This window comes from Zalophus californianus, chromosome 11, assembly GCF_009762305.2.
Source record: "Zalophus californianus isolate mZalCal1 chromosome 11, mZalCal1.pri.v2, whole genome shotgun sequence".
Lineage (NCBI taxonomy): Eukaryota > Metazoa > Chordata > Mammalia > Carnivora > Otariidae > Zalophus > Zalophus californianus.
Window position 1 is genome coordinate 90,453,511 of NC_045605.1, and position 72,089 is coordinate 90,525,599.

General features: G+C 36.1%; 1 long non-coding RNA gene across 2 annotated transcripts; it reads left to right on the top strand.

Moving 5' to 3' along the window:
* Nucleotides 1-352: 352 nt before the first annotated feature.
* Nucleotides 353-59,182, top strand: LOC113915064. 2 transcript variants are annotated; one of them, XR_003517580.1, is made up of 3 exons: nt 353-547; nt 25,536-25,594; nt 58,544-59,182. It is a non-coding gene; the product is annotated as an uncharacterized LOC113915064 (long non-coding RNA). The 2 variants fall into 2 exon arrangements; XR_003517579.1 differs by lacking the exon at nt 58,544-59,182 and adding an exon at nt 33,997-34,165 and having other exon boundaries at nt 25,536-25,615.
* Nucleotides 59,183-72,089: the final 12,907 nt, after the last annotated feature.

Sequence of the window (72,089 nt, forward strand, 5' to 3'; positions counted from 1 at the left end):
CCTAAATTGTCTGTAGACATTGCCAACGTCCCTTCGGAGGCAAAATTGACCTTAGTTGAAAACCACTGGTCTCAGGCACTAACTTAAAAATCACCCGCTTTAAAAATCCCATATTGGAGGTTTTGTACTTGATTTAGAATGTGGGTTATGTGCCACTGAATGTTTTGTCTTTATTAAAGACACAGTGTAAGAGCCCCATCTTAACAGCCTCTGACACCTGATAACTAAGGTTGGCTCATCAGCTCATATTTCCAGTGATGTTTTAGCAGCCCAGTGATATCATAGTGCTCTCTAAAGATTGTTGCCACGGGTGACTGCCCTGTTGGCTTGCCCCTTCATGCTGTTCAGCCATTAACCACTGGCCACACAGATCTGACTTCACAAGTTGAGCTATCATGTACCGAGGCCCAAGAATTGTTCAGTTTAGAAGGAACAGAATTTCTTCAAAGGTGAAATTTTTAAATGACTCTGCAATGTGGGCCATCTTAAGGGAGAAGCAGCTCTTTTGCACTCACATAGAATGCCCTAAAACCAAGAATCTATTCTTGTAAGTACTCTTAACACCTTACCAGTCATACATCAAAACATAACCATGGCATCAGAAAAACAAATTTGACAACATCAGGAAATAAATCTTCCATACCTGTACCGTAGTGCAAACGTGTATGTTAGACCGTTGCAATAGGATTCAGAAGGGAGCGAGTTGGGAGGCGGGGGCAGAGGAGAAATGTGATTGAATTATATTGTAACAGGAATAATATATATTTCTGTATTTCTTATCTAAGTATATTGCAGCCATCTAAAAATGCATATGTATTTTATTTTAAATTGTTGAAAAATATGATGTATATGAACCGACATTGATTGTGGGGATTTATTCGTGTTTATGTTTGAGCTCTTGAAGCCATGGCTGAGTAAGGAATATGGCTCATTAAAAGGCTGATCTAGGTGAAATTAAGTCTGTATTTTAATATATTTAAAAGACAGGTCTTATTAGACAGTTTTTATAAAAAATATTTTCAAATTTTGTAGTAATTTCTGTTTTAATGGAACCTGATCATATGTGTTGTTGATCTGAATCGTTACCCATTAACTTAAACCATAAATTTAATGGCAAAATCATGCCTTTTAAAAATATAAGGTGAACATATGTCAAAGATATTAACTTGATGATGAATGTGGGAACCATTAAAACCAATTCAGAGAAGAATCACATGAAGCACACATACATAGGAAATAAATTCTGAAATGAATTTGCAAATACATTAAAAAAAAAGGCCCATCCACAGGGCAACAATCAATTGCATTCCACTAGGAACAATTAATTTCCATCCTATGGGCAAAAATTACCTGCATTAATATTTTTCTACAACTTACAAAATTTTAAAATATCTCAAAGCCAATGAAAGATGTAGAAACCTGAATGGACAATGTAGACAATGTACCTACTAACCTTTTCTTCACATTTTAAGGTCTTCCAAAATTAGCCCTGACATTTTCTAAAACTGAAACATAATCTGTAGTTTTATATTGGTAATGTATTAAATAACCTGAATTTGTGCATTGATAATTGCTTAAATACAAGAAATAGAGTTCATTTACTCTCATTGCCCTCATGGAAATATTATAATCATTTTTTTTCGTATAAATTTCAATTGATTAGTATGTCATTATTTTGTTAAAGGAAGTCATACTAGAACTTTGTGGCAAGCTGTTTGTCACTTGTAAGTGTAATTATTATATAAAACTCGAATGGAGGTGCATTATTAAAATGTTTTAGGGTGCCTGAGTGGCTCAGTCGTTAAGAGTCTGCCTTCGGCTTAGGTCATGATCCCAGAGTGCTGGGATCAAGCCCCGCATCATCACATCGGGCTCCCTGCTCCGCGGGAAGCCTGCTTCTCCCTCTCCCACTCCCCCTGCTTGTGTTCCCTCTCTCCCTGTCTCTCTCTCTGTCAAATAAATAAATAAAATCTTTTAAAAAAATGTTTTAAATGGCATAATAGATTAACAAATAAAAGATCAGTTCTTTACACTAGTGATAATAATACTTTTAAATTAAATGGGCTGATTTTATTTTCACATGGACATTTTGAATATTTTAAATATGTTATTCATCATAATAAATGTTGGATATTTCATTAAATAGACAACAAATAGAAGAACTAAACTGACATAATTTGATGCCATATACCCATGGGGGTTTATTGTTGCCTGAAAAGAACAGAAATCTGATGCAAAATTAGAAGGAGCTATTTAAGCTCAGATTTCTGTTCTCCTTAGGAAACACTCCAAGTTGTCTGAATATTAACAGCACTTAGAAAAAATGGCTTAGCGTTTCACAGTGAAGAATACAATGATGTCAAATCCTTGGGTCGGGGTTAAAAAAAATAATAGCCAAACAAATTTAGAATTGAAATTAGTCAAAAATAAAATTTATCTCACTGCCGGCCCTGTCAAGATCACGGCCTCACCAGTTGTAGAGCAAAATGTGCAGTGAGAGTACCCCCTAGCGGTCAGATGCTAAAGCAACTTCTTAAGTGACAGTCATAAATGTATAGATGCGAAAAAATAGGATTTGAAGAGAAAACTGTCAAAAGAGAAGCAATATCCATTTTTAAAGAGAAACAGAGATTAAAAAAGGAGAAAGGCCTCTCAGCTGCCCCCCTGCTGCCATTCCCCAAGGCCGTCCCACTAGCTAAGTGCACAGACATGGCTGCTGGGTGGGTGTGGGTGTGGGTGTGTGTTTGAGAGAGAGGGGGAGAGAGAGAGTTTCTCGCCTGGTCACATTTATCACATGCCAATACTGTATCTTTTGTTTCCTCAGATTTAGGCAGTATTCATTCATGGTGTGAAATCTTTGGTTAAAACAAACCAAAAAATATTTTTATGTATCAAGTAGTATTGTATATTTCATTTCAAGCTAGAGCTACTGGGTTGTATTTTTGGTTTTTGTTTTGTTTTTTTTTCCTGCTCTAAATTTGTTGTAGTCTTGTGAATTTCTTTTTGGTTTCTCTCTTTAGCACTAATAGTGCCATTACGAATCTTCTTCCTGCATATAACCTACTCTTTTAGATACGCTCTGCAAAGAGAAGGGAAATAAGCACAAGTCTGTCTGGGGTTTCAGTCCTGTTAAAGGTTAAACAGACACTGTCCTGTGTATTTGTTGTCTTCACATGTGTGGGTATCTCCACATTTTCCCCAGAAAGACTAAAAATTGCTTTTGCTGTCTTATATGTGAGGTATATTTTATTTGTAAGATATATAGATATGGATAGATCACATACACAATATTGTATGTTACATATAAATACCGTTTGCTTCCTATTTTCCAAAAGTCCTCAAAACTGATAGTTTACAAATATTGCTGGTGTTCTTCCATTTTGTTTCCCTAATTTAAATTGGTACTTGAACCAGTAATTAGGGCAAAACAAACAAAATGTACCTTTTAGAAAAAATTATAAATTTTCTTTCTGTCTCATCTGTCACTGAGGAATGACTGCTCCATCAAAGTCAAAAGTTTAAACATTATAGACATTTAAAATAATGTAGGCTGTTTCCATATATTAATTAATAAATTAAACATAATTACCTTTATTCTGAAAATAATTTCCTTTAAACAATACGACTACGTGATTCACAGTATTTTACTGGAAGAGAAATGAAATTCTCTCCAAAGAGCTTGGCAGAGTGGATAACACTAAATAAATGTTAATTATACATTATTTTTCTTCATATACTTCTAGGTATGTTTTCTTTAATCATCTCTTTATACATTTCCAATTCTGTAAATATCAGTCACATGAGAAGAAGGTGGAAAGCTGGATTGGAAAGAGAAAGAGATCTTTTAAAATTGTGACCAATATATCTTGCTTTTGTACATTTTACAAAGAGGCTTGACCATGAGAACTCATTTTTAGGGAAACACTTAAGGGCTCTCTGAGTGAGGGCCCTCTGAAGCCTCAGTTTCATTCCGTTAATTATAAATACACACCTATTGATCTGGGTTACTAGAAGGAAGTTGGTATATGTTTCTTTATTATTTCAGGCTGCTGAACTATACAAGTTATGAAACCAGCTTTTGTTACTGTGCCCTTAAAAATACTTGGATAGAGGGACGTCTGGGTGGCTCAGTCAGTTAAACATCTGCTTTTTTTTTGTTTTAAGATTTTATTTATTTATCTGACAGAGACACAGCTAGAGAGGAAACACAAGCAGGGGGAGTGGGAGAGGGAGAAGCAGGCTTCCCATGGAGCAGGGAGCCCGATGCAGGGCTCGATCCCAGGACACCGGGATCATGACCTGAGCCGAAGGCAGACGCTTAATGACTGAGCCACCCAGGCGCCCCTAAGCATCTGCTTTTGGCTCAGGTCATGATCTTGGGGTCCTGGAATCAAACCCCACATCGAGCTCCCTGCTCAGTGGGGAGTCTGCTTCTCCCTCTCCCTCTTCCCCTTCCTCCAGCTTATGCATGCATGTTCTCTCTCTCTCTCTCAAATAAATAAATAAATAAAATCTTTTAAAAACTACTTGAATAGGGTAGCAACAAAGGAAAGTAAAAATAATAACATGAATAACATACTTTATTATCTATTGCACAACTGATAGATAGTAGATATATTCATCATTGCTAACCTTTTATTGCCTTACATGTATTTGAGATTAAATAGAAGGTCACTAAGTAAAGATAATTTTAGCAAAGTCTCACAATAATTATCCACTTATTTTTAATTACAAACTTTCAAATGGGATGCTCAGTCAAGACATAAGAAAAAAATTGTCTGAAGTCATCCTACAGGAAGGTGGTTGAAAAATTTTTTTCCCATAAAAGTCATGTTAAGGAAGCTTGTCCCTGGGCACTTCATCAAATTAGTAAAATAAAGACCATTTTACCATACTTTTAGTATTCTCAACAAATATTTGAAATATAAATAATCTGTAATCTTTCTATTTGACATGTGAGGTTTCAAGTTCTTCAATATTTTCAAATCTTCAAACATAGCTAACAACTTTGCCTGGTTCTCTTGTAAATGGTCATTTTTTAAAGCTTGTACTAGTTGGTCAATTCATGTTCTTCTGCACCCATGTAACTGAAGCAGCAGTTTCTCCCTTCACGCTCCTTTGGCACTCTAAAAATAGGGCAATTGCATATTTTGGCATATTTCTTTTTAAAAATCAGTGAACCTCAGTATTGAATAAATACTTTTATTTTGCCTTACAATATTGAAAAGACAAGACAAATCATTCTATATTTAATCTCTTTTTTATCTTTCAATATAATTATGTGATTTAATTCTAAAGTACAGATTTTCTCTTAGATCTCATGAGACATGCAATTTTGAAAACCAATGCTTGATGGTAAGGGATACATTTCATTCTGAAAACAGATAATTAAAAAAAATTGATTTCAACAAAAATGTGAATCGGCAATCCAGCAGTGTGAAGTACTGATAGTGTTCAGTTCCATACCCTTCTTCCCACTTCCAGTTGTGATTCTGCAGTCAGATACAAATGATCTTACTTTAATAAATCTTTCATTTCTAGCTTTCAAAATCAGGTTAAATACTTCTCTATGCAGTGGTCAAAATAGAACCTATAGCAAGTTTGGAGAGCGAAAGCAATTTTGGTTTATAATAGCAATAATATTTAGAATGGCAAGTTGTCTTTTATTTTATTTTTTTAAAGTTTTTTATTGTTGTTAATCACCATACATTACATCATTAGTTTTTGATGTAGTGTTCCATGATTAATTGTTTGTGCCAATGCTCCACGCAGAATGTGCCCTCTTTAATACCCATCACCAGGCTAACCCATCCCCCCACACCCCTCCCCTCTAGAAACCTCAGTTTGTTTTTCAGAGTCCATCGTCTCTCATGGTTTGTCTCCCCCTCCGACTTAATCCCCTTCATTCTTCCCTCCTGTTATCTTCTTCTTTTTCTTTTTTCTTAACATATGCTGCATTATTTGTTTCAGAAGTACAGATCTGTAATTCAACAGTCTTGCACAATTCACAGCGCTCACCATGGCACATACCCTACCCAATGTCTATCACCCAGCCACCCCATCCCACCCAACCCCCACCACTCCAGCAACCCTCAGTTTGTTTCCTGAGATTAAGAATTCCTCATATCAGTGAGGGTCATATGATACATGTCTTTCTCTGATTGACGTATTTCACTCAGCATAACACCCTCCAGTTCGATCCACGTCATTGCAAATGGCAAGATCTCATTCCTTTTTATGGCTGCATAATGTTCCATTGTGCATATATCCCACATCTTCTTTATCCATTCATCTGTCGATGGACATCTTGGCTCTTTCCACAGTTTGGCTATGGTGGACATTGCTGCTATAAACATTGGGGTGTACGTACCCCTTCAGATCCCTACATTTGCATCTTTGTGGTAAATACCCAGGAGTGCAATTGCTGGATCGTATGGTAGCTCTATTTTCAGCTTTTTAAGGAAGCTCCATACTGTTTTCCAGAGTGGCTGCACCAGCTTGCATTCCCACCAACAGTGTAGGAGGGTTGCCCTTTCTCCGCATCCCCGCCAACATCTGGCGTTTCCTGACTTGTTAATTTTAGCCATTCTTACTGGTGTGAGGTGGTATCTCATTGAGGTTTTGATTTGGATTTCCCTGATGCCGAGAGATGTTGAGCACTTTGTCATGTGTCTGTTGGCCATTTGGATGTCTTCTTTGGAAAAATGTCTGTTCATGTCTTCTGCCCATTTCTTGATTGGATTATTTGGTCTTTGGGTGTTGAGTTTGATAAGTTCTTTATAAATTTTGGATACTAGCCCTTTATCTGATATGTCATTTGCAAATATTTTCTCCCATTCTGTCAGTTGTTGTTTGGTTTTGTGGACTGTTTCTTTAGCTGTGCAAAAGCTTTTTATCTTGATGAAATCCCAATAGTTCAATTTTGCCCTGGCTTCCCTTGCCTTGGGCGATGTTTCTAGGAAGAAGTTGCTGCGGCTGAGGTCGAAGAGGTTGCTACCTGTGTTCTCCTTTAGGATTTTGATGGACTCCTGTCTCACGTTTAGGTCTTTTAACCATTTGGAGTCTATTTTTGTGTGTGGTGTAAGGAAATGGTCCAGTTTCATTCTTCTGCAGGTAGCTGTCCAATTTTCCCAACACCATTTGTGGAAGAGACTCTCTTCTTTCCATTGGACATTCTTTCCTGCTTTGTCAAAGATGAGTTGACCATAGAGTTGAGGGTCCATTTCTGGGCTCTCGATTCTGTTCCATTGATCTATGTGTCTGTTTTTGTGCCAGTACCATACTGTCTTGATGATGACAGCTTTGTAATAGAGCTGGAAGTCCAGAATTGTGATGCCGCCAGCTTTGCTTTTCTTTTTCAATATTCTTCTGGCTATTCGGGGTCTCTTCTGGTTCCATACAATTTTAGGATTAAATAATCTGAATCCATTTCTTTGAAAAAAGTGGATGGATTTGATGGGGATTGCTTTGAATGTGTAGATGGCTGTAGGTAGCATTGACATCTTCACAATGTTTGTTCTTCCAATCCATGAGCATGGAACGTTTTTCCATTTCTTTGTGTCTTCTTCAATTTCTTTCATGAGTATTTTATAGTTTTCTGAGGACAGATCCTTTGCCTCTTTGGTTAAATTTATTCCTAGGTATCTTATGGTTTGGGGCGCAATTGTAAATGGGATCGACTCCTTGATTAGTCTCTCTTCTGTCTTGTTGTTGGTGTATAGGAATGCCACTGATTTCTGTGCATTGATTTTATTGTCTGCTACTTGACTGAATTCCTGTATGAGTTCTAGCAGTTTTGGGGTGGAGTCTTTTAGGTTTTCCACATAAACTATCATATCATCTGCAAAGAGTGAGAATTTGACTTCCTCTTTGCCGATTTGGATGCCTTTGATTTCTTTTTGTTGTCTGATTGCTGTGGCTAGGACTTCTAATAATATGTTGAATAGCAGTGGTGAGAGTGGACATCCCTGCCACGTTCCTGACCTTAGGGGAAAAGCTCTCAGCTTTTCCCCATTGAGAATGATATTCGCTGTAGGATTTTCATAGATGGCTTTTATGATATTAAGGTATGTACCCTCTATCCCTATACTCTGAAGAGTTTTGATCAAGAAAGGATGCTGTACTTTGTCACATGCTTTTTCTGCATCTATTGAGAGGATCATATGATTCTTGTTCTTTCTTTTGTTAATGCATTGTATCACGTTGATTGATTTGCGGATGTTGAACCAGCCTTGCAGCCCAGGGATAAATCCCACTTGGTCGTGGTGAATAATCCTTTTAATGTACTGTTGGATCCTATTGGCTAGTAATTTGGTGAGAATTTTTGCATCCAGGTTCATCAAGGATATTGGTCTGTAATTCTCCTTTTTGATGGGGTCTTTGTCTGGTTTTGGGATCAAGGTAATGGTGGCCTCATAAAATGAGTTTGGAAGTTTTCCTTCCATTTCTATTTTTTGGAACAGTTTCAGGAGAATAGGTATTAATTCTTCTTGAAATGTTTGGTAGAATTCCCCTGGGAAGCCATCTGGCCCTGGGCTTTTGTTTTTGGGAGATTTTTGATGACTGCTTCAATTTCCTTAGTGGTTATAGGTCTGTTCAGGTTTTCTATTTCTTCCTGGTTCAGTTTTGGTAGTTGATACATCTCTAGGAATGCACCCATTTCTTCCAGGTTATCTAATTTGCTGGCATAGAGTTGCTCATAATATGTTCTTATAATTGTTTGTATTTCTTTGGTGTTGGTTGTGATCTCTCCTCTTTCATTCATGATTTTGTTGATTTGGGTCATTTCTCTTTTCTTTTTGATCAGCCTGGCCAGGGGTTTATCAATCTTGTTAATTCTTTCAAAGAACCAGCTCCTAGTTTCGTTGATCAGTTCTACTGTTCTTTTGGTTTCTAGTTCATTGATTTCTGCTCTGATCTTTATTATTTCTCTTCTCCTGCTGGGTTTAGGCTTTATTTGTTGTTTTTTTCTCTAGCTCCTTTAGGTGTAGGGTTAGGTTGTGTATTTGAGACCTTTCTTGTTTCTTGAGAAAGGCTTGTATTGCTATATACTTTCCTCTCAGGACTGCCTTTGCTGTATCCCAAAGATTTTGAACAGTTGTGTTTTCATTTTCATTGGTTTCCATGAATTTTTTAAACTTCTTTGATTTCCTGGTTGACCCATTCATTCTTTAGTAGGATGCTCTTTAGCCTCCATGTATTTGCGTTCTTTCCGACTTTCCTCCTGTGATTGAGTTCTAGTTTCAAAACGTTGTGGTCTGAAAATATGCAGGAAATAATCCCAATCTTTTGGTACTGGTTGAGACCTGATTTGTGACCTAGGATGTGATCAATTCTGGAGAATGTTCCATGGGCAGTAGAGAAGAATGTGTATTCCCTTGCTTTGGGATGGAATGTTCTGAATATGTCTGTGAAGTCCATTTGGTCCAGTGTGTCATTTAAAGTCTTTATTTCCTTGTTGATCTTTTGCTTAGATGATCTGTCCATTTCAGTCACGGGGGTGTTAAAATCCCCCACTATTATTTTATTGTTGTCAATGTGTTTCTTTGCTTTTGTTATTAATTGCCTTATATAATTGGCTGCTCCCATGTTAGGGGCATAGATATTTACAATTGTTAGATCTTCTTGTTGGATAGACCCTTTAAATAGGATAGAGGATCCTTCTTCATCTCTTATTACAGTCTTTGGTTTAAAATCTAGTTTGTCTGATATAAGGATTGCCACCCCAGCTTTCTTTTGGTGTCCATTAGCATGGTACATGGTTTTCAACCCCCTCACTTTTAATCTGGGGGTGTCTTTGGGTCTAAAATGAGTCTCTTGCAGACAGTATATTGATGGGTCTTGTTTTTTAATCCAATCTGATAGCCTATGTCTTTTGATTAGGGCATTTAGCCCATTTACATTCAGGGTAACTATTGAAAGGTATGAATTTAGTGCCATTGTATTGCCTGTAAGGTGACTGTTGCTGTATATTGTCTGTGTTCCTTTCTGATCTATGCTACTTTTAGGCTCTCTTTGCTAGAGGACCCCTTTCAATATTTCTTGGAGGGCTGGTTTTGTGTTTGCAAATTCCTTTAGTTTTTGTTTGTCCTGGAAGCTTTTTATCTCTCCTTCAATTTTCAATGACAGCCTAGCTGGATATAGTATTCTTGGCTGCATTTTTTTCTCATTTAGTGCTCTGAATATATCATGCCAGTCCTTTCTGGCCTGTCAGGTCTCTGTGGATAGGTCTGTTGCCAGTCTAATATTTCTACCATTGTAGGTTACATATCTCTTCTCCCGAGCTGCTTTCAGGATTTTCTCTTTGTCTCTGAGACTCGTAAGTTTTACTATTAGATGTCGGAGTGTTGACCTATTTTTATTGATTTTGAGAGGGGTTCTCTGTGCCTCCTGGATTTTGATGCCTGTTTCCTTCCCCACATTAGGGAAGTTCTCTGCTATAATTTGCTCCAATATACCTTCTGCCCCTCTCTCTCTTTCTTCTTCTTCTGGGATCCCAGTTATTCTAATGTTAGTTCATCTTATCGTATCACTTATCTCTCGAATTCTGCCCTCGTGATCCTGTAGTTGTTTCTCTCTCTTTTTCTCAGCCTCTTTATTTTCCATCATTTGGTCTATATCGCTGATTCTCTCTTCTGCCTCATTTATCCTAGCAGTTAGTGCCCCCATTTTTGATTGCACCTCATTAATAGCCTTTTAGATTTCGACTTGGTTAGATTTTAGTTCTTTTATTTCTCTGGAAAGGGTTTCTCTAATAACTTCCATGCTTTTTTTCAAGCCCAGCTAGTATCTTTAAAATCAGTATTCTGAACTCTAGGTCCGGCATCGTACTAATGTCCGTATTGAGTATGTCCCTGTGAGACGGTACTACCTCTTGTTCTTTTTGCTGAGGTGATTTTTTTTGTCTTGTCATTTTGTCCAGAGGAGAATAGATGAATGAGAGAACAGAATGCTAACTGGTTAACAATGTCCCCAGCAAATATACTCTATACAAATCAGAAACTACCTGAAACCAGGGGAAAAGAAAGGGAAAGAAAGAAAAAAGAAAGAGAAAAGAAAATAAAAAAGGAAAAAGAAAAAGGTAAAAACAATCAAAAACAGAACAAAACAAAAAATAAAACAGAATATGATCAAATATGTTCAGACTAGTGCATAGATCAGTGCCACACATTAGATTTTGGGCGTATTTTGGTCTGTTAGAAGAAAGTGCCTCCTAAAATTTTAAAGGAAGACAGACTTATATATGTACAAATTAAGGGCTGATACAATGAAGGGATGGAAGATGAATGTAAAGATGAAAATTATAGAAGATTTTATAAAAGGAATTGATAAGATAAGAAGTTGTTTGAGAAAAGAAAGAAGAAGATCTAGAAAAAAAGAAAAGAAAAAAAAAGGGAGAGAATGTGATCAGGCAGGAGACTAGAACAAAGCCATACACTAGTGATTTAGGGTATATTTTGATCTGTTAGAAGAAACTGTATTTCAAAATTTTAAAGAGAGAACAACTTATATATATACATATATATATATATATATATGCCAAAAATATGTGTAACTACTATAAAGGGATAAAATATGACTCTAAAAATGAAAAATAAAAAATGTGTTTTTGAAAAAGGGATTGATAAGATGTTAGTTGAAAAAGGGAAAAAGAAAAATTAAAAAAAAACAGTTAAAAAAAGTTAACTTTGAAAAACTAATGAATCATGGTAAAAAAGCCATGAATTCTATGTGCAGTATTCCCCTAGCGCTGGAGTTCTCCCGTTCTCCTTGATCGGTAAACTTGGTCTTGGCTTGCTGGCTGTTTGTGCTGATCTTCTGGTGGAGGGGCCTGTTGCCGTGGTTCCCAAATGTCTTTGCTGGAGGCGGAATTGCCCCACCCTTGTGAGTCCGGGCTAAGTAAGCTGCTGGGGTTTGCTCTCAGGAGCTTTTGTTCCCTGCAAGCTCTGGTACAGCTTTGGAGGACAAGGGTGAAAATGGTGGCCTCCCAATCTCCGCCCAGTGGAGCTGAGAACTCGGGGCCCTGCTCCTCAGTGCCCTCCCAGAGAAAAGCAGTCACTCCCGTCTCCCCGGTCTCTGGCCGCACTCCGTGCTCACCCGGCCTCTGACCAAGCATTTCTATCTCTGGCATGCAACTTGGTGTGGAGTCTCCAAACCCAGCAGATCCCTGCGGCGCGCTCCCGCGCCGCTCCTCCCAGGGAGGAAGGGGAGTCTCCCCGGCTCTGCCGCTTGTTGGGTCCCTGCTGGAGGAGCAGTGGCCCGACTCGGCCGCGGATCACAGTCTATGGCAACCCCAAGCTGAGAGCCTGCGCCTCGGCTCCGTCTCTGCAGCTGGCTTCCCCGCTCTGATACCTGGGAGCTCTGCTGCACTCAGGCACCCCCAGTTTTTCTGTGACCCCGAGGGTCCTGAGACCACACTGTCCCGTGAGGGTTCCACCCCCCGCTTAGCCACTGGAGCAACGTCCCTCTGCGGAACCAACTTCTAAAGGTTCCGATTTTGTGCTCCGCAGCTTTATCACTTGCCAGAAGCGGCCGGCGGAGGCCCCCTCCCCCACCGTCTATCCTCCTGAATATCGCCTCGGATTCACTTCTCCGCAGGTCCTACCTTCCAGTAAGTGGTCGTTTCTCTGTTCAGAGAGTTGTTGCTACTCTCCTCTTCGATCTCCTGTTGAGTTCGTAGGTGTTCAGAATGGTTTGATCCCTATTCAGCTGAATTCCTGAGACCAGATGAAATCCACGTCTCCTACTCCTCTGCCATCTTGCTCCACTCCCGGCAAGTTGTCTTTTAAAATGAAAGATACCATCACCTAAAATCACGAAGAAACCCTTATAAGTTAAATGATCTCAGGAAAAAAAATTATCTTCTGCTTCATGTACAAAAATATTGCATACACTGGGAAGTTACACTTTAATATTTGATTAAACAAACACTCCACACAAAATGTAAGGACTACTTCCTATATTTTCTATATTTCTTTTTTTTTAAGATTTTATTTATTTATTTGACAAAGAGAGAGCACGAGAGCAGGAACACAATCAGGGGGAGTGGAAGAGCGAGAAGCAGGCTTCCGGCTGAGCAGGGAGCCCGATATGGGACTCGATCCCAGGACCCTGGGATCACGACCTGAGCGGAAGGCAGCCACTCAACGACTGAGCCACCCAGGCACCCTATTTTCTATATTTCTTTAACCAAAAAGATTTTGTAGAGATTCACTTGGTATATGTGTCTGTATTTTGTGTATGTGTGTAAAGAGTGCTATTGTTGTTTTCTTGAGTTTTACTTTCTTAATAGAAATTTATATTATGTTGTTGGATATACCCTTCAAAGTATACACCCTGATGGCAATTGTGAAATGATCTCATAGAGCTGCACTGTTTAACCTAAAAAACATAGCTCTGTGGGATTATTTTAGAATATATATTACATATATTAATTTTATATATGCTATAATTTTATAATTTTTTAGTGCACAAAATTGTTACACTAGAAACTTTGTCCATTCTTCTTGTCTTTAAGCAATGTGCTTCTTCTTTTGGTGGTAAGATTATTATTATTTTTTTTAAGCTTCTCCTAAACTTTTAAAATCCCTGCTTTGGTATAAAACTAAAAAAAAAATTATTAACTGACATATGACTTCTGGATATAGAACTACTGAGCATACCTATCTAGGAACATTTGTCACAAGACTAATTTATAATGTATTCAAAAACTACGATTCTTTATTTTAGAACTCTTATTTAGGAGTTATGACTCCCAGGTCCTTATCCTCCTGGTAATGTTTGTGTAGCTTTTGAAAACTGGAGTATTCTAAAGGTTTGCTGACAATACCATTTTCTTCCCTGGGGTCAGAAAGCATGAGGCCAGGGTGCTGTAACCTCTTTCACCTTTTCCCTCATGAGATATCTCTGACCTATGAACGCCTCTGTGCTGAGCCTTTAAGCAAAGCTTATCCAACAGCTGTTCCTGAATCTCACCTGGCAAGGGAGCTAAGATCTATTGATTATCTTTTTTTCCAAACTCTATGCCTTTATTAAATGAATTCTCCCTGAGTTCTGTGGTTTCATGTTCCGTAGGGCTGGGTTTCCAATAGATAGGAGGTAAAGCTAGAGCACAGATTTCCCTGTACTTGTTTTCTAATAAAGTAAGTGCTTTATTGAAAATCCCAACAATGAAAATGCGTCATTAAAATTTGGGGTAAAACTTGAAGGTATAAACAAGTTGTTGAAATGGTGATCACTATGCCTCTTTGCAGCGCCCCCTCCTCTCATGATAACCCACATTTGTCTCTGAACAACTTTGTAGTTTGGGCTGTACCTCTGTTCTTCCTCACCTGGAAATTTGCCTCAGCACATCCCCATATCCGAGTAAGTGGCATAAATCCAGTCTCCAAAGCATTGGTGAGTAAGTGGTTCCTTGAGAATATAGAAGCAAGTTACAACCCACAGCACAAAAATAAATCCAAGTTCTGCAAATTATACCTCTGCTTTCTCTTTCTCCCACCTTATATTCTTCTTTCTCTATTTCAAAGGATCTCCCACTCCTGTCCCCAAACTCCGTCTCTCCAGTATCTCTGTGCAACTTGTTCAGCCTCCCTCAGCTTCCAGGATCTCTTCTCCCCCGCCCCTTAATCCTCTTTCTTATGTAAAACAATTTAATCCTGCCAAAATCTCTCCAATTTGCATACTTACACCCTCACTTAGAGAAATTGGGATCTTCAGAAGATATCACTTTTTTTAGAGGTAAAATGAATTCTAACAATGTGTGGGTGTTTGCTCTTGCACACATTCTTTGATCTGTCGCATACCGATCATCATACATTTAAAAAGAGTTGTCATGCCCTGGAGAGCAATATTTTCTTGCCTAGTATTTATCAATGTATACGGAGGAGAATCCTTCACAGAAAGACAGAAGTTAACATCACATCACTCTTCTATCCTGAAAGCATAAATCCCAGTGGGACCATGGCTTGGACCCACCTATATGACCTATTCAGGTTTTGTGATTGGTCTTCCCATACAGACTCTAGTCCCTTCTTTTTCTTTTACATTTGACAGTACAGAAGCTGATTCTCATTCTTTATCCACCATCCTATCTCTTTGGATTGTTGAACATCAACTTTTTCCGTAATGCTTGGATACGTTTTACTCTCTCAATGGACCCAGACTTTAGTTCACTGGTTCAGATTGTGCATTTCAACCCATTTCAACAGCTTGGGGCTGACAGGTTAACTAGAAAGACCAGAGAAATACACTAGCCCACAAGGTAAGAAATATTTACCTAAATATTATAAATTTTAAAATATGCTTAGCCTTCTAAAATAACAAATGCCTAAGTCATATATGGTTTGATCACTTACCACTAAGCTACCTCATCTCATTTTCATTTTCGGGCTCACAGTTTTCTCATCTTGAAACTATAATAGTGAACTAAATAATTTTGCATGTATCTTCCAGCTATAAAATGCAATCTTTTCATTGCACTAGTGTGTGTTTAACTCTGTATCTAACTATCTAACTCTAGTCTGTTTTTTTGACATAAAAGACTGACATTTTGCTTTATGCAGCTCCAGGTTCAAGTGCAAAGAGAGAGTGGGAGGAGAGACAGAGAGACAGAGATTTCCAATTTCTCTGCAGTAAGTTTTTCCCAGCCAGAATGAAGTCATTTCATGATTTTCTACATGTCTATACCTGTCCAACTCCATGCTCTTTGGAGTTAGTATCTCTATTTCATAATAGAATAATTTCTTTTACTAGGAATGGTCAACTTCCTATTTGTTCCATATTTGTCTATGAAGACCAAATTTCTTAAAAGATGAAGACTTCTATTTTTGCAGAATATTCAAAACACAATAGAGGAGAAAATATCTGTTGGTTTCTAAAACAAACTTTTTTTTTTTTTCAGGCAATCAGATATTACTGTTTGGTTGTTGTTCTTTTTTAAGCTTATATTCCTAAAGACCTGAGGTAAATGACATTTAGGTATGTATTGCTTTAATCGAAGGCAAAGCTTTCATTCTGCCTCTGAAGCTATTCTCTATGCATTGTTGCCTCTTCTTAAATTGTAAACCCTAGGGTCTCTTGTTTTTTTTTTTTTTTTTTTTTTATTCCATCCACCTATCTTTTGCCTAAACCTGTCACTTTTAGCTTCATCTCACCTGTAACACTCTGCCCCTTCCTCAGAGCCCCTAGTGCAGCTGTCTTCTGTGCACCCATCTCAGTATGCATACATCACTGCCACTCCTATTTCACGTGGATGACACTGACCGTGACTGCTTCCTGTGCACAAATAGAACAAAGGAAGAGCCCACCACAAAATAATGCTTCTCCAAAGGCTGCAGCCCATAATTGAAATCTGGTTGCATTTGCAGCTTGGTAATTCTAGAATTTCAAAAAGAAGCCTCTTTGCTGATAGCTTTATGCAGGGCTGATCTGTCTGACACTGTTATTTCCCAGTTTACCTGTCTGATACACTGTGTAGAGCTGTGCTTTGGCAAATGTGCACTTCTGCACTTGAACCAGGAGGGATTGAATTAAACTTACTGCAAATAAGCATTTATTTATTTATTTGACAGCTGTTACAAAGATAAGGTCATGCCTATATTGAACCTGATTACACATGTGAATTAGGAGATGAGCCTGTGCATTATGGAAGGGATTACTCATATCACAAAAGAATTCACTTCATGGTTTCATTAAAAAGTGGCTATCGCTTTTAAAATGATTCTTTAGTTCGAGTCAATTGCTAAAACTCAAGCACTCTAAGATCACATAGATTGAGGTCCCCCACACTTTTTTGTTCCAACTCTATTTTATTAGCTATATACACAACAGGTATATATGCAAGCATAACTCGGAGATATTGCAGGTTTGGTTTCAGACCACCACAATAAAGTAAGTATTGCAATAAAGTGAGTCAAATGAATGTTTCACTTTCCCAGTGCATATAAAAAGTTATGTTTACACTAAACTGTATTCTGGTAAGTATGCAATAGCGTTATGTCTAAAAACCAATGTACAGACCTTAATTAAAAACACTTACTTGCTAAAACGTGCTTATCATCATCTAAACTCCAGCAAACCATAATCTTTTAGCTAGTGGAGGGTGCTGCCTTCGTGTTGAGGGCTGCTGACTGATCAGGGTGGTGGGTGCTGAAGTTTGGGGTGGCTGTGACCATTTCTTAAAATAAGATGACAATGAAGTTTGCCACATCAATTGACTCTTTCTTTCACAAACAACTTCTTTGTATCCTGTGATGCTGTTTGGTAGCATTTTACCCACAGTAGAACTTCTTTCAACATTGGAGTCAGTCCTCTCAAACCCTGCTGCTGCTTTATCAACTAAGTTGATGTAATACTCTAAATCCTTTGTTGTTTCAACGATCTTCACAGCATTGTCACCAGGAGTAGGTTCCATCTCAAGAAACCATTTTTTTTTTACTCTTCCATGAGAAAAAACTCTTAAGCCATTTAAGTTTTATCATGAGACCACAGCAATTCAGTCACATCTTCAGGCTCCACATCTAATTCTAGTTTTCTATTTCCACATCTGCAGTTACCACTTCCACTGAAGTCTTGAACCCCCCCCAAAGTCATCCTTGAGGGTTAGGACCACTTCTTCCAAATTCCTGTGAATGTAGATATTTTCACCTCTTGTCATGAATCACAAATGTTCTTAATGACATCTAAAAAGGCGAATCCTTTTCAAAAGATTTTCACTTTAAAGTCAAAATCACGCCTTGATCCATGGGCTGCAGAATGGATGCTTTATTAACAGCATGAAGACAACATCAATCTCCTTGTACATCCCTATCTGAGCCTTTAGGTGACCAGGTGCCATGTCAATGAGCAGTCATAATTTGAAAAAAATCTTTTTTTTGAATAGTAGGTCTCAATGTTGGGATTAAAATATTCAGTAAACCATGTAGTTATAAACAGATGTGCTGTCATCCAGGCTTTGATGTTCCATTTACAGAACACAGGCAGAGAAAATTTAGCATAATTCTTAAGGACCCCCAAGATTTTCAGAATGTTAATGATCATTGGCTTCAGATGAAAATCACCAGTTGCGGGGCGCCTGGGTGGCTCAGTTTGTTAAGCGGCTGCCTTCGGCTCAGGTCATGATCCCAGGGTCCTGGGATTGAGCCCCGTGTCAGGGTCCCTGCTCAGTGGGGAGCCTGCTTCTCCCTCTCCCTCTGCCTGCCTCTCTGCCTACTTGTGCTCTCTCTCTCTCTCTCTCTCTGTCAAATAAATAAATAAAATCTTTAAAAAAAGAAAAAGAAAATCACCAGTTGCATTTGTCCCTAACAAGAGAGTCAGTCTGTCATTTTAAGCTTTGAAGCCAGGCATTGACTTCTCCTCTCTAGCTATGGAAGTCCTAGATGGCTTCTTTCAATAGAAGGCTACTTCATCTACATTAAAAATCTGTGGTTTAAGGTAGCCACCCTTCATTATTTTAGCTAGATTTTCTGGAGAACTTGCTGCAGAACCTATTTCAGCATTTGCTGCTTCACCTTGCTTTTTTTTTTTTTTTTATGAAGACAGCTTCTTTCCTTAAACCTCATAAACCAATCTCTGCTAGCTTCAAACTTTTCTTCTGCAGCTTCCTCACCTCTTTCAGCCTTTATAACATTGAAGAGAGTCAGGAGAGTTAGCCTAATCCTTGCTCTGGATAAGGCCTTGGCTTAAAGGAAATGTTGTGTCTGGTTTGATCTTCTATAGAGACCAATAAAACTTTCTCCATATCAGCAATAAGGCTGTTTCTCTTCTTACCTTTCAGATGTTTATTGAAGTAGCACTTTTAATTTCTTTCAAGAACTTTTCCTTTGCCCTCACAACTTGGCTACCTGGTGCAAGAGGACTAGTTTTTGGCCTATCTTGGTTTTCAACATACCTTCCTTACCTGGCTTAATCATTTCTAACTTTCAGTTTAAAAAGTGAGAGACATGTGACTCTTTCCTTCACTTAGAGGCCATTATAAGGTTACTAATTGGTCTAATTTTCAATATTGTTGTGTCTTGGGAAATAGGGAAGCCTGAGGAGAGAGAGAGAGATGAGAGCATGGTCAGTCTGTGAAGCAGTCAGAACATAAATACTGATCAATTAAATTTGCTGTCTTATAGGGGTGTAGTTCATCATGTCCTAAAACAATTATGATAGTACCATCAAAGATCACTGACAACAGACCACCATAATAAATATAATAATAATGAAGCAAATTGAAATATTACAAGAATTTCCAAAATGTGACACAGAAACAATTAAGACATGAGCAAATAATGTTGAAAAAATGGCACCAGTAGACTTGCTTGAGGCAGAGTTGCCACAAAACTTTAATTTGTAAAAATTATAATATCTGAAAAGCACAGTAAAGCAAAGCACAATAAAACAAGTCATGCCTATATCTACTTTCAGGAAGAAAGATGGATATCATGTGGAAACAGATAATTTTATTGTACCAAATGGTATATTGAAAGAACTCGGTTCTCTTTTAATTTTCAAACCTTTTGCTGGAATATTAAGATTAATGAGAACTAATTTTTTATTTGTATTAGCTTTTTTACTCCTGGGAATTAAGAGAATACTTTGCATCAGGAACAAAATGAAAGTGTGGGAATCAGATCTTTGAATTATTTTTATTCATGAGAGGAGAGTTAGTAAATTTAATTAAATAATTTAACTTAATTAACCAAATTTCACACCCAGGAAAGGAATTTTCAGGAGATCCTATAACTAAAGGGGTAGAAGGGGAAGATTACAAAAATGTGTTCCAAGCTTCTGTGAATGAAAGACAGTTTTATAGTAATCTTTAAACTTTGTTTGTTTGTTGTTTTTACTAGGTTCCTTGAACCTAAATTTCTTGGTTGAGTATAGATTTCAAATAAACTCTTTAAAAAGGACTTAGTTTTATGGAATTAGCTATACTGTATTTTAAATCTCAACTCTGTGTACAATGATTCCTTGGAGAAAAGATAGCTTTATTCTAAGGTTGTTTTGTCCTTATAGAAGATACACTCTCCAGATTGTTTCCAACAAAGACTTGGCTTTTAATAAATTTAATTATCTAACAAACAGTAAAGGAAGAGGGCAGCTCCACTGCATAACATTGATGTCTTTGAGTAAAATGAAAGTACTGTAAGACTTGGAGTAGGCTAGCTGGCTTATTGTTACAACTCTGCTACTAGAAAAAAATGTCACCCTAAAATGCCATCTTAAAATCTCTGGACTTCTTTTTCCACATGTGTTAAATGAGGGTTATACCAACCCTAGACAGCTCACAGAATGTGGTGATGACAATTAGAAAACTGATTTGAAACCATTTGAAAGTACAAAAATAATTTCTCAGTAGTTTGAAACAAGAAAAAATATTTTAATATCTATTTAAAGGGAGAGACAAACACCAGTGCATCTTAGATCTTTAATAGGGAGATCTAGAATAATTTTGATCTTAAGAAGAATTTAGCACTTCATCACTGTAAGTCACCTTTGACATATGGAGCTATTATTATCCACTAAATAGCCTTTTTACAACTTGAAACTAAAAAAATAAGCCCCATATAATTCTACAATTCCCTAATATCTACTTAAATATGTAGAATAAATTGGTGAGGGGTAATATCATATAAGCATATTCTTTGGGTCTTAGAATTTCATCACAACCCACCCAAATCCTAGGTTCTGGGAATTATACACAAATTAAAAGGACCTACCTTGACAGAGAAGGCAAATTCCCTCCCCCAAAACAAACAAAACAGTATTCCAGGGACAACAGATGGGATAGCTGATGAATTCATCCTTCTATAATTTTCTTCCATTGTTTACTTATAAATTAAACGTCCTGATTGATGGGGCGTGTTGTCCTTGAGATTTACTTCAATTGGTTAGAACATGTTGCCTGAAAAGCCAGAGATAAGAGTTTATGGCACCAAAAGAGCCAGATGGCTTTTCACTATTCCGTAGCTTGAGTGGGTCAGAATAATACCATCAGCTCTCAGGAAGTGGGTTGTATTAATGGCCTGCCAGTGCTGATCAATGGCATCTACACAGTACACAGGAATGACACAGTGTGCGGTTTCTCATCATTCCCCACCTTGCTCTTCTCTTTTACATACATCTTCATAGGTTTTCCTTGAGGTGCATGTGTATATGTGTGTGTGTATAGATATTAGATATAATTTACAAGTGTAAATAGCATGCCTCCTTATAGTAGTCTCTCTCCAAATATTAGTCAAAATCTAAGTCATGTCATCTCATGAGGGAAAATGAAAGTAAAACCTGAACGTCATTTGTTTTAATTTCAGTGATCCCCCAAAGGTGATGTAAGGAAGAAATCCATTTCTGCTCTGTGTTAGCTAGGCTCTTCAAGTTGCATGGAACTTGGTACATTTGGAATCTTCCCAGTATTGACATGGGTCCTTGGGACAAATTATTCTTTTTGTACCAGGGTCCTGAAAATAAATGCCACTTTATAGAAAGAAATTTTCTCTTTCTTTATAAAGTTATATCTCCAAATAGTAGGGTCCTGTAAGCCTTAAATGTAAAACAGGCTGATGGAAATTGACTATAATACAGAACATTTAGGACCCAAGTGAAAAGGCTGTGTTTGAATTGAGGGCATAATGGACTATATAATTTAAAATATGTTTCCTGTGCTGAGATATCCCCATAATCCCTAAATACGTGGGTATTCAATTTAGTTATTGACAGGAATATGATGCCTTATGGTCATAATTTTGGAGCAGTCTGGGTAACACATTAGGTCCCCAGTGTTTGCTTTTCTGTTGTACTTGTATGAATCAGCTATCCTCTCTTGTACAAATCAGTAACTGGGTTAGGCAGCTATAAACAGAGTCCTCAAAACCCTCCATTAAGAGTTAAGGGACTATATGAAGAGAGTAATGGCACATCTACAAAGAAAACTGAGAAATAGGACTATGTAACTGGGTACATGGCTGCCTACAATAACTGTGTGTGATGGTGGAGGTAATGGCGGTGAAGAGGGTTCCCTTAGAAGGACAGAGAAAATTATAATGGTTAGACAATTAGTATTCTCTGACATTAGGCAAAGCCTCATGGAAGGCCCTGGTTTGTTGGCCCCAAATAGTAACAGAACGCAGCTTGACTATTCTCTACCTTCATGCACTGCTTAGATTAAGAAAGCTCCAACCTTTGATGGCACAATTGTCTAGGAGTATCTCCTTTCTTCATCAATGGCTCAAGGAAAGGCAGAAGGCAATAATCAAGTTTGTAATTGTTTTATAGATACCCTGTGCATTCATTAAAGGTCTCCATTGAAATGTCACTCAGTTAGAACAAAACAAAACGGGGTTCTTTTCAGTTGAAACTCTGAACTAGATACGTTGCCCTATATTGATCTAACATATTCAGTTGATGAGTGTTTTTATAAGAACAATGGAGCAATAAGAGAGAGTTCCTGAATTTCAGAACAACTCTTTGTTAAAGTAAAGTACAATACAGTAGCATTAAAGATCTTTTAAGCAGGGTAGTAGTGTAGTGATAAAGTATCTTGTTATGGCCCTAAAACCTGTTTCTCTTGCTCCCTATTTTAGCCCACTCTCCTCTTGTACCAGTGTGGGGTACATTGGTGTAAACCCAATATGACTCTGACATTATTTTTATAAAATCAATCTCTCATATTCTTCTATTTTGATATTTTCTTATTCATGTGAATCTAGTGTTCTCTGATATGTTAACAAGCTCATTTAAAAAGTAACCTATGATCTACAGACAAAATTTTGGCTATAACTTCCATAGAGATTCATAATTTATATTTGTCTTTTTTAAAGATTTTTTTACTTATTTGAGAGAGAGAGAGAGAGAGGAGCAGAGGGAAAGGGAGAGGAAAAGAATCTCAAGCAGTCTCCCTGCTGAGCACTGAGCCCATTGTGGGGCTTGATCCCATGACCCTGAGATCATGACCTGAGCTGAAACCAAGAGTCAGAGGCATAACCAACTGAGCCAGCCAGGTGCCCCTCTAATTTGTATTTTAAACGTCCTGAGAAACTTTGTTATTAAACTAATCCATTCAAATTTATTTAACTCAGCATTTCCTATATTTGTATTATGATGAAAATAATTTTTCTTGCTTATGAAAATTATTTGGAAAGTTCCATGGAAGGTGTTTAAATAAAGTTTATTCTACTTCAAGTGTTATGCTTATGCACACTTTCCATTTCCTTATGATATATATATATATGTGTGTGTATATATATATAATTAGATTTAATATTCTGTATTTTAAGACAAAATGTAATAAGACATCTGTACAGCCCATTGATAGATTTTTTTTCCTGTCTTGGCACTTAAACCTAGTTCAATCAGTTATGCCTTGAGTAATGAGACCACATGTGACAAATGGCACAATGGGAAATACATGACCACACATGGAAATCAAAGTATAATACACTTTTTTTCCAGGAAGGAGATTCACAAGAGCTGTGGAGCATTCACTCAGGGGATTATTCACTCTTTTTCAGTACATACTCTGATGCTCCCAATGAATCTGAGGCCTCAGTCCCTCAGGATGCACTCCTATAAATAGCAAGTCAAATTGGGAGAATAAATTGAATGAACTGTCACAAACATTTCTCAGTAAAATAAGGGGAAAAGTGTAACTGTAGCCTGAATGAGAATTATACACAGCTTACTAAGCTTTGGGGTCCGCTTGGTTGAAATGCATTTCCAAAGGAAAAAAAGTCAATGTTAAACTACATTTGATATATTTCTTTGCTAAAAGCCACAACTTCCAGTATTCTAGAGAGGAATGATTTATAACTATTACATCCAACAAAATGTTCTTTTTGGCCCTGAAATCTGATAATTTGGTTTTACATGGTGACTGTGCTTCTAGAAATAAAACTCCTGTCCATCACCATTATTATTATTATCAAGGATAGTCTGAGAAGTGCTGTAGAAAGCATAGCACATTTTCCCTGCTTTACTCATGTGTGATAATTGCAGAGTTTTGGGAATGTATTAGCTACAGAAAAGGAAGAATAAAGACCTTAAAGCTGTTTTAGGTAGAAATGAGCAAGGAACCATGGTTTTCTATCTTGGGAGCACTTTTCTTGGTGTATTCTATAATATATTTCATCTTGGCCTTGCAGATGTATTTTTGAATATTTCAACCTGAAACATTTCACTGCTTTGCAAATGTTTTATCAGCCTGCCTTTCTCTCCGCACTAGGACCTGATGCATATTGCCAGTGAAGGACAGAGAATGAGAATGTAGCCCTCATTTTCAATCCCTAATTCTTTTTTGTTTGGTTGTTTTTGTTTTTTGGGTTTTTTTTTTTTCCTCTGTGTGTGTGTGTGTGTGTGTGTGTGTGAGTGTGTGTGTGTGTGTAGATCATGGTTGTGTGGTGGCATATGGATGTTGTAAGGCCAAAAGATACTCTTCATCAATTGTAATAAATGCATCACTCTGGTGAGGGATATTGATAATGGGAGAGGCTATGCGTGTCTTGGGGATACAGAGTCATTGGAAATCTCTGTGCTTTCACTTTTGCTGGGAACCTAAACCTACCCTAAAAAATGAAAGTCCATTTAAAAAAAAAACAGTCTTAGATGTCTTAATATGAGCAAACCAATATCTTTCAGCTCTTGCACAAGAATTACTAAGAAACTAGAGGTGGTTACAGAATGAAGAAAGGGACAATTCTAATTATATTACTAATTATATTACTATTTAATGGCCTTGGTGGCCCACCTATGATGAGCTGCAGGTGCCAGGAAAGATATATAATGATTTTTATATCAGAAGTGGGATTCCTTCCATACTTCTTCCCAGTAGGGGGAATCCCATTTTCAGCTCATATTACAATTAAGAAATTACTCCTTTCCAACAGAAGGAGATCATAGTACCCACCTCCCTTCTGTTCAGCTATACAACACTCATAAATTGGGCACAGAAAAAGCAGAAATTAACTCTACAGAGCATGGAGAGTTCAGCTAAAGAGAGAACAAGTATGCTAAGAAAAAACCAAGGAGACACTATTTCCTAAGTAATTAAGTTATTGATGATAGGAATTCAACAGAACATAATGAAGGGGCCTAATATCTTTAGAAATATTGTTGATGAAGGGTCAATACTTCTATGAACCTTAGAAAGGTCATGTGAACAAAGATTAAAAACTCTCTTCAAGAAGTAATAAATAATCTAATACTAGAAAGTGGCATCCTGGCATAGGCTGATGTGAGCTAAGAGTACAATACATAGACCTGTATTGATGAAACAAATAGATAAATGATTCGGACAAGACCAAAGAAAATCTCAGTCTCTTAGTGACATTAATTTAAAGATTTGCACCAAATCCAAATAAAGAAGAATGAAACACTGATGTTCAGTTCATTTATTTATTTATTGATGTTTAATGCATTCATACCATACTTTAGGTGATTGAACATCCATTGTATATGGTTTTAGTTTGAGAGTGTGCATTCAGTCATTTTTGGTTATTTATTTATGTTTATATGTTTATTAGTCTCATGTTACAAAATACCTCCATGTATCATTACAGAGAGATAAGCATATCTAAGTGAAAGATGAATATGATTGCAGTCAAGATTCTGAGGCCAGGTAGGCAAAATAAAGATAAAGGTATGTTACAAAAAAAACCTACTCTTGTATTTTTATCTGTATCACCCACACAGTACATGGTTTGATTTTTAACATGTGTTGAGAAGTTGTCTGCCAACTCTTAATATTATGCCCCACTAACATGTAACTTAAAAGTCCCTTTCTTTGTCTTGAGGAGGAATATAACAGAAAAGTTGGCAAACTATAGTCTGTTTTTGTAAAGAAAGTTTGAAGACAGCTGCACCCATTCATTTATATATTATCTATGGCTGCTTTCAAGCTACAACAGAGTTGAGTAGTTGCAACAGAGCCATTCAGCTTGCAAAGGATATTTGCTAACACTTTACAGAAAGACTTATTAATGCCTGGCATAGCACAAAGTAAATGCTCTTTGAGTCAGACAGACTCACAAGGAAATACATGCTCCCAGTTAAGCTTCATGTTTTCTGCTGTTTTAGGATTCCCAACATAAAGCAACCTAACTTTCTCTTATTTAGTAAGGTACTCTGTTTTTCCCATTGATTAGGATCTTATCTTGGTGTTGAACATCCAGAATTTCCCACCAGCCCTGAAACTAGGCCAACTCCTAGTATTTGTGGAGTCTAAGGCAAGAGAATAAATGGGGCTAATCTACAACACATTTAAAGTTATAAATCAAGTAAGAAGTATCATTAAATGAGTATGTTTTAGCCTTCTATTTTGATAAGCATACATTTATAATCAACTAGAAAGCCAAACTTGAACTTAGAATATTCAGACTTTTAAGAGTTTCTATACAAAAACATGGCACTATGAAGGGAATTCATTCTCAACCTCCATCCTGCAACTCCTCCATAACATTTTCTTTGCTTTTCATTTCTTCCTCCACTGTGGAGGGCAGCATGCATGTGGACATTCTGCACTCGTGTCCAAGCTTGGCCTATAGCTCCTCACAGTGTCTCCCTCTCCTCTGAAGCCCTGGGGCCATAAACATCTATGACATAGTCAGTCCTTGGGAAAACAGATCCAGCAGAGAGGACTCACAAATATTAGAAGGCCTAGATCATTTTAGCAGAAAACTCCCAGCTCCTAGTTACCTAGAACTTGTTCAAGAAAACAAGCATAGGCTCAGAATATGTTCTTCTTTTGGACCCACATACTCCTTACTCTGTGGAGTGTTGCATAATTAATGGAAAGCCCAGGTAGGTCCCTCTCAAAACCTTGCTCTCAAGACCAGCAGCATCAGCATCCCTTAGGACAGTGGTTTCCAAATGGGGGTGATTTTGTCCTCTAGGGAATACTTAGCAATATCTGAAAGCATTTTGATTAATCACAACTGGTCAGGGAAAGTAGTGGGACCAGTGGGTAGAAGCCAGGGATGCTGCTAAACATCCTACACTGCACAGGATATGTCTTCCAAAGAAGTTACGTGGTCCAAAATATTAATAATATTGAGATTGGGAAATCCTCACCTAGGATTGTATTGGAAATGTAGAATCTCAGGCCCACCTAAGACCTACTGATCAGAATCTGAATTTTAACCATATCTCTAAGAATGTATATTAAAGTTTGGGAGACACTGCTCTAAAGCATGGGGCAGAAGCAGAGGCTCGTTTTACTCTAGGGAGGAGTAGTGCTGGCTAGGACAGATGGCTTGTTTGTGTTCACATAGGATTTCCTGATATCAGTGTTTGTTGTTATGATTTTCCCTCATTCCAACACCACTTTTTCACCTGTTGACTTCTACCTTTGATAATAGATTCAGAAAGTCAGATGTATCTTGTATTTTCATTCTTTCATGTAGAGTCCTGCATACCAAGTTTAATCTATAAGAAGAATTTTGACGGACATTTGAAAGGTTACATCAATAAAGCTCATAAGTCATAATCAGTCATCACAGGCTTTATAACATTATGATTATCCCAGACTGAACTCTCCTGGTTGCCTTGAATCATATCCTGAATTCTATGAAAGAGGGAAAAACATGGACAGACTACATCATAGCTTTTTTAAAGGATTTCATTATCTGAGCATAGCACAGGAAGTCTTCCAGTACTGAATGTCTGGTCTCTTCTAACATGACTCATTTACTGATGATACCAGTTACATTTTTTCAGACCAAAGTGCTGTGGAATGAATGAAATGAAATCTCATTTTTCAGTTGATCCTGAGTACCTTAATTTATTGATAGAAGAACATGTTTGTGTTTAGCTTGATTCTTGTTTTACCCATGCATAGACAACCTAAGAAACTATTCCAGTTTGAAGGACAAAAGCATTAGAGCTGTGTGTGTATTGTGCATAAGGAGAGTATTTCTAGAGGCAGGAGGATAGTGAGAGGGCCATATACAATGTTTTCAAGGGGCCAAGTACTTAACATTTTCTGGTTCCAAACATATTGCAAAGCCAGGCCCTGCATTTAGCATTTAGCCTCCTTGTCTTCATGTGTAGCTTGACTCCATGAGATTTACCCCATCCCTTAAGGATTACAGTCATTTGGTACTTTCTTCCTCTTCCTCATTTCTGATTTTATATTTACCCTAAATAAAATTTATCCACATATTCCTTGAAAATCCACAGTAATTCCAAGCACCATGCTAAATAAAGACCGAAAACAAGCCAAAAAGCAAACCAAAACAAAAAAACCCTTCAACACTTCTATGACTGCATGACTGACGAGAGTTTCAAATCTCCCCAACCCTTCAATTATTTATTTTCTTTTTAACATTTACAAACACTCTCTTCCCATCCCTTCACTCTGGGAATTTTCAGTTTGATATAAAAAAATTATCATTAATTTGCTTTGAATAAATATACAAATGAAAGCTTGAGGGATAATATGAAAATTTCTGAGGTTTTGGTGACCCATGAAATTGTCCAGTATAGAAAGTCATTTGTTTTACCTATTCATACAGGGTGATTTTTCTGGCACCATTGATACTTCTTTTCTCAATATAACTTTATTAGTGGTTCATCAAGACATTTTTCAGGGACAAGATGCATTCCATTAACCTTTGGAAACACTTAGAACTTGCTTCTTTCCCAGCCTTTCCCCATCTTTGGAGCCATCTGTCTCGACTCTATCTCTAGCATAAACCTTGATTTACATGAAGAATGATTTAGTGACTCATCCATTGGTACAGTAGTGACAGACCAACATCAGGGCTGCCCCATCAAGGGACTCTTTTTTTTTTTTTTTTAAGATTTATTTATTTGACAGAGAGAGACACAGCGAAAGAGGGAACGCAAGCAGGGAGAGTGGGAGAGGGAGAAGCAGGCTCCCCGCAGAGTAGGGAGCCCGATGCAGGGCTCGATCCCAGGAACCTGGGATCATGACCTAGGTTGAAGGCAGATGCTTAACCGACTGAGCCACCCAGGTGCCCCAAGTGACTCTTGATGACATGCCAAACTTGGACCTTGCCCCAGGTCTGATCATTGAGCATTTTCTCATTTCCAAGGAGTTTACTTTGCTTGCATTTTTCTATCCTGTTTCTAGCAGGAAGTCCTGGTTCCCAGTGAATATAACTAAACATGTTCTTTCCCGAAAGATACTGTCTCTTCTAACTTGATTAACTAAGTAGATCAAAGCCCAAAATTGTCACTGCCTTTTTCATGTAGATATGTCATATACATTGCACCCTCTTATCCCCTCCTATCCCCAGACTTCTAATTTCTAGACAAAAATTTACTTTAGGAAGTGAAGTAATTTTATCACCTCTAAAGTGCATATTTTTGTAAAATTCTTAAGGTAAAATGTACTTTTATTTCTAGTATTTTTTTAATTAAATCATCGATATATTTTGACATAGGTTTGGGTATTAGACGTACAGTCATTGAGGGAACATGAAAATTAAGTAGTAGTAGTTGAGAGAAAGACAAAATTCATATAGTAATTTCTATATGATTCAAAAATTTTGTAAAATGGCTTTTGTCCTTTTTCTAAGTAAACAGGAGATGGCATAAAGCATTCCCTCTGAATTGTGTTCACATTAAGAATCCTCAGTTTCCAAGATGACTCATACCTAACTGAGTGCATATTGCTGTTTTTCATGCTGAGAGTATTGCTGTTGTCTGTATCATTCTCTGTTTACGTGTTTAAAGGAAGGGGACAGGGTGCGAAATGGTATTTGATTATCTTAAGGCCCTCTTGAAACCTAAAAATGCCAAAGGTATAGCATTTACGTGATCTTAGAAAATTGGGATCAATTATTTTGAAGGTTTCTCTCCCCCCTACTTTAGGCTTAAAATTTTTAAATGTGGCTGTTAGAGAAGCTGATGATACAGAATTAAAACATATACATCAAACTTTGAAGAAATAAAGTCTTAAAAATACACACACACAAATAAAAATACACACACACACACACACACATCCCATCTTGGGGCAGTATTTTTTTTGAACAACATCAAGGGAACAACCAATTACAACATGAAAAAAACTGTTATCTGTGGGGAGAGCAGTTTAAGATTAAATTTTACCAAAATCCTTTACCCATATTATTCTGAGTTCAGGTCTGCTAGTAAGAGGCATGTACATTAGGTCTGTAGAGCAGAAGACAGGTGAGCCATGAGAATTGTGGAAGCATACATACGAATAGAGTAGGAATAGCAACAGTTTCTAATTTGTGTTCTAGAGGAAAAACTTGAGATACACTCCTTCAACAATGACACACAATTGAAAGAAAAGCCCCAGAATACTGGGGGAAAGTTATCTGTTGGGAAATTATTTTAAAAGACAATATTTTGGGGGGACAGATGTTAGGATTCCAACCTATGCCTATTAAATCTGGCCATAGGAGAAAATAGAAGAAACAGAGTAGAAGCCTTTACAGGGGAAAAAAAATAAATTACCATACTTAAGAAAAAGAAAGGAAAATTGAAATAAAAACTAATTAAAGTGTTTTAGGACAAATACATAAATAGGAAATATTTTTATTTCAGTGATGAAAAATGTACCAAAAATTTCCAAAGGCGGCATGCCTGGGTGGCTCAGTCATTAAGCGTCTGCCTTTGGCTCAGGTCATGATCTCAGGGTCCTGGGATCGAGCCCCATATCGGGCTCCCTGCTCGGCAGGAAGCCTGCTTCTCCCTCTCCCACTCCCCCTGCTTGTGTTCCGTCTCTCACTGTGTCTCTCTCTGTCAAATAAATAAATAAAATCTTTTTAAAAAAATTTCCAAAGGAGGAAAAAAAAAGTTTTCTAGAAACACATACCAAAATAATTTTGGTTTTATTTCTTTTTTCCTTCTTTCTTTTTTTCTCATTTATTTATTTACTTATTTTTTACAGAATCCAATAATAAAAGTAAGGACAGAATTTGAGTGGGGCTACTATGTACCAAGATCTTTATATCCAACAAATTTATTAATCATGTTGGAAAATAATAAAAAAACATTTTCCTATATGAAGCCTCAGAAAATATTTCACCCAGGTACGCTTCATGAATATTTCATCTAGGTATGTTAAAAAGAAAACTTGAGGATATTGAAAATTAATTAAAAATAGAACTCAAGTAAAAAAATAGAACTAAAGTAAGAAAAATGAAATGAATAAAAGAATAAGTTATCAAGGATGGTGGTGAGGGTTTTTTTTTTAATTCTGGTTACAGAATTAAAAAATAAAAATCTCTGAAAATATCTGTATTGTTAACAACAGAAACAACAAAATAGCTGGGGTCTTGAAATCTGAGGTGAAATGAAGAGAAAGGACTGGATGTGCCAGGGTCAGCAGAGTGCTGGGTACATAGGGATGGCTAAACAAATTCTGCCAATCTTGTGTTTTTCCCATTGTTGCTATTACATCAAAAAGCAATGCAAGCAAGTTACTGTGTGTGGTTAATGCTGTCAGTGCCCACATTCATCTCCAGCCAATTTCTAGACTCTCCTATCTGTTTTCCTTTGGATGGTGACTCTCCCATGCTGTTAAAACATGCTCTGGTGCTCACGGTGCAGATCAGAAGTTCCAATTGATTTAAGGCACCAGGAGTAGCTTCAACCAGTGGTAAGCAGGCATTTGTGTATAAATACCATAATTGCTTCCCCACATAGTTGGGATCACTTTGAGGCATGCCATTTACACTGGCTCTCAGAGTCTTCCCAATGGGCTTCAACTCGTTACCCACAGAGGTAACTGACTTAATAGGGCACCGGTTACTGGCTCCCTTTTCTCCTCTCACGCATCTCCATCCCACTACTGATACTCCTGTGATCACCTCCCCAAATAAGCCATTCTCACTAAGATCCTGGCCTCAGGTCTGCTCCTGGGGAAAACACAAGCTAAGACACCACAGGTCGTTTAACAAATTGTCAAGCAATACACTACTAAACAAATCTGTCAAAGATGAAGTAAAATGAAAAATCACATACATTTATGGTGGCAGGGTAAATTGATGTAAACCATCTAGAACTCAACTTAACTATATATATATATAATCAAATGCCATGAAATGCTCAGACTCTGATCCATTCGGCACCACTGTGGGAAAACCAACAGAAGGGAATAATGTCATGACACACAGGGCAAAAAATATCTTGTCTTTAATAATATTCATGAACTACAGCAGTTATACCAGTAAAATATTGGGAAAATGTTTCTAAATTCAACAAATCATTGGTAAATATCAGAACAGCTATCAAAATAAGATTAGCATTGTTTAAGAATTACACTGTGGATTTTATCTTAAAGCAAGAAAGCTGCCTCTGATAAAGCATTAATTGATAATCAAGGTATAAAAATCTATCATAAAGTTAAGTTTATTTGCCTTACCCAGAAGTCCTACTACAGTTCCAAGAAAAATAACACTGAGACAACTATTTTATACCTGCCTCTTTTTCCTTTAAACCTGGCCTATCTATTTTTATTTCACTGAGAAAAGGAAGATCATAAGAGTCACATGAATCAATACATATACTTAAAATGGTACCTGTATACCCTGTCCTGTTATAATGGTGACATGGCCTTCCCTGTAGCTAGAACCAAAGCTTCCGGTTGCATATTGCGTTCTCTTGCTACTTTAGCCAACTCAAGGATTTTGCCATGTTAGCTTCTGCTTTTTGCTTTTTTCTCTTTTTTGGTAAGTGTTTTCACCCTTTCTATTGGATAATTTGTATCATTCTGTACTCATCCCTATTAAAAAATAAAGTAACAAAACTCTCTTCTCTTGTATACTCCTGTTTCCTACCAGCTACCGAAAGAGCTGTCTGGTCTTTTTCTCTTCAGCTTATCCCACTCAACTGAAATTTTCTGCCCCGTAATTCCACTGAAATTGATCTCATCAAAGTCACCAAATGACCAGTTTTCCAAATAAAAATGTCAAATATCTGTCCTTATCACCCTTGAACTTAAACAGTTTCTAACCCAACTGACAACTTCCTTTTAAACCAGAATTATTACTTTGGCATGGGAGAAACATCATAATTTTGTTTTATTTACTACTCCACTAATGACTCTTCCTTACTCTCCTCTCCTGGCTTCTCCCACTTTTTTGAGTTCTCCAAATGTTCATTTGCCTGAGGACAGTTTGCATCCACCATTTTTTCCCCCCACTACCTCTACTCTATTCTAGATGACATTCAGACCCATGGTTGAAAATATAGTTTAAACTGTTGATTTCCCAAAATGTATTTCTGAGTTTTCAGGCTCATCTCTAGCTGCTAACTTGATGCGTCTGTTTGAATACCTAATGGGTCTCAAGCACTACATGGCTGGAATAGAATCCCACAGCCCCTTTAATATTCGTCAGCCTGCATTAGCTCTTTATGGCATCACTCATCCAATCAGAAAAGCCAAAAACTTAAGAGTTATTCCTATTCCCCTCTTTTTCTTAGCCCTCATCTCCAAATGGAGTGTCTATCTCCGAAATTTATTCTGAAAACCACCTCACTAAACATCTACCACTATCACTGTAGTTCTGTTTGTTGCCTGGGCAACTGTCATAGACATTGAATGGGCTTCTCACTGAAGTTATCTCCTCTTCATGGTCCATATAAAACAGACATAGTAATATCTTTAAACACAAGAGCTAGATTATAACACATACTTTCACTTAGAATTTTTTTGACTCTAGTTTTTTAATGACTGCAAACCCTACCTAACCTGGCCACAACTTATCTTGCTCATCTCATCTGTTATCACTTTGTCATTCTCTAAAGGTGACATTCACTGGCCTATTTGTGTTATTGAACAAGCCAGCTCATCTCTGTCTTACAGCTGGTACATTTGCTATTCTCACTGCTTGTACTCTTCACCACTATATTTTATATGGCTGTTTCTGTCCTAACATTGAGATCTCTACTCAAACATCATCTCTCTAGAGAATTTTACAGACCATTCTCTCTGAATTCACAACCCCACAAACAATGTGTTACGTAATTATCTATCTCATGTTGGGGAAATGTAATTAAAAACAAAATATCTTCTTAATCCAGAAAACCTCTCCACATCAGCAGAAGAGAAAAAACACAATTGTTAAAGAAGCACTAAACCAGATTCTGATGTACATCACCAGGCATCTCCCAACAGATTTCAAAGACAGGAAGAAAGTTCATCCTTCTATATATTCAAGCAGATACAACCCATTGCATGTGTATTCTCAAGATAAACAATAACTAATTTTCAAATAAAAGCACTTGACAACATTATTTGTCATACATGGTTCATCTTAAATTCACTTAGTAATTGGGATGATCACTATGTTATGCCATTGGCTTTATCCAAAGGACAAATAAACCTCTCCTATTTTATGACAAGATATTTTTGCAACTTGAAACATGGTGCCCACTAAAGGCTTCTACCATCCCACAGAAACCAGGAGATAGGGACACTATATTTTTTGATGATTGTGTTTCAAAAAATGGTTCCCAGATCCTTGAGAAAGACACCCCTGGGTCTTAAAGCTGTAAAGAGGCTTATTTAGCTTTTAAAAAGGTTTGCATATATTTCAAAAAGACAGAAAATAACTTAAAATTATCGGTTTTCTGAGGCAAATTATCAGCTTTTTAATGTTAAAAAAAAGAGTGGGGGGATACCTCTTCTTTTCAATTAATTTTAATTCACATAAACCTTATACTCATTATCATTATATTTGCACAACATGGATCAGCAAATTAAAATTTATTTATAGACCTGTCTTTTTGTAGTATTTTCTTTCTTTTATAATTCAGCTTTCATGAAAAAAAGGTTTTTCTTTTAGTTTATAATTGTATTCTGACTGCCTCTAACAATGTCTGGACCATAATATATACACAAATATTTATAGAACAAATAGTATTATCATTTAATAATATTATTTAATAATAGTATTATATAGTATTAAGCAAGAAAAATACTATGCACAAAAGATAGGCTGGGAAAAATACAGAAAAAAAATTTTTAAATGATTTTTGAGAACTACCTATGAAAATGTTTTTAAAGTTTATTTATAGATTCCAGTGTTCTATTTTTAAGAGACTTTATTTTTTAGAGTAGTTTTAGGTTTACAACAAAACTGAATGGAAAATACAATGCTTTCATATATTTCCTTCTTCATCCTGCCACTTTCCTCCCCTGTCCCCCATAGCCTCTTCCACTATCAGTATCCTACACCAGAGGTATATTTGTTCCAAATGATGAACCTATATTGACACACCATTATCACCCATTTCATAGTTTACAGTAAGGTTCTTTTTGTCTTTGATATATATTCTATGGGTCTAGATGAATGTACATGACATGTAGCCATTATAAACATAAAATTTTCACTGCCCTAAAAGTCCTCTGTGTTCCAGGTATTTATCCTCTATTTACCTTAATGCCTGGCAACCACGGATCTTTTTACTGTCTTCATAGTTTTGTCTTTCCCATAATGTCATATAGTTGCAATCTTAAGGTATGTAACCTTCTCAGATTGGCTTCTTTTACTTAGTAATATGCATTTAAGTTTCCTCATGTCTTTTCATGGCTTGAAAGCTCATTCCTTTTGTGGTGCTGAAGAGTGTTCCATTGTCTGGATGGACCACAGTTTATTTATCCATTCACCTACTGATGGACATCTTGGTTGTTTCCAAGTTTGGGCCATTAGGAATAAAGCAGTTATAAACATCTGTGTAGATTTTTGTTCTTGGACATATATTTTCAACTCATTTGGGTAAATACCAAGGAGGGTGATTGCTGAATCATATGATAAGAGTATTTTAGTTTCGTTAGAAACTGCCAAATTGTGTTCCAAAGTGGCTATACCATTTTTGCAGTACCACCAGCCATGAGTTCATGTTGCACATCCTTGTCAGCATTTGGCATTGTTGGTGTTTTGGAATTGGGCCATTCTGATAGGTATGTAGTGGAGAGTCCAGTGTTTCTCAAAATGAATCTGTACTTTTATTTATATGGAAAAAAATTAACTTAGTAAGTGGATCATTGACTTGGAAGAGATAAAGACAGGAATTGAATCCAAATACTCTATGAAGGATTCATTGTATCAACTTTTCTTTTTTTTTTAAAGATTTTATTTATTTATTTGACAGAGAGAGAGAGAGAGAGAGAGACAGTGAGAGAAGGAACACAAGCAGGGGGAGCAGGAGAGGGAGAAGCACACTTCCCACTGAGCAGGAAGCCTGATGCGAGGCTCAATCCCAGGACCCTGGGACCATGACCTGAGCTGAAGGCAGATACTTAATGACTGAGCCACCCAAGGCGCCCTGTATCAACTTTTCTTAACATATTTGTTGATATTTCTTTTATTTTTAACTTTTGTTGTCTGTTTTGAAATGGTTTCAACATTGAGGATAACTGGCTGGAGGTGTGAGTTGAGCATTGTTTGGCAAGAGTTTTGTTCATGTCTGTATCTTTAGAGTCATAGAATTATGGTATTCTATCCTGAGACTCCGTTCAAATAGTTCATATTTAAAACTCCCTAATCTATACATTCTGTTGACCCAATACAACTTTAAAAGGTGTTTTTGACTTTTGGCAAAGAGAAATTTGGCTCTATATTATATTTCTGAAAAATCTGATTTTCTCTCTCTTAAGAGCCTCACAAATTGTTTTTGTAATAGTTTTGAAGGGAAATGGCAGGAAGTATGAACTGATACTTCTGCATATTTATTGAATAAGTATAAAAGATTCTAAAATCAGAAACAATTTCACATCTATGGCATTTATCCTATCTGTCTTACTTCTGGATGATTTGTGTCTCTCCCTCATTTCATTGTGTACCAGAGGATATGAGCATTTAGTTTTCATTCACTAAAGTCCACAAACTTCATTTTAACCTACCCCTATGTATAATAGAAGCAAATATTATATTTATCAAGTCTTAATGGTAAACTCACATAAACTATGCAGAAATTAAACTGCTTACCCAAAGCAGCCATTTTTCTCTTCCATTTGTTAATCCAATATACTCTTTCAGAGATTACTCTTAGTACCATGTACATTTTTTATGGCTCCAATAAGGATCTAAAATGCTCTTTCATATATATAAACTACACAATGTGGGCTCTTGAAAAGCAAGATATGCTTTCCAGTCTTAGAAAATTTCAAATGGTCAAAACTTTCTGGAAGTGATATAGATGTCATGAAAAATATACACATTTCAGAGTAATTAAAACCAGTATCAGACAGCTGTTGTTTAGGAACTCCTTAAAGAGATTTTTATGGTAGGGGAAATATTAGATGAGATGACCAAAAATGCCCTTTCAAAGTGTAAATTGTAGAATTCAATCATTTGTAAGACCAGGAACCTAGAGTTATGCCACAGAATAAGGGGATGATTTATTTGACTTAAATTTGAGTCCATTATCAGGAAAGAATGGTTGTGTCTGTGAGAAACAAAAATTCAGCTGTAGGGCGTTGAATTCTGTGTCTCCAAAAAGACATGTCATCGCCAGCCTAACCCCTGGCACCTGTGAATATGACTTTATAAGATCTTTGCAGGTTTAAGTAAGGGATCTTGAGACAAGATCATTCAGGATTTAGGGCAGGCCCTAATCAAGTCTTAGTGGTAACACAGTTTCCTAACACATAAGGACAGCCATGAAAAAAACTGATAGTGATTGGAGGAATGTGTCTATATACCAATAAATGCCAAGAATTGCCAGAAGCCACCAGAAGCTGGGAAATAAGCATGGGAAATATTCTCCCTCAGAGCCTCCAGAAGGAACTAGCCACATCCACACCTTGATTTCAGACTTCTGGCCTCCAGAACTGTGAGGGAATAAATTCATGCAGTTTAATTCAGGTTGATGTAATTTGTTACCAAAATAGACCCTATCAAATTGACTTTAAAAATATGGAAATGTATTAGCTCACACAAATAGAGAAATGACTCTCTTTGGAATTGAGTGCTCTAATTCTATTTCTCTGTAATTCTTTGGGCTTTGCTACTTCCTTTAGTTGTTTCATCTTTAGTCCAACTGTGAAATGGTTGTAGCAGTTGCTAAACTCATACACGGTTGATAACTTCCCCATGAAAATGAGAGAGAGATAAGAAACTTGCTTCAGATGGCTCTCAAATTCCAGGAATAACTTATTCAAAAGACTTAGAAATACTTCACCCAAAATTTATTTGCCCAAGTGAGATCATGTACTTTTTTTTTAAATCAATAAACATGACATTATCTTTCGACTATTCATGCCCTCTCATGGAGGTGGAGCTGAATTCAGATTCGCTGGCACCACAAGGACTTGCATAAGAAAGGTTAGATACCCAAACAAAATGAATTTCTGTGAGAAAGGAGGAAGGGATCACAGATGTTGGGCAAATAATTTTAACTACAGGATAACATGAGCAATATAATATTCCTACCTCATAGACACACTCACTGAGCAGCTTGCCTTTGTAATAAATATCAAGTGGCTTTGACTTCCCCAGTAAACTTTTGAAGATAACGTTTCTCCCTGACATCTGGAGTTTAAAAAACTTTGCTTCTATAATGGCATTTCTATTCAAGTTTGGTGATACCACCAAAGGTGGGAGGAAAAAGGTAGAAAATAGTATTGGCTTTCTGGATTAGAGGGGAGGATATATTATCTGTCATGACATATTCAGAAGCATAGTACTTCTAAACCCTATGCCTTTCTGTCTCCTACCCTCTTAAAATCCTGTCTTTTCCTGAAAGATCAATAGTCAGGATGACATGGTCTAACCTATATGGAATAAATTAATGGACTTTCCTACTGCTGTTGGGTCGAATGTATCATACTTTTGGTAGATTAAACATTTTCAAACAAGTAGAGGGATGGCTCAGACAAAGAGAGCTATTTGATAATGAGAAATTCTACGAACAAAGCACTACGCTAGACATATTAATGTTCAATACGTTCCTCTGGGGATTTAGTCCAGTGGAATTGAAAAAGGAACAACTATTAATGTTTCCAGTGTTACATGGCTAGTGAACTGCCCAGATTGACTTTGACCTTGGTTTAATTCCTAAGCCCACACTGTCTCCAAAAGAATCTGTAACCAAAATTATTATTGCAAAGGAGTCACTAATAAATTATGTTTGTATCATTCTTTACTATAGACAAAGAATTGTAGTTAATACTCAGACAACTTTATGTAAAACAAGCTATTTTACTTCAAGTTCCCCTGAGGCAAAACTCAAAGCGAGCGTTTGTATTCAAGTGATTTAGTAGGAAGAACCCCCAAGATAAACTGGTGAAACGAGAAGCAGGACAAGGAAGAGAAGCCAAACAAGGCTATGATTTGTGGCAAAGCATAGCAGAAGGCCATTTCCGCTGATTTCAATGGAAAATTCTGGAGTGCGAGATTTGCTTCAGCAGTTGCCAACTCCTGCAGCCAGGGACTTAAGTCTCACACCCTAACCTGTCAATCTTTGTATCATCGGCTAAAATCTGCACCAAAAGGATTTAAACTCTATGCTTGCAGGGAAAAGTGGCTCTAGCAGTCTGTGGGCCACACACAGGAAAAGAGTCTCAGGCATAAACCCTTAATAAGTATGCAGGGAAGGGCTTACAGAAATATAAAAGGGACCCAAGGAGATCTGGGTATAGTACCTCTGTTGGCTGTTCCATTGTCTCTTAAAAAGGAATGATGTATGCATAGGATAACCAAACCTGGAACTGTCCAAAAAACTTGTTTTAAAACAAACACTACAAATGTGTTGTGTGTTCTTAAATTATTGAATACCTCATAGGTATACCAATTCTAGATTGATAATCTGTTGGTAGAGAAAAGCAAACTAAACGTTTCTTCCGTTAGCAAAAGGGTAAGAGGTATATCCATTTGAGTGAGGAATAATGTTCTGTGTCATTAAAACTGGATTGATTAAAAATTGTTTCTTTACCTGCCAGGGTCTAGTTGGAGAATTGTGGTTGGGGCATAATTAACAAGATAAATGGACTAGGGGCCTTGTTTATGATATACAGTTGCTTTAGTTTATATCCTATAGAATTGTCTGGGTTGTTGAAAATTGATAATGGGAATTCATATAGCCCTCTAAATTCATGATTTGGCTTTCAAGTCATTCTGGAAGTAATGTCCTATGATGTGCTGTTGTAAACATCAGCTGGTATACAAGGATTGATGACACACATTTACTTGGAGTTTTTTTTTTAGCCATGTATTAGTTTCCAATTGAAAAAGAAAACCACATAAAGTTCCTTAATAAATGTAGTGTGAGCTTGATTGAGACACATTGCTAATATTATTAAGTGCCCCAGAGAGTAACTGAAATATCATATTGTTGGTATTCACACTTCCATTTTTGTCGCACAGGGCTTATAAAACACTTACAAACACATTACTGTATGCAAAACATAATGCTCTTTCTGGAACTCTGGTTTTTATGGACTTTTATGGCTGAACAATTGATATTTACCTATTGAGATTGGCTTAGAAGACCCTAAAGCAGCCCAGCAGAAGATAAACTATGACTATTTGCTTATGAGAACAGCAAAATAGCTAAAGGACTCTTTAAATATTCCCAGTATTAAACCAGCATGACTGTTTAAAAGTTCAACATTTCACTGTCATACTCAGCAGTTCCGTTTCTCTTCCAGACCTCTTTGGTAAAAAGGGCCCTGAGAGATCTTCTGAAGGGATTATGTCCTCTGTTGTGACCAAATACAATGAAACTATCTCTTCTTATCTGAGACTGTCTTCATGAGAGTTACGGGTACTACCTGCATTCACAGGTGCTAATTGGGGTTCAATAGTGTCAGATGGTCTGATGCGGACTTAGGATAAAGAAGGGTTTTAAACAGGGTTAAAACTAAAGATGTTTCTTTCTGTGATTCTGTTAAAAAAAAAAAAAAAGACTTTTTTTTTTTCCCCCAAGTCACTGTAATTCAAAAGGCTTTATCCTAAAGGGTTAAACTCTCTAGTCCAAAAAAAGTGGAATCACTCTATTTGAACACCTAAGAGAAGATATGTCAGAATTTAAGCAGCTACATACAGAGTGAAAGAAAATTCCCGGAGCGCCTGGGTGGCTCAGTCGTTAGGCGTCTGCCTTCAGCACAGGTCATGATCCTAGGATCCTGGGATCGAGCCCCGCATCGGGCTCCCTGCTCAGCGGGGAGCCTGCTTCTCCCTCTCCCACTCCCCCTGCTTGTGTTCCCTCTCTTGCTGTGTCTCTCTCCGTCAAATACATAAATAAATCTAAAAAAAATAAATTAATAGTAAATAAAATAAAAATAAAAGACAATTCTTTTCCTGGCAGAGAAAAATAACGTGGGGTCAGAAAATAAAATTGACCTTAGACAGATGCATTTAGGAGAAAATAAATGTTGCTAATAAGTAAATAAGACATTAACAAAGCCCAAGGTAGTTTGGATGTCATTAGGGACCAGGTGGCATATTAATCTGACTATGTGAAGGGGACTGACTTCACATCGGCAGAAGAGATAGGAAAGCATTTTTGGAAGCTGCAGTGAAGTTCTGAAAGGTGAGGTGTGAAGATTGGCTTCTGGGAAACTATGAATAGACAGGCTTGGTGGAAGGGAACAGAGCCATCTTCCAGAGCAGTGATGAAAACAAGGCCGTGAAGGCAAGCGGTCTGGATCTTTGAGGGCCTGGGGCCATGTTAAAGATTCTATCCCGTAGGCAGTGGGAACCCATTAAATATGTCTGAGTACAGAAGTGACAACTGTAGGCTTTTGCTCCACTTCAAGCCAGAACAGAGACTATCAATTACCACAGATTCTATTCTCTCTCTTAGCCAAATGGAGGCTTGATGGGAGAATCCCTATTGTGGGCAGAGAGTGGGAAGGGAGAGGAATAGAAGGTTTTCTGAGTAGTCAGAGCTCCCAAAGGTTGCACAGCTTGTGTTCTTCCGTACATAAAAGGGAATAATTAGTCCCAGTGGGTGTTACATCATAACATGCACTTTATGACTGTGTCTGCACAATGCCAGGCAACTGGTGAGCATTGTTTTATTGTTCTAACTGATCATTTTAGTTCAGTGCAAACTAAACCTGGGGCTAATGTTTCTAATGCAGCTGAGGGCATTTTTATGGTGGAATTTTCCATGTTAACTTTCAGAATTATGTAAAGCGAGGGTTTTTCATTTAATTTCTTTACATTCTAAGCACACAGAGCTACAACCATATTGGCAAGAACCTTTTATATGAGTGACAAGGCAAAAATGAATGGGCCATATAACCCACCACATTAACCTGGTTTTCAGAACCTACAATGATTTGTTTAGGTCAATGACATGCATTCAAAGAATTGGAAATGTTATGCGAGAAAAGTAATCCAATATTCTGTAGTGGGGGGCAGATGGACTTTGAGGGTGACAGAAAGACCCAGGTCTATTTTCCTTTCTCAATACTCTTCAGCTGTGGGACCTATGCAGTTACTTCTCTGAGCTTTGTTTTACAGATATTTTTCAGTAAAGAATTGATTAGACATTTTCAAGTGATTTCGTATAAAATAATGTAATCACTAAGAATAATATGAATGGTATTTCCCAACATAGAATCATGGAATTTTTTCTTTCCTTTTTTTTTTTTAAGATTTTATTTATTTATTTGTGAGAGAGAAAGAGAAAGAGAGAGAGAGAACGTACACAAGAGCAGGGTGAGGAGTAGAGGGAGAAGCAGACTCCCTGCTGAGCATGGAGTCTGATGTGGGGCTCAATGTGGGTCTCGATCCAGGGACTCCAGGATCGTGACCTGAGCTGAAGGCAGATGCTTAACTGACTGAGCCACCCAGGTGCCCCATGAAACATTTTTTTTACAGCACAGGTGGAGTGAAACATGCCCACGATGCCACATGTATATGCCTATATATACAGTTACAGTGCCATGCTTTTATCCTTTTACACTGAAGTATAAATTTTTCCTATTTTCCTATAATGAGGTTTTGGATAATTTTGCTTTCTCATTTGTAATTTTACATGATTCTTTTATTGCCAAAGACTTTTGTGCCTTTAATGTAAAATACAGCTTTTAAATAAAAATACAAAAAAAAGAATATTTTCTTCAGTCTATTGAATTACACTTACTGGAGCACCAATGACAAACAATTATCACTGAAGATGCATGAAGTTACTAATTGTATCCAGCACTTTCAACTTTGCTGCCTACCAGGCTGGAAGCCAGAAGTCTGGAAGGCTTGAATCTCCAAAACAGAAGCAGTTTGTGGGAAATGTATATTGCATTAGGCACATTATCATCACAGCAAGCAGGTATTATTAAAATTACAATATGATGAGAGACTTAGAGCCACAAGGAGGCATGAACAAAATATACAATTGTTAAGTGGTGAGGACAGGGTGGACCCTAGGCCAATTTGATTTCAAAACCCATGCTTTCTCAACAACACAATATTGCTTTACTGTTGCTCAGTTTAGAATCAAATAAGAAAAAGTAAGAAGCAATGGCTCTAGAATATGCTTTGCTTAGGTGATCATATAGGTATAATTCTGAGGAGTGATTTTTGTTTGTTTGCTTCAAAATACCACTGTCTCTGAATGTCATCAGTATAGCATTTTTTTTTCTTTTAGGCAGGCAAAGGTGTTTAGCAGGGAAAAGTAGAGCTGACAAGGAGCTTCTTTACAGTTGAAGTTAGAAACTTGCAAAATGAAGGAGATAGCCACTAAATGCTATGTATTTCCCATCACACCAGTATTTGAAAGTGGAGGTGAAAACAAATTGGATTAACTATACTAAAGATCCATAAAGAATTTAAATAAACTAAGAATCCAACACATAAGTAAAAATACTGAGATAATAAAGAAGAAAACATAAAAATCCCTGCACTTGCATGATGACCTGGCCCCTTTGGGATTGTGTAGAACACATGGGTGAGATCCTCAAATAGCCTCATGTGCACAAACTGTGCACCAATAACTTTAACTGAACAAGCCTTCTGCTCTCGGATTTTGTGCATGTTCTGTATCTAATTCTCACAGAAACCCTGGGTACTAATTTTAGTGATTCTAATTTTAAAGATGAAGTTACAGAGGCTTCTGGAAGTTAAATAATCATTCCAGTGTTTTCACATAATCTAACTTTAAAGTTAATATTCTTTCCAGTGAACCATGTTTTCTTACCCCATCGGATCTGATCTGCTTATGATGGGTAGGGACAGTGCATGAGAGCTACCTCTCTTGAATGTGATTCTAAGACAGTACATAAACTAGTAGGGACTTTCAGCTTTTAGTTTGACAAAATTCAACTTTTTTTTTTTTTATTTGCTTTTGCTTTGTTTTGTTTGACAGACCACCAGATATACCACCTTGGTCTGGAGTCATTTTTCTTTTTTCTTTCTTCCTTCCTTCCTTCCTTTCTTTTTGGAAATTTTTCTTAATGAACATCAACAAAAGGAACTTAAGGCTTTGAGGCATCACATAATATCATGCCATGTAAGTTCTTCATTATGTTTATACTTTTTAAACTATTGGTATCAAAGCATGGGTCATAGTTCTGTAGTGAAGATTCTATAGAGATCCTTGAGGTAAAATCTTATGTAAATACTGTTTAATATTATGGCTCTATCAAGCATTTTATTCCTGGTATATATGTTAATTTTTTTTTTTTTTTAACGAAAAGGTGAGGGAGGAAGAAGGGTGTGGTCGAGAGAGAGAAAAGTCTTTCCTGTTAGGCTTCCAACCACAAGACCACTGTTCATTGGTAATGTTGGCATTGGGAGAAGTGGTGGTAAGACTGGTAATACCAGTGGAAAAAGATGAGGGCCCAGGAAAATCCTCTATTCCTTATAAGCTGACTATGATAAAAACTATCTAAGAATTTGCCCCCAATACATGAACTAATGATTTTAATTAGTAATACATAAAGAGGATTCTCTAGAATAAGAACACTCCTGTAGGGACGCCTGAGTGGCTCAGTAGGTTAAGCGTCTGACTTCGGCTCAGGTCATGATCCCAGGGTCCTGGGATCGAGTCTTGCATTGGGCTTCCTACTCAGCAGGGAGCCTGCTTCTCCCTCTCCCATTCCCCCTGCTTGTGTTCCCTCTCTCGCTATGTCTCTCTGTGTCAAATAAATAAATAAAATCTTAAAAAAACCACAAAACCCTCTTGTAAACCACATGCAAAGTTAAATAAGTCTAACTGCAATAATGACAATAAATAAACAACAGCAACAACAGCAATAACAAACATAAAAAAACCCCACGTTTTTCTTGAATCGAAATTAATAGAGGAGCAGTGAACAGAGATCAGAAGTCTATGAACATGCACCAAGACAATTGTCCCTATGTGTCTTAATGTGTATTTTTAGGCCCAATTTAGCTCACAGCTAAGACTGAAAAATTATGGACTTTTCCAATGCTTAACTATATTACCATTTTCAGATCCTGGCACTGGATGTTTCTGGATATGTTGCTGATTAAGAACCAGCCAAATACTGTGAGGCTCACTGGGTTTGCCATTTACTTCTAAATGTATCAGGTTTCTAGTAATGTTGCTTTTCAGAGGTAAATGGCTCTTCCATCAAAGAGCACATTTGCATACCTTTCAAATCTCATCACCCTAAAGTAATCATCACTTGATCATAATAGCTTGCCAAGCGCTGAATGACATTGAGTAGTTTGTCATACAGAATGTATGGGAAATAAGCAAAGGTATGCTGTACGTCTAAAAGACTCCCTTTGAAGAGAATATTTTGGCTTCCAGTAGATTTCTCTACAATCTGTCCTTTAAAGAAGTATTTGCAGCTTCTAGCTGATACAATTTAAGTATTCTATAACTAAATCTCTTTGTTTATGCACTCCTTTATTTGTATGCATGATACGACTCTCCAAAAATGCTCCAAATATGATACAGGACTTAACACAATGCTTTCAAGGCTAGAGTTTCCTTTTTTGCATTTATCCTTCTGTCTGAGGTTAAGGAAAAGTTTACAATTTTGGACAGGTCTAGAACATGTAAGTACTTGTCTATCAAGGGAATATAAATAAATAAGTAAATAAATAAATAAATGTTTAAAAAAACTCACAGATCTTAAGAAGTAAGAGCAAAGTAATAGTAGTCTGATGGTGAGATGAAAATACCTTATTCTGTATGTGATAAAAATTTGTAAGACTAGGGTGAGGCCAATTTAGGTTGGAGTTCTGTATATTTTACTTATAATAAATAATAAATTCTTTATATTTATTTACAATAAATAATAAATAATAGCTCTCTCATTTTGAATAATATAGTGGATAGTTTTAGCCTATTTTCTGTTATGTAGCATAGGGATTATAGCAGCTATTTCTCAGGGCTTTAAATGTGTTATACATTATATGGCACAAGGAAGATACTTAATCCAGGTTAGTTTGTTATCCTTGTAAATTAATGACTAGAAAAAGCGAAGAATTTTTTTAATATATTAGAATAAAAAGCATAATTATGTAATACTAAATTGCATAATATGTTCTTACTGGATAGCGACTTTCAATCTAATTATTAATTAGATTTGTTCTCCCAATTATAGTTTTGTATGTTTTTGATTTCTAAATGAAATGCTTTTTTGGCATGACATTGCCTAAAATATTTTGTTCAAGTAACTTTCTAGAAATATGACAGAACTTGGTAGATGTTTTGCCATAACTGTTTACTTTTCTTCCTAAGCATAGAGATAAATTACATTTTCCAACCACCTGCATGGTTTTTGTTTAGCAAGAGAGAATGTGCACAGCCAGCACTACCCCCAAATCTCCTGCATGTGATTTTCTCTGCTCTTTCCCTCTATGTTGGCTGAGTTAAAGAGAACCTCAATGGTGATCTTTGAAGCCTGGTGGAAACATATAATGGACGTAATGAGGTGTAATAACCAGCCTTGAGGATGACCCCCAATAATTTTCACATCTCGTTGATCAAACCTTTGTGTAGTCCTTTCCCAAATTGAAACTGGGCTGATCTGCATGGTAAATAGGATACTGCTGAAGTGATAGGTGACTTTTAAAACTAGGTCATAAAAAGCATTGCAGCTCCCACTTCCATTTCTTGATTTGCTGATTCTGCCATGGGGATACCCAGGCATCCCTGCAGAAAAGCCCAAGTGGAGAGAAATTGAAGTACCTGCCAATAGCCAGCATGAATTTGCCAATGAGTCCCTTGGAAGATATTGCAAGCTTTCATCCTTAATCAACCCTCCAGATGACTGAAACTTTGGCAAATATCTGACTCTTTATGAGAAACTCTTAGCCAGAGTTGCTCCCAAATTTCTGACCCACAGAAACTGTAAGAAAAAAAACAAATGTGTTGTTGTTAAGCCACTTTAATTTACGGGTAATTTAAACTTAGGAGTAAGTTGTTATACAGCAATAGATAATATATCTGGTGACCTAAATCTTAGGTTCGAGGAGATTCTCCCAGTAGAAATAGTTGCATTGGATTCAATTAAATAACAATTGATTTCCATTATGTAAGCAACTAAAATTTGTTTTAGTACTTTGTGTTAGCTTAGCTAATATAAAGTCCAGAGTTCCAAAACCTCTGAATTTTCGGGTTATTGACATTTTGGACTAAACAATTCTTCACTATGGAAGGGTGTCTTATACATTATAGGATATTTAGCATCATATTTGATTTCTGCCCACTAGATGCAACCTTTTTTCCCAAGTTGTGACAATAAAAAATGTCTCTGTGTATTGCCAAATATCCCTTAGGGTGGAAAATCACCCTAGTTGATAATCACTGAGCTAAAGAAATGTTAGCATTCTTTTGAGTATTAAGCTAGTGTGATCCTGATCAAGTCATTTAAACTTAGTTTGCTCCTTTATAAAATCAAAGTTGATTAGGCAAGTGAAATTTAACTCTGAAATTGAACAGACCTTGTTTAAAAGTCTTTTCTCCTTTCTACCATATGAGTATCATAAGATCACTTAGGAATACCATAGGATATAATTTTTTAAAGGAAACAAATGTCCTAGCTCATGCAATAAAACAAGAGAGAGAACAAAAGGCATACAAGCTGGGAGAGAATAAATAAAATTGTCTTTGTTCATTGATGATGTGATTGCCTATATAGAGAATATGAAAAATTGACAAAAAATTGTTGTAACCAATAAGCAATATAGCAATGTTGAAGGATAAAAGGTTAATATATAAAAGTCTATAGCTTTCTTATATACCAGCAATGAATAAATGGAATTTGAAATGAAAAAACTCAATAGCATTTATATTGGCCCCCCAAAAATGAAATAATAAGTTCTATAGTTAACAAAATAAACACAAGATCTTATGAGAAAAACTACAAAACACTGATGAAAAAAATCAAAGAACCAAATAAATGGAGAAATATTTTATATTCATGGGTAGGAAGGCTTGGTATTGTCAAGAAGTGAGTTCTTCTCATCTTGCTCTATAGATTCAGTGCAACCCCAATCAGAATCCCAACAAGTTATTTTTTTTTTAAAGATTTTATTTGTTTATTTGACAGAGAGAGACACAGCGAGAGAGGGAACACAAGCAGGGGGAGTGGGAGAGGGAGAAGCAGGCTCCCCGCAGAGCAGGGAGCCCGATGCGGGGCTCGATCCCAGGACCCTGGGATCATGACCTGAGCCGAAGGCAGACGCTTAATGACTGAGCCACCCAGGCGCCCCCCAACAAGTTATTTTGTTTCTTAGAATAAAGAAATGGATTCTGAAGTTTATACAGAAAGGCAAAAGACTCAGAATAGCCAATAAAGGAAAAGAATGAAGTTGGAAGACTGACACTACCCAAATTGAAGCCTTACTATAAAGTTACAATAATTAAGACAGTGTGATATTGGTCAAAGAATAAACAGATAAACGGAGCAGAATAGAGAGCCTAAAATAGCCCCACATAAATATAGTCAATTGACCTTTGACAAAGGAGGAAAAAAAAAGAATCCAGACACAGACCTTACAGCCTTTATGAAAATTAACACAAAATGGATCATAGACATAAATATAAAATGCAAAGCTCTAAAACTTCTAGAAGATAATTTAGAAGAAAATCTAAAGGACCTTAGGTTTGGCAATGATTTTTTTAGGTAAAACACAAAAGGAATAATTCGTTAAAGAAAGAATTAATAAGTTGGGTTTCATTAAAATTAAAAATTTCTCTCTGCAAAAGATACTGACAAAGGAGTAGAAGATAAGTCATCGACTGAGAGAAAATATTTGCAAAAGACATAGCTGATAAAGGACTGTAGCCAGAACAAAGAACTCTTAAGCCTTGGCAAGAAGAAAGCTAACAACCCAATTCAAATATGAACCAAAGAACTCAAAGACACCTCACAAAAGAAGATATACAGATGGCCGGTGAGCATATGAAAAGATGCTTCAAATTATAGGTCATCAGAGGAATGCAAATTAAAACAAGAAGATACCACTACAAACCTGTTAAAATGACCAAAATCTGGAACACTGAAGGCATCAAGGGCTTGTGAGGATTTGTAGTGACAGGAATTCTTATGAATTGCTGGTGGGAAAGCAAAATGCCACAGACACTGTAGAAGACAGTTTGGCAGTTTATTACAAAACTAAACATACTCTTACCAAGTAATCCAGCCATCACACTCCTTGGTATCTAGCCAACAGAGTTGAAAACTTATGTTCACACAAATGTTTATAGAAGCTTTATCCATAATTACCAACTCTTGGAAACAACCAAGATTTCCTTCAGTAGGTGAATGGATAAATAAGCTGTGGTACATCCATCCAGACAATGGAATACTATTCAGTGCTCAAAAGAAAAACCTGTAAAGCTATGGGAAGACAGGGAGAAAAGTCAAATTTGTATTACTAAGTGAAAGAAGCCCGTCTGCATTTGGGCTACATTTATTATGATTTCAACTATATTTCAACTATACATTTCTGGAAAAGGAAAAACTGAAGACATTAAAAAGTTAAGTGGTTGCCAAGGGTTGGGGAAGGGAAGCTTGAATAGGCAGAGCACAGAAAAATGTCAAGTTAATGAAGCTACTATGTATAATATTATAATAGTGGATACATGTCATTATACATTTGTCTAAATCCATAGAATGTATAATTCCAGGATTGAACCTTGATATAAACTATGGACTTTGGCTAAAATAATGTGTCAGGTAGGTCCATAGGTTGTAACAAATGACAAAGATCCCAGTCTTTCTTTTATTTTCTACCTCTGCCCCCTTTTCTTTCTTTTTGCTACCTAACTTCCTCACGCCATTAGCTGACTAAGTGCAGGTTTTGCAAAAATAGTTCTCAGAAAATATCTTTTTGATGTTATTGGAACTCTGAACAAGGAGCACATGTTTTGTTTAAAAGAAAAAACAGCCTAAGCTGAAACTGTAGGATAGGTATGCAATTTCCCCTATCACATCAAAATCTTGACCCTGCTTCATTGGGAGGTACCTGCTCTTCAGGTGCTTCCTAATGTGCATCAGCTGAATAAGCCTTTCTTCTCAGAGTCACTTAATTATTTTTTTAAGATCTTACCTTGTCCATTAGGAAAAAAAAAAAAAAAAACCCACAACTGGAAACCATTCTAATGCTACCCTAATGAGACCATAGTTCAAAAGTCACAGTTTTTTTTATGTAAAATATGACAATAATATAATAGTTATACCACCCTGAGCCTAATTTCAGGGAATGATTCCAAGTTAATTTCCCATCTATAAATGAACAAACTCATAGCACTAGTTGATATGAATTTTGAAAAAAAAAATGTTTAGACTTTCCTTTTAATTAAAAAAAAATGTTTAGACTACCAACTTTAAAAATGGTAGGTGTGTAACAACAATAGGACCTGCACCAATCATATTTCTCCCACTGATCCACTAAGAAACCTTAGTCTCCCACATTTTTCAATCAACATAAAACATTCCTATGGCATCCAACCTTGTGTCATTTCATAAGCCTAACTAGTTCTCAGCTCATACTTTGCTGAGGAATCAAGGAAAAATATTTACTAGAACAAATGTTCTTTGTGCATAGAGCAACTGATTTACTGTTGGAAGTAGACATCCATCCACATTCTATCTCAGAAAGAGTGGGAGAAAAGAATATAAATTCTAAGGAGTCAGCAAAAAGTACATGAGAGTCCAGAATCTTGGCAAGGGAGGAAGGAGATGGGTTGGAGAATAAATTTTCACATGGCACAAATTTGAGAATCTTTGAGTCACTTTCTTCTGCTTTCTCTAATTTTATTTCTGAAAGAATGGAGACTATGTGGGAAGTAAAGCACTGACACTGAGAATAACTTATGAATCCCTCAGGGTACTATAGAAAAATAGACATTACAGCTGTATTTGAAGTAAAAAGAAAATTGGGAAATGAATCACCTTGTATGATTATAGTGTATTCTGACAAATTTGCTCTTTTTAGCTTTCTTCTGCATCATCACTTATTTTGATATCTGTATCACATTATTGCTGTAAGGGACCCTACAAAAGAACAAGGTGATTCAGTAATGAGAAATAAGATCACATAGCTGTATCTTTGAGGAAGTTTAGATTTGGTAGTTTAATAAAAAAAACTAGCTGGCTAAGACCAGTTAACTAAGATCAAAAATACATTTGAATATATGGTCAGTGTAAGTACAAAATAAACCCTGCTTTTAAACCTAGCTTTAAATCCTGGCCTAACACTTTAAGAGATAAATGACATCATGTAACTTTCTTAAATTCCATTGGTCTTAATTTCATGGTCTATGAAACAATAATTATATACTATAATAATTTGATATAGGGAAAATAGTCTAAAGTGGGGAAGAATAAATGACCCACTGAAGGTATATCAACTGATTTAAATTTTTCAATTAACATGGTATATATTATTTTATATACTGCCCTCAATATATTTATTGTTAATATTTTTCATCAGATCCACAAAAAAAATATAGCTAAACACTTACATAAAGATAATATTGTTCAAATATGTTTATTGACTTTAAAAAGTTGTTACTGGTACTTGATTGGAAGAAGTAAAAGCCTTTTCTAAGAGTAAATATATTTATTTCTGTATTAATTTTAATATATGAGACAAAATTAATTTTTGCTTGGAAATTAATTTTTCAATAGATGCTCTAATTAATTGGAACATATTTCAAAAGATAATATTTTTAGAAAGGACATTAATGTGGGATCCACAGTTCTGATGCACTGGACACAATGAAAAAGAGACACATACTTAACTATGCTCAAATCACATTTGAAATTATTCATTAGATACAGTTCTTTTGTTGTTTCATTCAATGTTGTTTCATTAAAAACAAAAATCATCTACCATATGTTGGATACTGAGAGCTTATGGTGAATAAAATATAGAACCTACCCTAAGGGGCTTGCTTCATTTAGTAGTGGAGACAATAAACACATACTATATAATGTGGGGAATGACACTATAGAGGTGTTTACAAAGACTATATGAAATATAGATTCAGAACCAGTATGTCAGCTAGAATATCTAAAAAAGACACACTTTTTTTTAAAGATTTTATTTATTTATTTGACAGACACAGCAAGAGAGGGAACACAAGCAGGGGGAGTGGGAGAGGGAGGGAGAAGCAGGCTTCCTGCAGAGCAGGGAGCCCAATGCGGGGCTCCATCCCAGGACGCCGGGATCTTGACCTGAGCCGAAGGCAGACGCTTAAAGACTGAGCCACTCAGGCGCCCCTAAAAAAGACACACTTGATAACAGCAATTGCTAGTGAAGATGTGGAGCAACAAGAACTCTTTTTTTTTATGATTTTATTTATTTATTTATTTGAGAGAGAAAGAGTGTGAGCAGAAGGGAGAGGGAGAGAGAATCTGAAGTAGACTCCATGCTGAGCATGGAGCCTGATGTGGGGCTTGATCTCATGACACTGAGATCATGACCTGAGCTGAAACCAAGAGTCAGATGCTCAATGAACTGAGCCATCCAGGAGCCCGGCAATGAGAACTCTTGTTCATTTTGAGACAGGGAAATCATGGCCACTTTGGAAGGCAATTCATCAATTTCTCACAATGTTAAGCGTAGTCTTCCCATATGATCCCGTAATAGTGCTCTTAGGCGTATATCCAGCTGATTCGAAAACTTATGTCCTTATAAAACCTTGCACATGACTATTTAAAACAGCAGCTTTATTAATAATCTCACAAAACTGTAAACTGCTAAGATGTCCTTTAATGGATGAATGAATATACAAACTATGGTACATCCAGACGTTAGTAAGCATGAAAAATAAAGAAGGGGGAAAATGTATAACTTTACAATGGGGAACCCTGACAAACATTACCTCTTCCAGATAATCAAGGTTAATATCAAAAGTGGTAAGTCATGTTGAAAGCATGTACCTCTCATGTGGTATGATAAAAATGGCATTTCACCTCCATAGTCCTTCTACAAAAAAAAAAAAAAATCTATAACCTTCATGTAGTCAGGAGAAAAGTATCAGACAAATTGCCTAATGGAGGGCATTCTGTGAAACACCTGATGACGGAGTTCTCCTTGAAATTGTCAAGGTTATCAAAAACAAAAAGAGTCTGAAACTGTCACAACCAAGAGGGGCTTAAGGAGATGTGACAGCTAAATGCAATATGTTCATATCTTTGTGATTACTTATTAAGACTATTTGAGTTTTGTGGCAAAAATCACTTTTGTAGCAAATCCATTTGTTTTCTTTTTGCATTTTTAAAAATTTTGGCAGTCTTGCCACATCTACTTTATTCTCTTTTTAAAATTCCATTATACTTAATATACAGTGCTATATTACTTTCAAGTGTACAATATGGTGATTTAACAATTCTGTATAGTATTCAGTGCTCATCATGATAAATGTACTGTTAACCCCCTTCACCTATTTCACCCATCCCCCGACCTCTCCTCTGATAACTATCAGTTCTCTATAGTTGAGTCTGTTTTTTGATTTGTGTCTTTTTTTCTTTCTTTCTTTGTTTTGTTTCTTAAATTCCGTATCTGAGTGAAATCGTATAGCATTTGTTGTTCTCTGACTGACTTATTTCACTCAGCCCATTATACCCTCTAGATCCACTCATGTTGTTGCAAATGGCAAGATGCCATTATATTTTATGACTAAGTAACATTCCACTGTGTGTACATATACACCACATCTTCTTTATCCATTCATCTATTGATGACACTTGGGTTGCTTCCATAATTTGGCTATTGTAAATAATGCTGCAATAAACAAGGCTGCATGAATTTGTGCCTTTATATACTCTTGGTCAATATCCAGTAGTGGAATACTGGATCATACAATAATTCTATTTTTAATTTTTCGAGGAACCTCCATACTGTTTTCCACAGTGGCTGCACCATTTTGCATTCCCACCAACAATGCACAAGGGTTCCTTTTTCTCCACATCCTCGCCAACACTTGTTTCTTGTGTTTTTGACTTTAGCCATTCTGACAGGTATGAGACGATATCTGATTATCGTTTTGATTTGCATTTCCCTGATGCAAATCTATTTATCCTTATGATCACAAATGCACAACAATTTGATGATTTTTGGCAATACCATCCATTGTCCAAAATATTATGATTTTATTCTTTGTGTATTCTTTGGGGTAGATTTAGCCACAGACACTTTTTTTTTTAAACCTCTCCCTACCCATAACCTTCTCTATTTTGTTCTTTCTGTACGACGGATGAAGGATGAATTTTAGGCCACTGAGATTTTATTAGGAAGCAATGGTTAACTGACACACCCTGTAAAAACAAATCCATATGTAAGTAATTCAATATTACCCATTTTCCAACTTAAAAAGTTAATACTCTCTTCAGGGTTTTAGACTTGGAAGACACAGTCAAATGTACAGATTGTTGATTTGTAGTGACATCCTCTGTTCACATGCTCTATGTAAAATCTACAGTAGTTTTTAGAAGGGCTCTGCATCTGATTGTGTGAGATAAATAATCTTTAAAAAATAAATAGTACTTCATATATCCAGTTGTACCTTCTGTTAACAGATTTAAAAAGATAAATTTACAATCAAATGAGCCACATTTCATAAAATATTTCTTTCATTTTTGTGGGGAATCAAATGTGCATTATGGCATTTCTGAAAGAAATGGTACGCATTTCGATTTTGATTTCAAATCAAAACATCTTTTCTCCCCCTTCGTTTATCATGAGTTTAAAATTCGTTTAGCATCCAATCACTAGGTGGTTGTTTTAGAAGCTGCATCATCATTTTGCTATATACTAAAATACATAATTTTAGAAAATTACAGATTTAAAATTTGATGAGAATAAAATCACATCACTTTTTTCTTATTTTAAACATTCCCTTTATATTTAATGATTATCCAACATTTTTGTTTATATATTAACATATTTTCAGATTACAAATTGGTAAAAACCATTTCAAAGCATCATTTCCAAATTTAATATTTTATTTGTTCATTCATTCATTCATTCATTTATATTTTTTAGCATTTGCTTCTTGAAAGGGATATTTTACTCCTCTTGAGACACCAAAATTCGCTGTGATCATGCTTTGTACCATGCTTGTTGATAAACAGTGTTTATACTGCTAGATAAAAAATGTCTGTTTTTGACCTTATCATTTGAACTTTAGAGAATCTCAAATTAGCTGAGAACCTTTTCCTTTCTTCTGAAATAAAGAGGCAATCCTTCTTGTAACCTTTAGAATCCTTATAGAATAAAATCATTAATAATCAATGCCAAAAGCTAGGGATGATAAAGGTAAGAGCAAAAACAGTGGAGACATTATGAGATCATGGAACAGAAATGGTTGATCAACCATTTAAATATGTGGCTTAAATCTGTTTGATATATATGTATAAAGACATATGCCAAGTATATATTTGTAAAAAATCGCTTCATTAGTTAATTTCTTGGAAAATTATTCTGATGGGGTAAATGTGTGGAGGGAGGAGAGGATAGTAAAAACTGCTATTATGTGATGGAAAAAGGGAAAATATTGGATTCTGTCCAACCACCATCTGCTGTCAGTTTCAGCTTCATCTATAAAACATATTTAAACAGCTAGGCGATGTGAAGGTTATATGTAACTTTTCAGTTTGCAAACAGTGCTCAGGGAAGATTGAGGTGGGGGCATTTAAAATTTGGTGATTTCAAAATGTTGGAGAGAAATAATGGAGCAATTGTAGAGAAAACCAGGCTTATCAATCTCTGTGTACATCAGTTATTTATCCATAAAGTGGGGTGATAAAAAAATCCTTTAGTGTTGCTTGGAGGCTTAAATGAGTTAAAATATGGGATGGGCTTAGAAGTAAGTACATTACTGTGTGTTGTCCTCCTTGGTAGGTAGCTTCACTCTCTAAGGAAGAAAATCATGAAGTTCAGTCTTGAGAGAAAAGCTAAAACCGTACACTTTTCCCAGTAACTCAGACGGCTCCCTGCCTCAATGGTAAATGTGAAGAACTTAATACTATGTCTCCAGTGTAACGTATATATATATATCTACCTAAGCTATAAATGCCACCTTGCAATTACGTGAACAGTGTTGTAGTCTTGTATATATCCATCACAAAACTGGACTTACTCGCCACCAAATTTGAAACCTTATATGTTTCTCTGTAGCTATAGTTTCAAGTATAAACATTGTCCAAACGTCTTGCCTTTTGCATTTCAAAACACTTAAAATGAACTCTTTTTCAAATTCTAAAAAATAGTTATATAATCTATAATTCTATATTATAGTTACCAATTATAATTATATACCAAAGAGGAAAGAATAAAAGGACAGAAATAATGAACGGAAAGGTAGTAGACAACTTATAGCAATTCAGATTTAAGCAGAAAGACACACAAGAGACAATTTATAGGAGGCATTTTTTTATTATAAGGTATATATCATTATAAGTTAATGTTCTTGTCACCCAAAATTAACTCTCTGCATTAGCTAAACATTGGATTTTTTTTAGAGTTTAAGAAAATTTAAATCTACCTTATATCAAATAACAATTATGGACTTTTAAGATACTTTCCGTTCTTCCTATCAAATCTTGAGTAAGTCACCTTAGTTCTCCAAGTATCAGTTTACCTAGAAAATTAAAGTTTTATACAAGTTTAATGCTCTCTAGTTACGGACTTCTCTGATTTTATATACTAATCATTTAAATTCACTATTTTAAGGTGTCAAAGTAAATAATGAGAATAGTAGATATTCACCTATAGGCACAATCTTGGCACATTTACTACTAATTGCTTAATTGGATTTCAAGTGACATCCACAAATATAATTATCTTAACTTTGTAGTATTTTGGTGGAATGAGACATTTAATAATCCCTTTTATTAATAAATTTATGTGGCTAGAACTATATTGCAATGACAATATTCTACAGTCAGTTATGCTAATATTAGAAACATATTTTTTTAATATTTTATTTATTTATTTGACAGAGAGAGACACAGAGAGAGAGGGAGCACAAGCAGGGAGAGTGGGAGAGGGAGAAGCAGGCTTCCCGCAGAGCAGGGAGCCCGATGCCGGGCTCATCCCAGGACCTTGGGATCATGACCTGAGCCAAAGGCAGACGCTTAACAACTGAGCCACCCAGGTGCCCTAGAAACATATTTTGGATTCAACCTATCACATCAATTAGATATGGTTAAATGCATCTAGGCTTTGAAATATGACTTATATGTCTTTGAATCTTGACTCTACTTTCCACATGTCACCTTGGGTAAAGGATTTTGTAACTTTTTTTTTTAAGATTTTATTTATTTATTCATGAGAGACAGAAGGAGAGAGGGGGAGAGAGAGAGAGAGAGAAGCAGAGGGAGAAGCAGGCTCCCAAGGAGCAGGGAGCCCGATGTGGGACTCCATCCCAGGACCCTGGGATCATGACCTGAGCCGAAGGCAGACACTCAACCATCTGAGCCACCCAGGCGCCCAAGGAGTTTGTAACTCTTGAGTTTAATTTTTCCTGAAGCTAAAATGGAAATAATAGCAATCTCATTGATTGTGGATTAAAAGGGATAAAATATTTACTTCTGGCTTCATGATAGCTCTTCAAAATATATTTACCTGTCTCTACTTAGAATTATTACATAGCGTAATACCATTATTATATATTGGCTTTCATTTCTCCTGTGCCATTCTCATAGTCTTTTTATTAAAAAAAGATAGATAAAGTTATTCATTAGTTGTAAGCCACTGCTCCAATTAAATGTATTATTTAAAAGGCATAATATTATGTAGAGTTAAAATTCTTTTACCAAATATCTGCTTAATGGGACTCATTTACCTTTCCCTGGAGAAGAGCATTCTTTTACTCATTCATTTACTTTTCTATTCCTGTCCAAAAATGTGGTCATACTAGTCAGTGAAGCTATTATTTGATGATATAGATGATTGTATAATATACTATTGTTGCAATAAATTGAGAGCCAATAAGTATTAGAATAGATATCTGTTATTTGTTCAGAGCAAAGAAACATTTTTTCCTCTTGGCTGCTATCTGCATTATCATGTGGATTTCTGTGTTAAATTGATTGAGCCACGAATGAGCACTTCCCTCAGCCTTTGGAATTGCAGATTATTAGATCTGAGTTTCAGAAATAATTGCTTTCAGAGAGAGAATTTAGTTTGTCATCTATTCAATTCCATAATTTTATGACATCCTGTTTACTTTGGTTTAGAATCAAGATATCCTTATTACCTCCACCATCACTGTCTGTCACTTAATGTATCTGGCTGGGGATAAGAACTACCAAGAATGCAATAAAAAGAAGAACACCTAAACCTCTGAGTTAATTGACCTACTCACTTTTCACAGATGAATGAGACAAGAATGAGTTCAGAAAATATGTGCAGTGAATGGATGACTGAGAAAATAAAGATTAAAAAAAGACATTTCATTAGATTTTCAGAGACTTATCATCTGGGTGGAAGAAGCTACAGGAAAATGGTGTTCCACCAATGGCATTTTGTGTAGAGACTGAGGAACACCAATGCCAATTTAAAGCCTGGAGTATAATTTCTCAGTTGTTGCTCCATGGAGATGAAGGGACATTGCTTCGTACTCTCTGGCTTCAATGATGGGAATTCTTCCTTAAGAAACGTGGATCACTGATGTCAAAATTGAACTTCATTGGCTTCAAGCCAGCATTATTGCTCTCCTCCTTGTTCCCTGAAGATGCCAAGGTCTGTGGCCTCATATATCCACGCTTGGCAACTAAGTTACATCAACTCTCCAGAAGCAATTAAGAAATTGATCCAGCTACCCGAAACCCTAAACAGATGAATTGTGTGTCAGACAGAGCAAATCACTTATTTACATTGACAAATAAACTTGTGTGGTGAGTTGGAAAGAAGTGTCGCATAGATAAACACATGTTCTCTTTGTGGCAGGAAAGCCTACTCTGAAGCAAATAGTAAGAGAAACTTGGATTACAAGCAAGAGAGCTGTATGTATAGTTAAAATCAATGCTTGATATTAATCGAGTGAAATCAAAGTGTTAACCACCTGATATACTTGTTTCACTAATGACTTGCTTGTTTTACCAAGTGCCTTAGAATTAGGTAACAGTACATCCTAAGTTGCCCAGGAAAGTCTTGCTTTATATTTGTCATCCCATAAAAATGTTCACTCTCAAATCTTTCCCAGTTTGGACACTTAAAGTTTAATCTTTGTAGAGCTTTGATGATAATGTCATAAATTATGATTTTTATAATTATTTTTGTTTATAAAGATAAGGGGACCCAAGAAAGTCTATTTTTTTAAATTAATGTCATGGTTATTGTTAAATATTTTGAGTTTTTCTGCATTGGTAGCTTTTTTTTTTTTGTCCTTTATCTTCTATAGAGATGGAGATGGTGATGGGCCATTAAACATTAAATTTTTTATTTTTTTATTTTTTTTAAAGATTTTATTTATTTATTTGAGAGAGAGAATGAGAGAGAGAGAGTACAGGAGAGGGGGGAAGGTCAGAGGGAGAAGCAGACCCCCCGGTGAGCAGGGAGCCTGATGCGGGACTCGATCCCGGGACTCCAGGATCATGACCTGAGCCGAAGGCAGTCGCTTAACCAACTGAGCCACCCAGGCACCCCTAAACATTAAATTTTAATCTACAACATTTATATGACCTCTATTATTATTATTATTATTATCTGCTTGAGGTTTATATGTTATAACCTCTAACATCATAGGTATTTCATACATGAAGATTGGCTGATCAATTAGATCTTGAACATCTGTCTGTTGACCATTTCTTTCTCTGTGGAAGGTATTTCTCATGAAATTTTCTTCTCCATTTACTTTCTTAAGCTTGTTTTCTCAGTGTTATTTCTGCCTCTTTATGTACAAAAATATTTTCCTAAGTACTTACTCTGTATTTCCAGTGTCTTGTAAATACCTCTTATAGTATGTCTCACTGATACCTAAACTCAACATACTCTAATCAAATTATTTAATTTATATTAAGGACTTTCTCCATTACTTTTGAAGAAATGTTAAAAATGACAAAGGCTGTTGTGAGGGCTTCCCTAAACATACTGTACCAACAACAAAAAAAATCACCAATAAAAACAAAACAAAACAACAAGAAAGTGGGGCTAAAATTAAATCAAATAGACTTGATATATTCGCATGAAATAAGTCAGTTGGGGAGGCATAGAAGAAGAGATATTTTTCAGTGAAAGCTATCATGTAGTGTTGATCTCAGTGGGCTGGGGAGAAATTATGAGCTGTGGAGCTAAAAAATATTACAGAAATAAAGACAAAATATACTGAAATAGGTAATTTAAGAAAATTATTGAAAGTTAAAGATTTGAATAGAAGTTTGAAACAGTGTACCAGAGCCCACAAAAAAAGTAACAAAGAACAGTTTACTAGATCTGTTGCATAAAATTATCAGACATCTAAGATAAAGAAAAATATTTTGTGTAACTGGATAGAATAATTAAATAATTTTATATAAAAATGGTAGAATTACCCATGAAGGTTTTACAATAACTAATGTGTATACACCGAATTATATAGGTCAGGGTTTATAATTAAAAAATATACCATAGCAATACAAGGAAAATAAAAACATAGTATTTATCATATGATTTAATTCATCTATTTCAGGTCATGATTGATCAAATGGACCAAAAATAAATAAAGATTTATGAGATCTAGGAACATAATATTTTCCTACAAAGACTATCATTTTTTCAAGTATGCATGTAGTAATTATAAAAATCACTTCCATGTATTAAGCAACAAAGAATCCTTAAAAAATTTCTAAAACAAAGTTAATATACAGAAATATTTAGTAATCACCCTCTGGTAAAACTAAAAGTTAATAATAAAAAAACTACCCCCAAATATATGTCCAGATAATTTCACAAATACTACCAAACCTTTAAAAAATAGATAATCCTAAATATGTCTAGGGCATAGTACCAAAAAAAAAAATAAAAAAAATAAAAAAACACAAAGAAAGTTTCCAAAGTAGTTATATTCTAGGTTATAATTCATGTAAAACCTGTCATGAAGATCATACACACAGAGAAAATAAGTAGAATTAAACAAACACACCTATGGATAATAATGCAAAAAGTTAAAATAGATATTAATAAACATAATTCAGTATCATAGTGAAGAAAAACAGATATTCTTGCGGGATTACTTACAAAAATGCAAAGATGGTTTAATGAACATAAATCTTTTTAATGTAGTTTATTGTCATTATATGTCGATAGCAAAAAAGAAACATAAGAAAATTATGGTCATTTACGGTAATAGAGGATATTTATTAAATTTAATTAATTATAATCAAGAATATGATGCTGAAATGAAAATATATTATTATAAGTTCTTAATAAATTAAGGATAGATAGCTATGTCTCTAACTATTTACATATATCTATCATCAGACTTGCTACTCTCTCCAGGAAAGCAATATAAATGATCATTTATTTTATCCTATACTAAAATAGATCTCAAGAGGAATACACTTTTAAATATTTTTTTAACGATTTTTATTTGTTTGTTTATTTGACAGAGACACAGCGAGAAAGGGAACACAAGCAGGGGGAGTGGGAGAGGGAGAAGCAGGCTTCCTGTGGAGCAGGGATCCTGATGCGTGGCTCGATTCCAGGACCCTGGGATCATGACCTGAGCCAAAGGCAGCCGCTCAATGACTGAGCCACCCAAGTGCCCCGTTTTAAATATTTTATAAAGCCACTAAAAATGAGTCAAATTTTGTGCTGACATGAAACAGTTACTAAGAATACTAAGTGAATAGATAGAGTTGCAGAATCACTTATGTACTATGGTCCCAGTCAAACATTTCTTTCTTTTCTTTTTTTTTTTTCAGTCTTTTCAGAATTTTATTCTGTTAGCCTTTTCAAACAACTAATTTTTGTTAGTGGTGATCTTATCTTTTTTTTAATTATGTTATGTTAATCATGATACATTACATCATTAGTTTTTGATGTAGTGGTCCATGATTCAATGTTTGCGTATAACACCCAGTGCTCCATGCAGTACATGCCCTCTTTAATACCCATCACAGGCTAACCCATGCCACTGCCCTCCCCTCTAGAACCCTCAGTTTGTTTCTCAGAGTCCATAGTCTCTCATGGTTCATCTCTCCCTCCGATGTCTCCCCCTTCATTTTTCCCTTCCTGCTATCTTCTTCTTCTTCTTTTTTTAAACATATAATGTATTATTTGTTTCAGGGATACAGGTCTGTGATTCAACAGTCTTACACAATTCACAGCACTCACCATAGCACATACTCTCCCCAATGTCTATCACCCAGCCACCCCATCCCTCCCACCCCCCACCATTCCAGCAACCCTCAGTTTGTTTCCTGAGATTAAGAATTCCTCCTATCAGTGAGGTCATATGATACATGTCTTTCTCTGATTGACTTATTTCGCTCAGCATAATACCCTCCAGTTCATCCACATCGCTGCAAATGGCAAGATTTCATTCTTTTAATAGCTGAATAATATTCCATTGTGTGTATATATATATGTATGTATGTATATATATATATATGTGTGTATATATATATATATATATATATATATATATACCACAACTTCTTTATCCATTCATCTGTTGATGGACATCTTGGCTCTTTCCATAGTTTGGCTATTGTAGACATTGCTGCTATAAACATCGGGGTGCATGTACCCCTTCGGATTCCTACATTTGTATCTTTGTGGTAAATACCCAGTAGTGCAATTGCTAGGTCATATGGTAGCTCTATTTTCAACTTTTTGAGGAACCTCCATACTGTTTTCCAGAGTGGCTGCACCAGCTTGCATTCTCACCAACAGTATAGGAGGGTTCCCCTTTTCCCACATCCCTGCCAACATCTGTCGTTTCCTGACTTGTTAATTTTAGCCATTCTGACTGGTGTGAGGTGGTATCTCATTGAGGTTTTGATTTGGATTTCCCTGATGCCAAGCGATGTTGAGCACTTTTTCATGTGTCTGTTGGCCATTTGTATGTCTTCTTTGGAAAAATGTCTGTTCATGTCTTCTGCCCATTTCTTGATTGGATTATTTGTTCTTTGGGTGTTGAGTTTCATAAGTTCTTTATATATTTGGATACTAGTCCTTTATCTGATATGTCATTTACAAATATCTTCTCCCATTCCATTGGTTGTCTTTTGGTTTTATTGACTGTTTCTTTTGCTGTGCAAAAGCTTTTTATCTTGATGAAGTCCCAATAGTTCATTTTTGCCCTTGCTTCCCTTGCCTTTGGCAATGTTTCTAGGAAGAAGCTGCTGCAGTCAGTCAAACATTTTAAAAAGTACTCAGTGGATATACTTAATGATATTTATAAACTTTGATACATAGACTATCAGGACACATTCAAAGATTCAAGGTCAGTGGTTGTTGAAGACTAAGAGTAGGAAGGTGGCCGGAAACTGACCTTTTCATTATACAACTTATCTCATGAATTTTTACCATGAGCGCCTGCTGCCTTATGTTACATTATTTGTTTGGAATGTTTATTTTTTCATATATGTTGGATAAACAAGTGGAGGAGAACTGCACAAATGTAAAATAGCACAAGTTCTTATTTGATTTTTTTTCACACAGGAAATACAGTCTCTGCTTCCAGCATATACCAGGTTATCACAAAAGCCACTGCACTGAAGAGGGGTACCTTATGGAGTAACAAACAAAACACATACCATATACAGACAGATGTACATATGTACACACATGTATATTTTTCTCCCTTAGCCAGTTTACCAGTACGCATTAGCCTACAAGTATATGTGGTGAAATTCTTCTGCATTTGCATATTTCCTTTATGAAACTCTTTAGAATGTCATTCCAAATGTGAGTGACCTGAATACAAAAGTCCAAGTATACACTGACATTCAAACACATGAATTATAGTAGAAATGTTTGAAATAATAGCACTTTTGAAATAAAAGAGAGATTATAGTATCAGAAGAACAAAAACTGAGAGAACTTTACTCTGAGTACCATCAGATACAAAGCTATTAAAAGAAATTAGAGTTTCATATGTCCCTACTACCATGTTTTGAGTAAGACAGAAAAACACTTTCTGTGTGCTAGGACGGCAACTGAAGTACTTAGAACAGCACTTTGTACCATCAGGGTTCATGTTCAGTAAAGCAATTTTGTGGTAAAGGGGAAATGAGCAGAATAAAAATAGCAGGACTCCTTTTTTTTTTTCTTCTATTTTCCTCCTTTGTACACAAAAAGTAGAAAATTATACACACATTTTTAAAAATACTGACAAAGAAAGAAAAAAAAAGCACAATGATCTCCAAACACCTGTTTCTGTGATATAACATTTTGTCCTAAGAATGATGATGTTATGCTTCTAATCTCTTACTTGAAACTCAGAAGCTCTAAAGACATGACTGCACTGAATTCCACAAAAGAAACCTCATGTCTTTTTGCAAGTAAAGTGCATATTTGTGAAGTCTTTCTGTATTAAAATTTTTAATGTACATAAAATTAGAGTTGTATCTCCCTTCCTTCTGTCCTTTCATGAGATCTTTAGTTTTAAGAATTTGATCTCAAACCTTCTCCCCTCCCACAACCTTTGTTATTTTATTGCATGAAAATCAACAATGCCAGGATCTTCACAAATAAATGTAAAGCATTATAAGGGAAATGCCTATTGTATGTTTAAAAAATGTTTTTTTTAATAAAGTGTTAATAAATGCAAATATGTTTATTTTCCCCCAACATTAAAAACATAATGACCCCCTCATTTCCTGTATTAAAAAAAATCCATCTTTCTTTCTTTCTCTTTTTTTGAGAGAGCAAGAGCAAGAACAAATGGGGGAGAGGGAAAGGAAAAGGGACAGGGAGAGAGAGAATATTAAACAGGCTCCACACTCAGCACAGAGCTTGATGTGGGGCTTGAGCTCACGACCCTGAGATCAAAACCTAAGCTGATGAAAGGGTGGTTCAACATCTGCAATTCAATGTGGTACACTACATTAATAAAAGAAAGGACAAGAACCATGTGATCCTCTCAATAGATGCAGAAAAAACATTTGACAAAATACAGCATCCTTTCCTATTAAAACTCTTCAAAATATAGGGATAGAGGGAACATACCTCAATGTCATAAAAGCCATCTACAAAAAGCCCATAGAGAATACCATTCTCAACGGGGAAAAACTGAGAGCTTTTCCCCTGAGGTCAGGAACACAACAGGGATGCTGACTCTCACCACTGTTGTTCAACATCATACTAGAAGTCCTAGCTTCAGCAATCAGACAACAAAAAGAAATAAAAGGTATCTGAATTGGCAAAGAAGAACTCAAATTCTCACTCTTTGCAGATGATATGATAATTTATGTGGAAAACCCAAAAGACTCCACCCCAAAATTGCTAGAATTCATACAGGAATTCAGTGACATGGCCGGGTATAAAATCAATGCACAGAAATCAGTTGGATTTCTGTACACTAACAGAGAGACAGAAGAAAAAGAAATTAAGGATTCAATCTTATTTACAATTGCACCAAATACCATAAGATACCTAGGAATAAACCTAACCAAAGACGCAAAGGATCTTTACTCTGAAAATTACAGAACACTCATGAAGGAACTGGGAAGACACTGAGGAAGATGCAAAGAAATGGAAAAACATTCCATGTTCATGGATTGGAAGAACAAATATTGCTAAAATGTCTATGCTACCTAGAGCAATCTATACATTTAATGCAGCCCTATCAAAATACCATCAACATTTTTCACAGAGCTGGAACAAAGAATCCTAAAATCTATATGGAACCAGAAAAACCCCAAATAGCCAAAGGAATGTTGAAAAAGAAAACCAAGCTGGTGGCATTATAATTCCAAACTTCAAGCTATATTACTTCAAGCTATATTACTATATTATTATTAAGACAGTGTGTTACTGGCACAAAAACAGACACATAAATCAATGGAACAGAATAGAGAGCCCAGAAATGGACCCTCAACTCTACAGTCAATTAATCTTTGACAAAGCAGTAAAGAATATCCAATGGAAAAAAAGAGAGTCTCTTCAACAAATGGTGTTGGGAAAATTTCACAGCTGCATGCAGAAGAATGAAACTGGACCACTTTCATACACCATACACAAAAATAAACTCAAGATGGATGAAAGACCTAAATGAGAGCCAGGAATCCAACAAAATCCTAGAGGAAAACACAGGCAGCAACCTCTTCGACCTCAACCACAGTAAATTCTTCCTAGAAACATCACCAAAGGCAAGGGAAACAAAGGAAAAAATGAACTATTGGGACTTCATCAAGATAAAAGCTTTTTCACAGCAAAGGAAACAGTCAACAAAACCAAAAGACAACTGACAGAATGGGAGAAGATATTTGCAAATGATATCAGATAAAGGGCTAGTATCCAAAATCTATAAAGAACTTATCAAACTCAACACCCAAAGAACAAATAATCCAATCAAGAAATGGGCAGAAGACATGAACAGACATTTTTCCAAAGAAGACATACAAATGGCCAACAGACACATGAAAAAATTTTCAATATCACTCGACATCAGGGAAATACAAATCAAAGCCACAATGAGATACCACCTCACGCCAGTCAGAATGGCTAAAATTAACAAGTCAGGAAACGACCGATGTTGGCGAGGATGCAGAGAAAGGGGAACCCTCCTACACTGTTGGTGGGAATGCAAGCTGGTGCAGCCACTCTGGAAAACAGTACGGAGGTTCCTCAAACAGTTTAAAATAGAGCTTCCATACGATCCAGCAATTGCACTACTGGGTATTTACCCCAAAGATACAAATGTAGGAATCCGAAGGGGTACGTGCACCCCAATGTTTATAGCAGCAATGTCCACAATAGCCAAACTATGGAAAGAGCCCAGATGTCCATCGACAAATGAATGGATAAAGAAGAAGTGGTATATATACACAATGGAATATTACCCAGCCATCAAAAGGAATGAAGTCTTGCCATTTGCAGCAACGTGGATGGAATGAGAGGGTATTATGCTAAGCGAAATAAGTCAATCAGAGAAAGACAAATATCATATGATTTCACTCATATGTGGAATTTAAGAAACAAAACAGGGGAACATAGGGGAAGGGAGGGAAAAATAAAACAAGGTGAAATCAGAGAGGGAGACAAACCATAAGAGACTTTTAATCATAGGAGACAAACTGCTGGTTCCTGGAGGGGATGGGATAATTGGGTGATGGACATTAAGGCGGGCATGGGATGTAATGATGTAATGAGCAATGGGTGTTATGTAAGACTGATAAATCACTGAACTCTACCTCTGAAACATAATACACTTTATGTTAACTAATTGAGTTAAAGGAAAGGAAAGGAAAGGAAAGGGAAAAGGGAAAGGAAAGAAAAGAACACCTATGCGGAAATCAAGAGTTGGAGGCTTCACCAACTGAGCCACCGAGGTGCCCCAAGTCCATTTTTTCTTTAAATGGCAAACAAAGCCCTTCACATCCTGGCTCCATTTATATATATTTCTAGTATGCTCCTCATTATTCCCCTCTGTCCTATAAACAGAACTTTGGTGTGATTCCTTAATACGTCATGCTTTTTACAAGCTGCTCCCTTCTCCTGGAATATACTGCCCCACTGCTCTCTAGCTGGCAAAGGCATGGTTATTACTTCATGGCCCAAGGTCCAGTTAAAATACCACTCCATGCACCAAAAAACAGTCTCAAGGAAAACTCACTACCTTCCTTTTGTATATCATGTGGTAATTTGTATATAGTTATGCAAAATACTCATCACAGTGCATTGATTTCTTGCACTGTTGAGTTGTCTTCTTTAGTGGGTGGAGAGGCAATATTCTAACTCAAAGCATAAAGGTTTTGTGGTGAAGGCAGATCTGTTTGAAATATTTATTAGCCCCTTGCTGTTTAAGTACCTTAGATGATTTAATCAACAGTTTGTGAATTCTCTTCCTATGTCTGTAAAATGATAATGTAATCAAATTCATGAGGTAAGGATTAAAAAACTATATAGGAGCTCCTGGGTGGCTCAGTCGTTAAAGTGTCTGCCTCTGGCTCAGGTCATGATTCCAGGGTCCTGGGATCGAGCCCCCCTCACATGGGGCTCCCTGCTCTGTGGGAAGCCTGCTTCTCCCTCTCCCACTCCTCCTGCTTGTGTTCCCTCTCTCACTGTCCTCTCTCTGTCAAATAAATAAATAAAATCTTTAAAAAATACCTATATGTGTAAAGTGCTCAGGTGAGTGTTTGATTTTTCAGTAGACGCTAGTTGTCTGATTATTTCCTTCTTGAGAATAAGAAGCATGTTTTATTAATTTCTGCATCCTCCTTGACACAGAGTCGGTACAAGATAAATATTGAATAAATATGGGCATGATGATATTTTGTCACAAGCTTGTTGCATTACTAGATGCTGGACATCAGAGACACCTGGATGTTTGCTGTTTGAACTCCTTTAACCCATTTGGTTTTATGTTATGCTGAGTTGAGTTTCATGACATCTCACACTGTGAGTGAGGCGAGGTTTATGCCAAGATCTATGATGTCAAAACACTGTTGCTCTTTTCAATTCCAATATTACACTAGCTTTTCTGACCTGAATTTAAAACAAACGGCAGAAAAGAAAGTATCTAAGGAGCTCAGATACTCTGAATCCTTCTGCAAATAGCTTTTGTATCTTTCAATACCTGGAGTGAAGCAAAGTGAAAATCTTTCAGAAAATTGTATACACTTTTCCAATACTATGGAAAAACTTTGGGTGGTGCCCATATCACGGAATATAAAGGCAGACGCATAAAGTGGTTCTTCCACTTATTAGTATGTGTATATGGGTTTGAAAGGGGATTTGATACCACTAGGGATTTATAAACTAAAATGATAAATTAGAAATCAATGCCAACGATACAATTAACTCAGTGAGTTGCCATCCTGAGAAGTAAGGCATATCAAAATTTCATTTGCCTACCTTCCTTCTGAACGCCCTCTTTATTCCCACCTTGAAAATCTTAATGTTGCACTCTTGCGGTTTCTTTGCTTTTTAATGTTTTGAATCGCTTTACCACAGAGAATTTCCCTCTCTTTAGGAAATTATTTAATTACTCAAAGGCAATGGTAAAATAGAAACATCATTTTACCAGCAGTTTGTCAATAATATTTTGAAATCTTAGATATGAACTATGTGTGTATGCATCTGCACATGTGTATGTGTGGTGTGTATAGTGTGTGTGGTGTGTATGTACCCACATATACATAAAAGTCTGTGTGTTTATGTTGTATGATATATATATATATATGTCTTGATCTGAGAATTTTGCATTAACTATGAACTTTCTTTTCTGTGTCACAGCTTATTATTTGTAGTAAAGTATGTATGAATATTCTTGCTGTAAAATAGAAATGGGCTTGGGCAACACTGTGATGAGACTATGGTTAGCACCTCTCTCATTACTGTCCATCTGGCGCTGATGCATTGAAATATCTATTGTGATCTTTAGGGAAATAATTTAATAATTTAATTTAATATCTCCCCAGTCAGGGCGCCTGGGTGGCTCAGTTGGTTAAGCGACTGCCTTCGGCTCAGGTCATGATCCTGGAGTCTCGGGATCGAGTCCCGCATCGGGCTCCCGCTCAGCGGGGAGTCTGCTTCTCCCTCTGACCCTCCCCCCTCTCATGCTCTCTCTCTCTCATTCTCTCTCTCAAATAAATAAATAAAATCTTTAAAAAAATATATCTCCCCAATCATTATACATTTATGCACCTACGGGGAAATAAGATCACTAATACTTTACAATTCTTCCCTGTTTTGGAGAATGCTTCCATTTTTCATGTTAATCACTCCTAGTGTTTGTCTTTCAAAGTCTATAAAAGGACTTTTCATATATGAAAAGATATGTTCTGTTTTTGTGCACTCATTGAGTTTATGCCCCTTCTCCCCACCCCTTGTAGTCTTTTCCCGTTCTCCTTCTATCTTTATTTATAGGCACGTATAGGGAAATGATCAATAGCTTATTCACTAGCATCAGCCTGCCTGGGTTTGAAACTTATTTCTATCAGTTTCTAACTTTGTTTTCTCAATATTGTGATTTAATGTATCAGTCAGGATATTAATACCATTTACCTCATGAGATCATTTAGGGACCTGTAGTTACATGTTCACTGAGTTTAGAACAGACCTATTTCATAATATGGACATGGCATGTGTACATCTTATTAGGACTATTAACATTAGCCTTATTTGTTCCTTTTTAATCTGAGATCCTTCTCCCATTTAAGAAAGGCCTAGGACAGATTACTTAGTGATTGTGTATAAGAGAAAAAGTACATAAACATAACTAAGTCACAGGCTTCTTAACACAAGTGATATAAAATAAACATAAGATAAACAAAATACTATATGGTGAGCATTCAACCAGTCTTGACAATTGAGAACATTGCCTAACCATATTAGGGGGAAAAAGAAAAAATATCTCATTATGACAAAACAAATCTCTGCTAAATATTTCAATATAAAAACACAAACATTAAAGAACTAGAAAATACAGAAAGAGATTGATATTTAATTAAATTGTGGTGAAGTCTTTTCCAAACATACATGAAAAGTTCAAAGTATTTGCAAGTGGACTACATTAAATATAAGTCATCTGATTGTAAAATTAATTACAAAGATAAAAGGCCAAAACTGAAGGAGGAGGCAAACATACATGGAAAAGGTTTTTCATATATGAAATCTCTTTTTTTAAAAAAGAAGCTGAAAACCCCAATAGATAAATAGACACAAATAAATTAGTCTATTATAAAAGAAGATATACAGAAAAAAAAAAACAGTAAGCCAATGAAAGCATTCCCAACATCACCAATAACCAAAGAAATGACAATTAAATCTCTGAAATAGTATTTTTTTCACATAAGACTGGCAAAGCTTTTTTTTATGTGAAATTTTTTAAAATCTAATTTTAGCAATAATATGGATGGGTACATGGGTGCTTTCATATCCTGTTTTTGAGAATCTAAATAGGTAAAAACTTTGGGAAGGTAATTTACCAACATATCAGTAAATTGTGGAATATATATTCTTTCAAATGAACAAATGTCTTTCTGTGAATTTATTACAAGAAAGTAATTAGAGATATGCACAAAATGGTGGCTGAAAGCATGTACATCATAGCACTGTTGATAATAAAAGTTAGGAATGACAAATGCCCAATAATAGATAATTAGTTCAATAAATAAATCTTATTATGAATCCATTAAAATAATGATGTAGGTAGGATAATATAGCTAAGTATAAATGTCCACAAAAAGGAGAAAGTATGTTGTAAACAGGTATATATAGAATGATTCTAAGTTAGTAAAAGTAAATAAGAATATGCATAGAAATGGCAGAGTAGAGACTGCATATAACAAGTAACAGATATATTGGTAACATTTGTTTTGTTTCTATTGGAATTCTTTATTTTCCATTTTTTAACCAAAAAATGGACATTTATCATTTCGAAATCACAGTTTTCAAATATCTTTTTGTATGTTAGGCCTAAAAGTGGTAGGTAATTTAATACATGGGAAAATAAGTTGGTATGTAGGCTGGGAACTTAAGTGTTAATAATAATTCTGCCACTTATTAGCATGCCCACCTTGAATATTGATTAACATATCTGAATCTCAATCATAAAATTAACCCTAAAGTTTCAAATGCCTTGCATAAATATATGTTACTTCACTCCTCCCTTCTTTTATTTACACAGTA